The 72,089-nt window shown below is 31.9% G+C and overlaps 3 protein-coding genes and 1 long non-coding RNA gene across 4 annotated transcripts in view; all 4 read left to right on the forward strand.

Annotated features, from left to right (window-relative positions):
- Positions 1 to 20,859: 20,859 nt before the first annotated feature.
- LOC140174898 (uncharacterized) lies at positions 20,860 to 22,702 on the forward strand. The gene is made up of 2 exons (XR_011865010.1): positions 20,860 to 21,184; positions 22,398 to 22,702. It is a non-coding gene; the product is annotated as an uncharacterized lncRNA (long non-coding RNA).
- A 7,929-nt stretch (positions 22,703 to 30,631) lies between these two features.
- Positions 30,632 to 32,596, forward strand: LOC112706617 (uncharacterized). The gene is made up of 3 exons (XM_025758010.2): positions 30,632 to 30,859; positions 31,013 to 31,088; positions 31,822 to 32,596. The coding sequence occupies exon 3, from the start codon at positions 31,868 to 31,870 to the stop codon at positions 32,276 to 32,278; it is 411 nt and encodes a 136-aa protein (XP_025613795.1). The 5' UTR covers positions 30,632 to 30,859; positions 31,013 to 31,088; positions 31,822 to 31,867; the 3' UTR covers positions 32,279 to 32,596.
- A 1,951-nt stretch (positions 32,597 to 34,547) lies between these two features.
- LOC112706618 (beta-glucosidase 12) lies at positions 34,548 to 39,300 on the forward strand. Its single transcript, XM_025758011.3, has 13 exons — positions 34,548 to 34,683; positions 34,760 to 34,829; positions 34,924 to 34,982; positions 35,238 to 35,313; positions 35,407 to 35,484; positions 35,572 to 35,659; positions 36,121 to 36,376; positions 37,011 to 37,162; positions 37,272 to 37,489; positions 37,973 to 38,004; positions 38,142 to 38,244; positions 38,329 to 38,437; positions 38,827 to 39,300. The coding sequence occupies exons 3-13, from the start codon at positions 34,932 to 34,934 to the stop codon at positions 38,990 to 38,992; spliced, it is 1,329 nt and encodes a 442-aa protein (XP_025613796.1). The 5' UTR covers positions 34,548 to 34,683; positions 34,760 to 34,829; positions 34,924 to 34,931; the 3' UTR covers positions 38,993 to 39,300.
- Positions 39,301 to 69,462: 30,162 nt separating this feature from the next.
- LOC112706619 (beta-glucosidase 12) overlaps positions 69,463 to 72,089 on the forward strand; it is a 20,508-nt gene continuing 17,881 nt past the window's right edge. Inside the window, exons 1-2 of the mRNA XM_025758012.3 lie at positions 69,463 to 69,689; positions 70,726 to 70,795. Of these exons, the coding sequence (XP_025613797.1) occupies positions 69,498 to 69,689; positions 70,726 to 70,795 (262 nt within the window). The 5' untranslated portion in view covers positions 69,463 to 69,497. The remainder of the gene's footprint in view (positions 69,690 to 70,725; positions 70,796 to 72,089) is intronic.

Consider the following 72,089-nt stretch of genomic DNA (forward strand, 5'->3'; position numbering starts at 1 on the left):
TGATTCAAAAAGAAAAGGAATAGCTCTTACATCTGTTACTAACCCCCTCGATGATGAATCTAGTGATAATTCCTCTGAAAATAAATTTGTTTTGTTTGCCAAAAAATTCAGAAAAATGGTGAAGCTCAAGGAAAGAAGCAAGGGAAGCAGCTCAAGGAAACAAAAGAAAGATTTCAGCAAGGTGACATGCTACAACTGTAAAGAGACTGAGCATTTCAAATCCGATTGCCCTAAGCTGAAGAAGGAGGAGAAGCCAAAGAAGGGAAAGAAAAAAAGATTGATGGCTTCTTGGGAGGACTTGGAGAACGACTCAGAAGATGATGAAGAATCAGAAACCAAGTCCCAACCATGTCTCATGGCAAATCACATTGAACATGTAGTATTTTATAATCCTGATACTGAAGATCTTCATCTCATGATTGATTATCTTTCTGAAAAAATTAGATGCTTCTTGCTTGATAACCAAGATCTTGAATCACTTCTTAAAGCTGAAAACAGTTTTCTAAAAGAAAAACTGAGAGAAGATGAAACCGCTGTCAATCTTGTTGAAGAAAACAAGCGGTTGAAAGCTGAAATTAAAGGATGTGAAAAACAACATTCTGTGGTTGCACATCTAAACTGTTTTGAAGAAAATGAAAAGTTGCTTAAAGAGGTTAAAAGACTCAAAGAGGACTTAGCCACCTTTGTTCAAAGTTCAGAAAATTTACATCATTTATTGACTAGTCAAAAATCACTTTATGATAAAGTTGGGTTGGGATTTCACAGATCTGAAAAATTTGTTAAGAAACCTTCTTTTGCAAACATGGCATCATCTTCTAATGATGTAAAGTTTCAAAACCCAACAAGCTTTAGCAAAACTGCAACTCCAAGATTCTGTAGATTGTGCAATCAGAATGGTCATTTTCCCATTCAATGTTTCTTTAGTGAAAGGATGATTGGTGATAAAGTGTACAAGATTTTTTGTGATTACAATAGATTGAGACAAAGAAGATGGTTTAACGTCAAAGGATCCAAAAAGATTTGGATACCTAAGGTCACTTAAGCTTATTTTGTAGATGTGCCTAGCATCCAAGCAGAAGGACAATATGTGGTACATGGATAGCGGATGCTCTAGGCATATGACCGGAAAGGCAACCTTCTTCACTAAGCTTGATGAGTATGATGGAGGGTTTGTCACTTTCGATGATGATGGTAAAAGAAAAATAGTGGCCATTGGAAAAGTTGGTAAAAGTTCTCTTCTTTTATAAATGATGTTCTTCTTATTGATGGTTTGAAATACAATTTATTAAGTGTTAGCCACTTATGTGATCTTGGATATGAAGTCATTTTTAGAAAATTGGTGTGCTTAGTTATTTGTGAAAAATCTGGGATATTTTGTTTGAACCTAGAAGGTACAATAATGTGTATGGATTGACTCTTGAGGATTTGAAAGATAAAAAAGTAACATGTTTTACCTCTCTTGAATTTGAAAAATGGCTTTGGCATAAAAAATTGGGTCATGCTAGCATGTACCAAATTTCTAAGCTAGTTAAGAAAAACTTGGTTAGAGGAATTCCATATATTAAATTTGATAAGGATATTACTTGTGACGCTTGTCAATTAGGCAAACAAGTAAAATCCTCTTTTAGACCAAAAGATGGAATTTCAACCAAGAGGCCATTGGAAATGTTACATATTGATCTTTTTGGTCCAACAAGAACTCAAAGTTTAGGAGGTAAACACTATGGTTTGTGGTGGTGGATGATTACTCTAGATTCAGTTGGGTACTTTTTCTTGCTCATAAGAATGATGCTTTCCATGCATTCTCAACCCTTTGCAAAAAGAATTCAAAATAAAAAAAGATTTAAAAATTGCCCATTTAAGAAGTGATCACGGAAAGGAATTTAAAAACCAAGATTTTGAAAAATTCTGTGATGATTTTGGAATTGCTCATAACTTTTCATGCCCTAAAACCCCTCAACAAAATAGGATGGTTGAAAGAAGGAATAGAAGCTTTCAAGAGATGACTAGGGCTATGCTATGTGAAAATGAGGTTCCAAAATTTCTATGGACTGAAGCTGTAAATACAGCTTGTTATATTTTGAATAGGACTATCATTAGAAAATGGTTAAAGAAAACTCCTTATGAGCTATGGAAAGGGACCTCTCATAATCTTAAGTATTTCCATGTTTTTTGATGCAAATGCTTTGTACTTAATAATAAAGAAAATCTTGGTAAATTTGATCTAAAATCCTATGAGGGGATGTTTATTAGATACTCCACTACTAGCAAGGCTTATAGAATTTATCTCAAAGAATATAGAACCATAGAGGAATCCATACACGTATCTTTTTGTGATTCTAATTCAGTTCCCAGTGTTGTGGTAGAAGATGATACAGATTGTAAAGATGTTGTCAACAAGGAAGTCAGTGAAGAAAATTTCAAATCTGTCCCAATTGAAGAATCTGTCCGTCCAATTTTGTCTCATTAGGATGGAGGAGAGATTTCTGTTTTGTCTTCTGAGCCAGCAAGAGAATCTGAAACAAAACAATCCGCTGAAACTCATCAAAGCTCAACATCACTCCAGAAACCAAGAGAATGGAAGTCCATGAGGGGTTATCCTCATGACTTTATCATTGGTGATCCCTCACAAGGTGTAACAATAAGATCCTCAACCAAAAAGCAAACCAAACAAAGCAATCTTGCTTTCTTGTCACAAATGGAGCCTAATAATGTAAAGCAAGCTCTTGAAGATCCTTCTTGGGTCAAAGCCATGCAAGAAGAGCTTGCTCAATTTGACAAGAATGATGTTTGGACACTAGTACCTCATCCAAATGGTAAGAAGGTAACGGGTACTAAGTGGGTTTTCAAAAATAAATTGGGAGAGAATGGTAAGGTTGTTCGTAACAAGACTAGATTAGTGGCCCAAGGTTACGACCAAGAAGACGGTATTGATTTTGATGAGTCTTTTGCTCCGGTAGCAAGAATGGAAGCAATTAAGTTGCTTCTTGCCTATGCTGCCCATAAAGATTTTAAAATATTCCAAATGGATGTCAAATATGCTTTACTTAATGGCTTTATAGATAGAAAATTGTTTGTGGCACAATCCCCCGGTTTTGAAGTTAAAGAATTTCCAAATCATGTTTTCAAACTTTCAAAGGCCCTTTATGGCCTTAGGCAAGCTCCAAGAGCTTGGTATGAACGGCTTAGTGCCTTCTTGTTGAAAAATCACTTTCAAAGGGAAACCACCGATACTACTTTTTTTTATTAAAGTATTTAATGATGATATTCTTCTTGTTCAAGTTTATGTGGATGATATAGTATTTGGATCGGCCAATGAATCCTTGTGTGAAGAGTTTGGAAAACTCATGACTAGTGAGGTTGAAATGAGTTTAATGGGAGAACTAACTTTCTTTCTTGGTCTCCAAATTAAACAAACTCCTAGTGGCATTTTTATTCACCAAGAAAAGTATGCTAAAGAATTAATCAAGATATTTGGCCTAGAAAATTCCAAACCTATGGGAACACCAATGCATCCAAACACTAAGCTTAAAAATGATGATGATGGCAAAGATGAAACATGGTATAGAGGAATGATAGGTTCACTCATGTATCTTACCTCCTCTAGACTGGATATTGTTCAAAGTGTGGGTGTATGTTTGAGATTTCAATCTCACCCAAAGGAATCCCATCTTTTGGCCGTTAAACGCATCATTAGATATATTAAGGGAACATGTGAGTATGGCTTATGGTATCACAAATCTGATGATTTTTGTGCAGTGGAGTTTTGTGATGCAAATTATGCGGGAGATCGGGTGGATAGAAGGAGCACATCCGGCATGTGTTGCTTCCTTGGAAACTCACTTAACATGTGGTCAAGAAAAAAATAAGTCACAGTGGTTCTATCCACAGCCGAAGCTGAATATATTTCTGCATCTGCATGTTGTTCACAATTAATTTGGTTGAAAACTCAGTTGGAGGATTACAAATTAAAAATCAATAGTATACCCTTGTTTTTTGACAATATGAGTGCTATAAACATTTCTAAAAACCCTGTTCTGCAGTCAAGGACCAAGCACATTAAAATTAAATATCATTTTATTAGAGAACATGTGCAAAAGGGTATTATTGATATTCAATTTGTAAAATTCGAAGAACAACTTGTTGACATTTTTACTAAACCCTTGTGTGAAGACAGATTCTGCTCTCTAAGAAACAGTCTGGGAATGTTAGAATTAAATTTTGTTGATAATTTGTGAAATTTTTTTATTCTGTTTGGTTTTGTCTCGTACGAAAGCAAGAGACAAATTTCAGTTTGTGATGAACGGGCCATGATACATGGGGAGACTGAACTGATGTTAATTATCTTGGGCTCCACCAAATCTCTTTGACCTTACTCTGATCTGTTTTGAGTTCCTCAATTTTCTAATCATACTTTTTGGAAAGTTGTCATATCAAATCTTGTAGGAAGGAGTTGTTGTCACATCAAAATCTTTTTCCTTCCCTCATCCCTTGATTATAGGAGCTAACCTCTCAAGTTTTAATTTTAAAAAGTTTTTCCTTGGATAACCGCGCCACTTAATGGTCCATTACTCATTTAACTTTCTCTCTGCACTCAGCATTAAATGTCCTCATAACCTCCCACCTCTCTCCAATCTCTTCGGCCTCTCTTCATCTTCCCTCTCCCTCCTCCATTTTCATAACATGAAAAAGAAGGCTGCACCAAAGAGAAGTAGTCGAACCCCTCTCTCCAAAAATCCTCCATTTACTTCTACACCTCAAACTCATACTCACACTCACATACACTCTACATCTTCCTCATCTCCTTCACCCTCTTCCAAGCAAATTGAAACCATGAGGAGAAAGGTTATTGCCCAGAAAACTTCATCTCGAAGGAAGATTGGAAAGGACAAAGAACCGGTTGTAGAAAAAGAAAAAGAGGAGTCCCATTCTTCTTTACCTCATTCACCTCCAAAAAAAGCAACTCCACATGCTTTTGGGCGTAGCTCTCAGCGGACCAAAGGTTACGTGCTTCGTAATACCAGGGAACCACCAAATCTGGAATCACTTGATTTCAAGAATAAGTACAACAAAGGTCACTCACACTTTGATCCAGGAAGATTCAATTCATGTGCCTCATATGAGTTTCATAATGAAGTCCTGAAGAAGCGTCACTTATGTGCATCCCACATAGTGAACTTAGAATCCCTTGCTGTAAAAGGCGTTAACTTTGTCACTCTCTTTGACAATATGAAGTGGACTCCTTTGTTCAGTATTCAGAAACCTGTGTATCCTACCTTGGTTCGCGAGTTCTATGCGAACATGAGGTTTATTGATGGTGCAATCCATTCCTATGTCAAGCAAGTTCACATGTCTCTGAACAGAGAAACAATCAGTGCTGTCTTGGGATATGTTGATGAAGGAGCAGCCGCTTATATGACAGAAAAATGGGATTCACAAGTTGGAGTCACATATCAGATAGCTCTGAACCAAACCTGCGAGAACTTCTCCGGTCTGGATGGCACGGTTCCAACCCACAAGGCTCTTGGCCCTGAAAGAGCACTTCTTCACAGAATCATCACTCACATTCTGATGCCTCATAGTGGTTCATACCACAGAGTAACTTTTTCTGATACCTTAGTGCTTTTTGCTATTATTACTTCATCTCCTATCTCTTTTGCATATCTCATAGTGAGACATATGTGGGAGTGTGTTAGAAGTAACAAAAAGGCTAATCTTTCTTATGGAATATTTCTTACATGCATCTTTGAATATTTTAATGTTGATCTAACAAATGAGAATGTAGAAAATAAAGTTTCCACAATAAAGGGAGGAGGAGTTTCGGGTTCTATGAAAGGCAACAAAAAAAATGTTCTGTGCCAACTGCATATTCTGATAGTGATCTCGAAAGCCGCTCTACCGAGCTAGCAAAGATTGGAGAATTCATCAAAGAGGTCCTCACTGAACTCTCAAATATGTCAAAATTAATGGTGCAATTCTACAAGGCTGCTCGAAAACAGGCGTATGAGAATAAAAAAGCCTGGACCAAATGCAAAGAAAGAATGTCTCTGATGCTTCAGAATCTTGAAAAGACATGGGGGCTACAGATGAGGATGCTGAGTCTAGCTCTGAATATAATCTTTCGGATGATTGATCTATTTGTCACTTGTTGAACTCTGGTTCTATTTTGTTATTTTGGTATTTTGTATGCTGTTGGATACTCTGGACCATTGTTATTGTCTTAAACTCTTGGATATTCTGGTTATATTTGTTTGCATACCATTGTCATCTGTTTTTTGCAGGTTCCCCATTGATGAGAAAAGGGGAAGAAAAATGTGAAAAAATTGAAAAATTGAAATAAACAGGGACTGAGATCTTTTTTGATTCATGATCACCCCTGTGCATAAACTCTATGTTCCAATGATTATGATCTGTTAAAATATTTGCTATTTTTGGAACTTAATTATGTTTTGATAATTCTCTTGTGTTCTAATATGTTGAACAAATGTTGGATAATTTTTTGTGTGCTCTGATATGATTATGTTTGATTGAAAATGTTTTCCTTGCTATAAACTTATATTCTTTACTTTGATATGATCGCTGGAAAATGTTGTTTATTTAATCAAATGATTAGGCAGCAATTTTTTTGTGTGGAATTATCAAATTGATTTTTTGTTTGAAATGTACTCCGTACTCAGGAGCTTATATCTGTTTTTGAGTAGAAAATCATTTATATAATAACAAATTAGTTTTGTTTATCATTTTACTTCTGCTCATAAATCAAGTCATTCAACATTTCAAAATACCATATGTTGAATACATGATGACTTTAAGCTTGATAAGAAAGTTACAGGTAAAGCTTCCCTTGGTAAAATGACATATATTAAGGGGGAGCTATGTAACAATTGGAAAGGGGGAGGAATCTTAATCTTCAAAGGGAGTACTTTTAATCCTTACTCTTTCCATTTCAATTTTTAAAAATGTTTGTTATCAAGGGGGAGATTGATGAGTTTGAAAAATTCCAAATTAAATTGATGATGATCAAACATTATTAAAATAATTAATTACAAAATTATTAATTTGATCTTTAATTTACATTTGTTAATTAATAATTTTATTGTGCAGATTTTGTGTTGGGCCGAAAAGAAAAATGGCAAGCCCAATATGATTGAAGAAATTCAACCTTGGATACAAAAATATTTTAAAATTGTGGCTAAATTACTATCACACTAGTTGGGCCAGATTCAATCGTTATTAGCCCAAATCAATTTAGATGAGAGACCAACTAGTTTGGTCCAAAATTAAAAAGGGGGAAAGCTTTGCATGTTTAGTTCGGTCACTCACTTTCTCTCATTTGGTGAATTTCAAATATATTCAACTTACATTAATTGCGTTGAAACCATGAGAGAGAAATAGCAATTGATTTGATTGTCATCATGGATGATATACGATACTAAGCAAAGGAAAGTGGGAAACTTAATTCATTTTTTAATTCTCTTTCTTAGTTCCATTGAAAATTTTTTTCTCTCTCTTCTCTCATCACTCTCGGTCATGTCATAGAGAAGAAAAACAAACAAGTTATCAGTGATGAGCTACTGTAGTAGTGGAGCTACAAGCAAGGAAAAAGCCATAGTGATGATGGCATCAAGAAAAAGAAGATCCACAGTAGGGTGTGGCTGAAATCTTTTTCACTTATGGTAAGAAGTGGTGAGGAAGTCTCAAACTCTCCATACCCGAAAATGGAGAAGATCAACTCGGTCAAAAGAAGAAGATCCCTTGGAAGCATGGCTCATCTCTACTTTTGATCAACCACCACATGAGGTAGCTACTGTAGCTACGTCGAGGATGAGGCAGAAGATAAGGGCAGGAGAAGCTGTCAAGCATCAAGGACTCATCAAGGGCTAGGAATCCTTCTTGAGGAGCAAGTCAAGATGGAATGCTTGGATTGATGAAGATTGGTGTGAAGGGATGACACAGAGGTAATTGCATGTTGGGTTTTACATTTGGTTTTCTCTCCTCTCTCTCTGGCCGAACCAGTTTTTTGCTTGAAGAAGAAGAAGATTAGCTCGATTCAAGAGTTTCAACCTTGGAGGCTTCCCCTTCTATAAATAAGGGAGAACAACCATGGATTGAAGCAAGGAAAAGAGTGAAAGCACAGTGTTCTTATAGCTACCTAAGCTAACAGAAGTTCTTCTCTTTCAATGTTCTTCATTTTGTATTTTTCTGTTTAGTTTTGTCTGTCTTGAGTCTCATGGAAAAAAAAGGCAAAGAATGAGGTTTGTATGAAAAAGCCATAGAGCGAAAAAAGGCAGAGTATACAAAATTAAAAGAAAAAGCCATAGATGTCTTTAGAGGTCCTTTGTACATCTGTATTGTGTTTCATGATTCTGTGAGAATCCCCTTACAAGTTGGGTTAGCACTTAGCAGTTGAAAACTTGGTGGGTTACCAAGTCAAGTTCAAGATTGGGGTTAGATTCTGAACTTGTCCCGGATAAGAAGGGTAGTTCCTAAGGAAAATTGGTGTTTGTAATCATGATGATTATAGTGAAATTCGATCATTGTTGTGATGAAAACTGGATGTAGGCTGCATTGCACTTGGCAGCTGAACCAGGATACTTCGTGGTGTGATTCTCTCTCTCTTCTACTTCATTTCTGTTTCTGCTACATAGGAGATAAAACTGGAAAATATCTCTTGCCTGGTTACGAGATAAAAAGAAAAAGTCTCGTGGCTAGGTACGAGATAAAAAGCAAAAAGTTTCCAAAAGTTATTTCAAAGGTCAGCAAGTGTTACTAAACAAAAAAAGGGTTAAGATTCAACCCCCTTTACTTAGCCACTAATAACCATCAATAATAATAATAATAATAATAATAATAATAATAATATACAAAAAATGTTTATATTTGTAAAGAATATAGCTGCTATTAATTAATTATTTATTTAAATTATTTTTTAATTAATAAAACAAGAAAATACCTAATAGTTTTCAATAAAATATTAATATTTATTTACTATAAAAGATATAAATAATGTAACAGAATTGTAAAAGGTCAAGTATATATATTGACTCCAATAATTAAACAATTACCATAGTAGCACATAATGTGCAAGTTATATATTATATATCATGATGAATTACTAGCACATTCTACGGCAGAAACATGGGGTCGTGTATGAAAAGATTGAAAAATTCGAATTTCATTTTATTTTAGTAATGAAATAGTTTGACTTAATTTCGATTTACCTTAAATCTTGAAGTAGAAGATGCAACAGGGATAAATTCGTTCCATGCAAGAATCTGAACAAAGGCTTGGTGTAATTAACTTGTTGTAAATTGACGTTTAATTTTTCCAATATTTTTTAATTTTTCCAATATTTTTAAAGCATGTACATATGTCCACTTCAAATAACCATGGTGCAAGTTTGGTTACTTTGTATAATGGAAGGTGTTCAAATGTCTCTTTCGTACTTAGGTATATATATTTATAATAGAAGAATATATTTAATTTCATGATCCTCATTGTGTTTCTGTGGGTGCGTACCTTTTTTTTTTTTTTGTGGGTATGTGATTTGAGAATATGAAATTTAAATGATTGGGATTTGGAACAAAATGATATGATGTCTAGGTATGTTATCTAATAGTGAAGAGTTGCTAACACCTTTAACATATTATTCGTGACCAATGCTATTTAGTTAAATTTATTTTATAAATAATATAGATATAGATAATCAAGTTATTACATATGGTTATTCATACAGAAAGTCTCCCTCACAAAGAAAATAGACAAAATAATAATGAAAGGAAAAGTATATGAAATTAACTCTAAATCAGCAAAAAATGAAACAACTTAATTAATTATAAATAGTAATTAATTTTATTTATTTATGATTTAAAATATTAGTTATTAAATGTTTTACCACATTCAAACGTAAATTACAGAAACTGATTCAATTAGTTTTTGTCAAATGCTTAAAACATGATAAATAAAAAAAAGTAGATTTAAAGCCATCTAATTTACAAAAAAAAAATATATCCTAATATCTAGCATAAACACTATATACATAAAATTTTTGTATTCATCAAGAGATATTTGGCTGGTTTTTTGCTGGAACCATCTTGGTTCCTTAGATTATTATTTCGCTTTATTTTTATTCTTGTCGACAATAAAATATTATTTGTTGTTAGTTAATGAGTTGTTACATGAATAAAGTGAAATTTAAATTTTTAATACTTATTTAAACAGATTAATAAATTAACTATTAGACCAATCAAATTTAATTTTAATAATGATATATATATATATATATATATATATATATATATATATATATATATATATATATCAAAAGCTTGAAATGAATATAATATTAAAAATATTTTATAACAACAAAAATGAGTGAAAAACATCTAAACTTAATCTTATGGTTGTTTTAGCATTCAAACAGACGTGTGTTATGTTAAACTAGAGAGTAGGGTGTTTTTTTTTTGTTTTTTTTGAAATGTATAATGAGTATACTTTATGCATGCCAATACTAATATCTTTTTGACTCTGAAATTATGCGAACGTTATATGTGTTGTTTTTTAGTATATTTTTTACTTTTAGCATTTTTATATTATAGAATAAAGATGTATAAAAAATACAAATAAAAATAATATAAATATTATTTCTCAAATTATTTTGCAGTAGGAAAGATGTTGATGGGTCAGCTTTACCGTACGCTGATTTTTGTTTCTGACTCACTAATACTATTTACTATTTTGTGCTATGATCTTGGCTAATGGAGTCTATAATTAAGGAAACAATATTTAGTTGATGCAACCATAAAAATTGACACCATATTTTTATTAACAGAAAAAAAAAATTAAATTTAATATATTAAGTAGATTGATTATATAAATTCTGATTAATTATTAATTAATTAATTAACTAGTAATCAGAAATTCATATCCCCTAATCCCAAGTATTCAGTCAGCACTAGGGGTGTCAAAAATTCTCAGCAGGCGGGGATCCCGCGGGGACCGTCCCAAATAGGGCTTCGATGGTGGGGAATTTTCTCCGTGGGAATGGGGATGGGGAGCAAAATTCCCCCGAGACAGGCGCGGGGACCCGAGCGGGGATCCCCGCCCCATCCCCGATAATTTCCCGAATTGTTAAACTTACTTAAATACTCTTACTTTATTTCTAACATAGGGGGTATTTTAGTAATTTCACCCATTAAAAAACCTTAACCCTATATTCCCTTCTCACCTTTGTTGCTGCGTCCTCTCTAACTCTCTATTCCCATCCAAACCCCAACTCTCCAGACTCCAGTCACTCACTCACTCTCCACTTTGTTCAAACTTCAAAACCCTCACAGCTAACCACCGGCCACTCTTGCGCCGTCACCCTAGCAGCTTCACCGCGTCGTTCTCTCTCCTCAGGCACGACGTCCTTCTCCTCTCCACTTCTGCGTCTGCGTGTTTGCTTCCATTCTCGTCACTGTATGTTAACATATTTGTCTCTATTGTTTTAACAGAGAACATGGAGATATTTGTTGGAAGTTTTATGCCGACAATGAAAGAATATTTGATGTTAAAGACTTTGTGTTATTGCTTTCTTTATAATGGAAGTTGCATTTTAAGATTTTATTTTATGGACTATAATTTGCTATGTTGTATTTCTGGACTTATAATCTTAGATAAGATATGTTTGTGTGTTTGTAATAATATTTTTAGTTTGTTTTTTTGTTTTTTTGATATTTTTTACTATAATTTCCATATGAATGTTAAACATAAGGAGATGGGGAATGGGGCCCCGCGGGGAACGCGGAGAATGCAGGGAACGGGGATGGGGACAATTATCCCCCATGACGGGGATTAATTCTGGGGGCGGGGACGGGGAGTAGGGAAGCATCCCCCGCCCCCGCCCCACCCCATTGACATCCCTAGTCAGCACTACTTTCTTGTATATACTTCAACAAAACAAAAAGACTACTCCTCTCCAAATTGAATTTACGATTTTGTAAATTAAAAAAAATAAATAGATATAACAAATTTTAACATTAAATTTTAAATAATCAATAATAATATAATAAATTTTAATAATATATTAAAAAATTAATAATAATATAATAATAAAAATAAAATTATAAATTAATTAAAATAAACAAATAAATTACATTTTAAATATAAAACATCTATTAAATAATAATAATTATTGAAAAATATAAAAATTATAACAAATTGAGTATATTATAAATATAATAATAAATATAATCAACCTCCTCCTTCCGCAGCCCTTTGAGAACCTCCCACCGCCGCCCCCTCCCCTGCAGCGCGCTGTCAGCATGCCGGAGATGAAGATCCCCAAGCCCGAGCCCAAGCCCAAGCCCAAGGCCATCATGGAGGAGGACGAGGAAGAGAAGGTATTATCACACAACAAATACATTATTTATCAGTTAGCTAGTTACAATTGTTAGTTACCAGTTAGTTTTCTGTTATGTTGATCATTGCATTGTACTTTGTACCAATCTTATATATAAAACTGTTGTGTTCATAGAATATATTATCATTGTTCTTGATTATCTTCATATGAGGAGAAGAAGAAGAAGCAAAAGGGGTGGAAGTAGTGGTGGTGCAGCGAATACTACCTTTAAGCTCAATTGATTCCAATAGGATACGTTGTTATGAAGTCCAATATTTGATTATTGCTTATTTAGCAGTGAAACTGCATCCTAGATTCTTTTTGGGTTATTGAATCATATTTTCGTTTTTCTTGTGCAGGGCACATTAATCACCATGCGAGTTATTACATGGAATAGATCCTTTAAAGGAATGCCTAATGTGGAAGATGGGAAGGATGATTCTGACTCAGATGAGCAAGATACCCATGCTGCTGTATTGATGTCGCTTGAAATCCTTGGACATTTCCCAGTCTCCTAAGGACACAAGTGAACACCATCATGACCGAACAGGCCAATTGTTGGTTCACATTTTGAGATGCTAGTTGACAATCAAAAGAAATACATAAAGGCCTTAAACAATTGGTTAAAATTAAATCTTATCCCTATCGAGAGCAGTTTGAAGGAAAAGGTTTCTTCTCCCCCAAGAGTTAGGAGTCCACCCATGCATGGCAGGAGCGACTAGAGAGACTTCCCGATGAGCTTGCCAAGACTGTGATGGATACTATTTATAACATGCAACATGACGAGAATGTGAGGATACAAGAAAGGAGCTTGCCCGGAAAACGCAGCAATTCGAAGATTGGCATAACAAGTATATGCAAAAGAAAATACAGAAGGTAGTCATGGCCCGGACCGGACGAACTTGTTGCAGAGAAGCAGTAACAAATTAAGAAGTGGCTGGAAGAAGAGGAAGAAGCCTATGCAACTCAATGCCACAAGTGAGGCAAAAGACCTTGGCAGGTCTCAAGAATCGTATGCCAGAGCTCGTTAGGGCTATGAAAGATTTTTCCCTTGAGTGTTCCAAAATGTACAGTGAATTAAGGTCAATATCGCTCAGCTTAGGCCAGAGCTCATCATGAGGGTAGGTTTGTGCTTTGTGGGTTTTTTCTTTTTTTTTTTTTTAATTTATTCGGGTAAAGTATATGTTTATTGGTTGTTATATAATGTTCTCTTGATTCGGGATGAATGTTGAATATTTAAAGTAAGCTGTAATTGAATGTTCATACAACTGAGAAATAGGGAGGTTGAAATGTAATAGTAAATATAAGAACAGGCCATAAGCTTATGGATGATTAATCTGAGTTGTTTACATAGAGAGGAAACTTCATCCACCTTGAAACCAGTGGCGGAATTTGAAACAAAATTTTGGGGGCAGATAGAAAATAATTGTCAAAATGTTTTTGATATAGATCCCATTTAAGATAAGTTCGTCTAATCTCATCTCTTTGGTTTGGGTGATATTGCCAAATTTAAAGCCTTCTTTCAAGATCTCGTTCCAAAAAGTTAAGGTTAAAGTCATGAGATGTAACTTTTTGAACTTTTGAAGGTTATATCTCACTTTTTTCGTGATTCATTAAAGTAGAACTATCTACAGGTATTGATATTGTAAAATTTATATGTTCTCCTTCTTAAATATTAGTCTTCCTCTTAATAAATGTATCAATTCTTTGATTTTTCATTATTATTTTATATAAAAATTTAAATATATATCCTGTAAAATATGTAAAGAAAAAGTTAGAAGGATAAATATTAAAATTTATAATATTTATTGAATTTTTTTTATCAATTTATACAAATACAATAATATTAATATTTATTGAATATTCTATTATTTTTTATCATATAAAAAATTAAATAAAATAAATAGTAAAATATAAAATAATATTAAATTAAATAAATAAAAAATATTTAACTTTTATTTGAACTTAAAAATAGAGAGAATGTTGTTTATTGAACTTATTAGATACTTTAAGTCATAGTAAAGTATTTAAATGAATTGAACTATTTTTTATCTTTTAAAAAAATACTACTAAATTTTTTATAAAAAGTTTGGGGGTCATGGCCCCTTATCTGAATTAAGCTCCGCCACTGCTTGAAACCATTAGTTATTCTGTTTCTTGAAGACACACTATATTACATAAATCAAGATAAAAGTTTTTGTAAGCAACATTTAAAAGAACTTACATTGGATTTCTATTGATTGAGCAATAGATCTGGCTTATAGAACAATTTCAACCCGTGGGCGTGCTAATATGTTTTTTTGGTGCCATATAATTACCAACCATTTTTAATAAATATATGTAACTCTCTTCTTCTTTTTCACTAACTCCCTTCTTCGGAAATGCCTCTCTTCCTCCCTCCCCAAACCCTTATGTATTTCTAAATGAACGATTTGGAAGAAGGATTGAACTCATTTAGAAGAGTTTCAACCCTGCGTTGTCTGGTTCCGGAGTTCAGCATGCCAGCAGATGCCAATACATCCACCCGTGCCTTGGAAATGTACGGGACCCCCTTGTTGGTATGGAGCCGCCACGTGTGTGTGGCCGTCTATAAACGCTGGTGGCCATCTCTGTGCATCACGCCCTCCCTGTGTTGCCCGGGAACTTCCATGTCGTTCTGGCTTACTCTGACGTCTCGCTGCTAACACACCCCAGTGTGTTGATCTGACCCACAATTTAATAAAACTCCCCAATTGCCAATATCATACCAATAGTCTTTCCATAACAAAAATAATTTGTGCCCTAAGATACCTATATGTAATAAATAAATGACACAAATTATATGTGTATATTAACATTGGACGTGATTCTAATGTTATGGTTGATTGATTAGAATAACTTTTTGGTTGGTAATGCTGTTTACTAATAAGAATGCAAACTCAATTGGAAAAATAAATTTAATATGGTGAATGCTATGATGCTTAAGTTATGATGTCTAATTTATTAAAAAAGGTAAAGAAATAATAATTAATAAACTTTAACTATTTTATTTTTATTTTATACATTTTATTTTTTACTTATAAAAACAAGTTAGGCAATTTAGGCACAACAATAAAAAGCACTATAGAATTCACCATTTAATATTCAGTAACGAGCAAACTTATTGAAACTTTTTTTTTCTTTATTTTTTTTCTTAGTATATATACACTATTCTGACGGGATGACACTCCTCAGCATCACTTCACCGATCTTATTGAAACTTGCACAAATTTACACAAACAATCTTTCTAATGCTTTTGTTGCTACCATTTCTTTGGTTTTTCGATCGTTATGCTTTTGCCTTTTGTTGCTACTATATATTTGGTTCTCGGATATCTTATCCATCTGATCATTACAGCGATTTTTCGCTACCTGTTTTTTAAACTAACAGCAATTTCAACTTCTCACTAGAATTCACCGTCAGCTAGATGTTAGAATTTTTTAAGAATTTTTTAATAAAAAATTATCCATATTAACTCATTAAAAAATAAAATACTAAAATGTAAAAGCATATCTAAACTCATAAATATAAATCATAATTGAAAAAGTTTAGATATTGTGATTTTCTCGTTTTCTCAACCAAAAGTTATCTGTATCCTTATAACCATTTCGATGGGAAAAGGCAACAAATACGACTTAAGGCTTGGTTTGCTAAAGTTTTTATTTTTTGAAAGGAGCTCATGAAAGGTTTAAAAGCTACAGCACTTAGATTTGATCAAATCAAATTAAAATGACTTTTAATAAGTACAAGCATCATAATTGTGTTTGGTAAAATAGTTTTTAAAATTTAAAAAATTATAATAAACATGTTTATAACGAATAATAATTTCTTTTTTTAAATTTTTTAAAATTTTATATAATATTTTAAAATAAAATAATTTTAAAATAAAAAATTATTTTATATATTAACTCACTTTTATGGATTTGAATCCTATAAAGTTTGAATTTCACTTTAGAAAGTAAAGTGTGATCTCTCACCATTAATTTTATAGGTGGGGTCAAAAATAAATATGAAAGAGAAATTATTCAAGAGTAAAAGATCACACTTTACTCTTTAAAGTGAAATTCAAACTTTAGAGGATCCAAATTCAAAATAAATCACAAAAAATAAGACACATATCTCAAATAAACTACTCTTGTGAATTATGATTATATATCTATATTTACATATGTATATACATGTTGTTATTATAATTTTGACTAATGTTCATGTAAGGAAAAATAATATAAATAGATAAAAGTTTCATACCTAATATGTGATAGAGATGTATTTGTGTTAAAATTTGTGAAGATTAGGTTGAAAAATAAAAAATAAATGAAAATTGTGTTAGAATTTGTGAAGGTTCGAATGAGAAGTTAGAAATATACGAGTATTTCAATAACAACATAATAGTAAAAAATATATGCAAAAAAATAAATAAAATTTGATTAACACAAGCTAATTTTAAAAAGTTTCCCTAAACTTTGACAGGCTCGTTTATACATACCAATACCAATATCTTTTTTACTTTGAGAATTATGCGAACGTTATATGTACTTTTTTTAAATATCCTTTTTATTTTTAGCATTTTTATATTATAGAATAAAGATGTATAAAAATACAAACAAAAAATGATATAAATATTTGTTACGTAGGTAACCTGAGATAAATAGATTGATAGACCAAACGTTGAAAGAATGTGGCCTCCGATTTACTTCACGTATAAGAGCCAATTGTGTGAGTTAGAGAAAGGTGGATGGTACCTGCAAAGATACTAAGTTAGCAAAGGGGGTAAGCAGGCTTAGAGTCTATTGGAACTTAGCTTTACCTGAGTGTATCAGTGTATTTATAGATGATGATCCAATAACCACCGTTAGAGTTGTTCCACTTCTGAAGGTGGATAATCATTTCTTTATCTTAAGGTTGTTGAGATATCTTTTTTTAGAAGTAGGTGAGAGATTTTAGGGGACAGTTACTTATTTGAATAAGCGTTATCTACCAGTTTAATTCGAATCCGACCTCTTTAGGGAGGAGCTTATGTCGAACCCGACCTCTTTGAAGGGGTCGGGTAGGTGGTAAAGGCCAGCCTTTGGATTGAACCTTTTTGGTTTACTCGGGCTTGGACCATAATATTAGGCCAGGACATGAACAATATTATTTCTCAAATAAAGTATTCTTTAAATTTGTCTCTAAAATATTTTTTCAATTAAATTGGTCCTTCAAAGATTAAGAATTAATTATATTTATCTTTCAGTTACTCCACTCATAATTTTCGCCAACGATTGATAATGTAAAATGTTAATTGATAGCATACATGACATATAACATGTTCACTTGGACATTGACTAAATATGTTTACAAAAATCTATCAATTTAGTTATTAGGTCATATTGGAAATAGAATTTTTGTAATTGAAAAAAATGACTAAATTAATAAATTTTTATAAATATATTTGGTCAACATCCAATTAATTGAATGACCGAAGAATAAATATAATTAATTTTTAATCTTTAAAGGACCAATTTGATTAAATTTTTTTTTAGGGATAATTTTAAAAAATATTTTATCTTTAAGTGACTAATTTAACTATTAATTTTATATTTAAGATTTAGATGTATGTGATTTTTTTTTTTTTGGATGGGTTAGGTTAAATGGATGGTTTGAGAATATGGGAAAGGGTGTATGTAACCTTACTCTTATTTATTCGGCCAATGAACCAAACTTGGTATTTCCTACTCGCTAGCATGTGATGTGATCTTGCCAAGTCAAACAGAACCAAGTGTGATTGGCACTTTGTCTTCGCATTAAGCCACATATTTTTCATGGTTGTTTATTTAATGATTTATAATGTCTAACTTGACCAAATAATGTTAAATTACTTTTAGGAGTTAGGACTTGTTAGTTAAGAAACACCACAAAATACAACTAGTTAAATACAAAGCATTTTGTTTTTAAAGAATAACAACTTTTATGGTACTGAATTTCATTAAATAGTTTCATAATAAAATATATTTTTTTAAGTTTTTTAATAACTGTTAAATAATTAATTTTTTATTTTAATTATAAATTAATCTCATATATTTTATTTAATTATTAAAATTATTTTTTATTTTATAAATTATTATTTTATTATTCATCTATTATGTTTATTAACAATAAAAAACAAAAACAATAACGAATTAAATCTTCTATTAATCGTAATAAACTTTTTGACAATCCTAATCGATTAAAAGTTTATCTTTGATCCGTGACATTCGTCCAGAGCTGTGAAATTATGTTTATTAGAAAATCAATCGATTGGACTTCAGGTTATCACAAAACAATCGATTGAAAATTGCAAGGCAGTATGGTTTTCGCAAAAATCAATCGATTGGTCATATTACCCAATCAATTGAACGATGACTAGAATGTGATTTTTTTATAATTCAATCGATTGTTATTTTTATAACCACATGAAAACTTGTTATTAGAATGAAAAAATAACTACCGCTGACATTTGGAACCCCATTGAGTGCAATTTTCTACGGGTTCATGATTATTGTTGTAAGAAACTCATTCGATTGGGTTGCAGTGATTACCTTATTATTATTGACTTTGTCACTATTTGGTACATCTATGACTTTTTTAAGAAGAAACTCGTAGCAATTGTGCATGTGAATGCATTGAATGAAATTGAGACAGTGTCTAACATTTTTTATTGTCACCACACAAGCAAAAAAAGTTTAATCTATGTCTTTTTTGATTCAAGTGAAATAATGGATATTGAGGAAGAGTCATTCACTGATTTTAGTAATCGTATTAACATTGTTCCTTATGTCAGAGTCAAGCTCCAAATCAATGGTAATTTTTTTGCTAAGGTTGAATCCAAGGGTAATCTTAAAGTTTGTCCCTATAAGAAGCACTACATGTAAGTATGCACCTTTCTCTTGTCTCTCTTCTTTCTATTATGAATTTATAAAACACTCTCAAATTTAATTAATTCATGCCCTATCCATTATGGACAGATTTGCTGTTGGATGAAATTGGGAGCTAACCACAGCTAAAGACGTCCTGTCATCCATGATTTTGTGGAAGGAAATTACTATATGGATAAATTGGGCATAGCAAATGGTTTTTCCACAAGTAATTTTGAGAATGCAAAAATATCAGCAGTGGTCATTTTCTTCACTCTAATAACAAGCTTTCAGGTGGTTATAAAAGTAACTTTCGATTGGATAATATAAACAATCGATTGAATTATAGAAACCCACATTCTGGTCATCATTCAATAGATTGGGTAATATGACCAATCGATTGATTTTTTTAAAAACCATACTGCCTTACAATTTTCAATCGATTATTTTGTGATAACTTAAAGTCCAATCGATTGAGTTATGGGAAACCTGAAATCCAATCGATTGTTTTGTTAATCCAATCGATTGATTTTCTAAGAAACATGATTTCACAGCCTGGACAAATGTAACGGATCAAAGATAAACTTTTAATCGATTGGGATTGCCAAAAAGTTTGTTACGATCAATGGAAGATCTAATTCCTTATTGTTTTTATTTTTTATTGTTAATAAACATAATAGATGAATGATAAAATAATAATTTATAAAATAAAAAATAATTTTATAATTAAATAAGATATATGGAGTTAATTTGTAATTAAAATTAGAAAAGAATTATTTAGCAGTTATTAAAAAACTTAAAAAATATGTTTTGTTATGGGACCATTTAATGGTCCAAATGTTCTAGGACTATTGAATCCTTACCCAACTTTCATTTATAAATTCGAAGAGACTATCCTAGATCTAAAAGCCAAAGACAGAAAAAAAAAATTCAAGAAAACAAGATATAAGAAAATTGAGGAGACAAAAACAAGGTAGATAGGTGTGGGAAAAAAAAGAAGAGGAGAAGGAAAGAAAACTTGGTGGAGAAGAAGAGAGGAGATGGAGGGCTGTCACTGCCCAGGTTGAGGTAGTGGCAACAACTCTCAAAGTAGTGTTTGAGTGTCTTTTGCTATTTGTGAAAGAAAAAGTACCTTCGAGTAAGTTCTTGTGGAACAAAAGTGTTTAGGAGATAATAAAAATCAATCTAAATTAGTTTAAAGTTGTCTTATTTCATATTTATTAATTATTTTAAACATAAATGTATAATATTAAATATAATAAATATATAATTTTAAATATTATATACATAAAATTATATTAAGTTAAATAAGATAATTTTAGATTATTTTTTCTTTAGCATTAATATTTTACAACGTTCTGAAAATCGGATTGGACTGGCCGGTTCAACTAGTTTAACCGCGAACCGGCGATGCAAATGGTCTGGTCCTCCTCTAAAAACCGCAGTAGGAATAACCGCTGGAAAACCGGTGAATCGGCTGAAAACCGGCCAGTTGTGCCGGATTGGTGACCGGCCAGTTATGCAAAACGATGCCGTTTTATTGTTTAAAAAAAATTAAAAAATGTAACCCAACCCGACCCGCTCGTGGAGCACCCCACCCTCCCTTCTTCCCCCGACCCCCATTCATTCATGATTCATCTCACTATCTCAGTCTCACAGTGAGTGAACCCTAGCCGCCCTCTGAAGTCTGAACCCTACCCGCCCAGTCGCCCTCCATCGTCGCCACGGTCTCAGGTCGTCAGCGCCACCGCCGTCGCCTGGTCCTCAGCCCCAGTAGTCCTCCACCGTCGCCTGGTTCCTTGCCCATTAGCCCTCCATCTCCATCGTCTTCATCTTCTCAACACCAGTAGCTCTCTCATCGTCTTCATCGTCGCGTGGTCCTCAACACTAGTAGCCCTCCATCGACCCCAGGTGAGTGACTCATCCTCTACTCATCTTCTTTGTTCTTCGCCTCTGCTCATCTTCTTTAGTATAAGAAACATGAAGAAACATGAAGTTGATACTCTGTGAACTTCCTCTGTGAACTTAGATTTCTGTTCTTTTTTCTGTGAACTTCGATTTCTGTTCAATTTATGTGAACTTCCTCTGTGAACTTCCTCTGCTCATCTTCTTCGTTCTTCGTTTCTCTGCTCAATTTCTGTTTGTTGGTTAGTATAAGAAATAAATAATCTGAAAATTAAATTAATTATGGTATTTTATTTTATTGTATTCCAATTGTAATTTCTGTTTGTTGGTTAGTAAGTTTTTTTATTGTATTCGAAATTCACCCTCTGATACAGAAACATGAAGACTATGAAGAGGGCTACTGGTGTTTTAGTGTTTTGCACTTTTGCTGTTTTGTAATTGTTGACTCGCTGAATGCTGTAGCAAATTGTTAGCTGGCTGAATGGTGTTTTGCACTTTTGCACTTTTACACTTACTTTGTTTTGCAATATTGTTGACTGGCTGAATGCTGTAGCAAATTGTTAATTTGTTACTTTATTTTGTTAATGTTGGAAACTTACTCGGTTTTGCAATATTGTTATTTGGCTGAATGCTATAGGCAGAATTGCTGTGGGCAGAATTGTTAATGTTCATTGTGTTGTGTTGTGATCTTGTGGTTGTTTTTAATTTCATATCTGTTTTGTTAATTTCATATCTCTTGATTCTTCTACTCAACAGGGTGGGAATGAAAGTGAAGATCATCCCACCGAAGCAAATTTGTAACAAGTTCTTGCGGATTTTGATGATTGATAAACTTGATGCTAGGATTTAATATTTAGATATGCTTTTATTACTATTTAACTTTTGAGTTTGTATTTTGATAAGATCATATGTATTTGGTTGATGATATTTTATGTGGTGTTTTAAATTTTGAAGATATTTTAAAATTTATATTAGATTATAATTATATTCTAGGACGTGTATTTATAATTTATTTATTATTCTATTCTAAAACGATTTTTTTGGTTGATTCGCCAATTAAACCGATTAAACCAATAAATCAATGAATCAATGATTAGAACAGTTTGATGATGGTCCGGTTTTCTGAACCTTGATATTTTGTGAAACATATACGCATTTGCTATTTCTATTCCTCTTGGATCGGAAAATTGATTGTTCTTATTTTATTTTTTTGTTGAAGTGAGTTGTATGTGGACCGAACCAGGCCCATGAGAAGCCCAGAAAATTTAAACGTAGGACCCATCCCTTTAACACCAACAGGTGGAAGATTCTTATTAGTTACTACACAACATGTCATGTGGTAAATGGTAATGGAAGCGAGTCCATAAGTCCATAACGGAAAAGAAAGAACTGGTCGCAATGATAAAGGGGGACAACTATGCTTCATTTTAGGTTTGGACTATAAAAGTCAAATGCTACATTTCTTTTATTTATTATCTTATAATAATATAATATAAAGGTTTAATGTTAAAATTATTAATTGAATTTTTTTATACAAAATTTATGAAAATCATATTATGAAGTACATAATAAGAGTAGTTGATCCAAACTTTGAACAAAAACAGTACTTTCATTTCATTTGATCGTCCCTTTCTTAAAAATAATGTTGTAGCCATCTCCTTTATTTGAATTTAGTCGCAAAAAATAAAAAATAGAAAATCCTCTGATCACAAAAAGGAGCTAGTACATACAATACATGTCATCGCAATTTATCATGTGGTGCATACAGGTCTTACATTAACCGGTGGAAAGCGCACGTGTTTTTTTACCCGATATTGGGGAATCTGTTTGAAAATTGAGATTGAAATGTGTAAAAAAGTGGTCATTAAGGTACATTGTTTATTTAAAAGTTAATAGTTAAAAATAGACTAATTTTTTTTATATAAAAAAATACTATCTCTCTTTTCATATTAAAAATAATTTTTATAAATAATAATTTAATTAATTTAATTAAATTATTTAATAATTTTTAAATATAAATTTTACATTAAAATAACTGACAACTATATGTAGATTTCTACCTTGAAACATATTGATGTTTCTATTTATATAGCTGTAACCCATAACACATGCAATTTAGCTTAGCGTGTATTGCTTTCTAGCTTCTATCCATATTTGGAATGAGACCACCGTCATTTTCACTTTTTTATTTATTTATTATAATTATAATAATATATAATATGAGGCCTCACTGTCATATCGAGTGAGTGAATATAAGAAAGAAAGAAACGTTATTGTTATTTTTTTTTAAAGATAATAGGTTATATTTTATTAATTATTAAAAAATAAAATACAAAAATTTTTTTTTCAAAGATAATAGGTTATATTTTGTTGATTAAAAATTTTAAATCAACTTGGATAGATTAAAATTTTCATGAAGCATGGTTAAAGAATTGAAGAAGCAAAGTTTGAATTGAAAACAATAATCATTAATTTACTAGAAGATGTTGGAAATTTGGAGAATAACCAAGAACATTCAAGAGAGTAGTATAACTACAACATTCTACAACAATGAAGAAGTTCAAAATCAAATTGAATTGGAATTGAAAGGAAGTTGCACTCATCACCTCCATACTAGAAGAATCATGAAGTGCATTGAAAGGTTCAAGATTGATGACTAAGCTTAATGAAGAATTTTCAAGATGTGCTAGAAATTACTTATTTGAATAGTCAAAGGAAGAAGCAAAGTTGGATAAGTATGTGTATTAAGAAGTTAGTAGAATCATGAACTTTTAGTATGAAACTTTGCCTATATAAAGGCATATATGCCTTATGTATTTTGTGTGTTCTATAATGAAATGTGTATGTTTTGAAATGTGAAAATTCTCTCCCTTGTTTTATGAGTGTTAGTGAGTTTGAGAGATGAAAAATATGATAGTGTCATTTATATGAGTGAGTGATCCTAGGGCCAATTAGTTGTGGGTATTATACTTACATTTGGTATCAGAGCTGGTTAATCCAGTGCCTGGTGTTTGAGAGTTTGTGAGGTGTGAGAGAGTTCTCACATAGTTGTTTATTCATAGAGTCAGTATGGCAAACACTTTCAATATTGTGTGGTCCGGTCCCAAGTTAGATGGGAAACTTGATTATAGTTATTGGGAGACTTTGATGTCCACCCATTTGAAGGCCCAGAACCTGTGGAATTTCATTGAACCAGGTTTGCAAGAAGGAGCAGATGCTGCCCAACAGAGGAGAGATCAATTGGCGCTATCTCAAATTCATCAAGGAGTAGATTATACGGTATTTGGCAAAATAGCAAATGCCAAAAGTGCAAAGGAAGCATGGAACACGTTGAAGCTGTCATACAAAGGCGTAGATAAAGCTCAAAAAGCAAAGCTACAGTCTTTGAGAAGAGAATATGAAAGGTACGAGATGTCGAGCTCAGAAACCGTTGAGCAATATTTTACTCGTGTTACAGATCTTGTCAATAAGATGAGAGTCTATGGAGAAGATATGCCCGATAGCAAAGTGGTGGAGAAAATTCTTCGCACCATGCCGATGAAGTATGACCATGTGGTGACTACGATACTAGAGTCCCACGATATGGATACTATGACGATTGCAGAGTTGCAAGGAACCATGGAAAGCCACATCAGTAGAATACTAGAGAAGTCTGAAAAATCAACCGAGAAAGCCCTGAAAAGTCGAGTGAATTTCAACAACGTTGCAGAATCAAGTCGTACACAAGAAGGACGAGGTCGTGTTTTTAATTTTCACAATAGAGGCAGAGGAAGTTTTAGAGGTAGAGGTCGTGGCAATTACAACCAAGGAAGTTACAACAATTTTACACCACATAATCAAGGAAGAGGTGGAACGAATTTCAGGCCTGTCAACCGAGGAAGAGGTCGAGGAAATTTTCATCAAGAAAGAACCAATTTCAACTGCTTTCATTGTGGAAAGTATGGACACAAAACAGCAGATTGCAGATTCAAAATGGTGAATAACAATCAAGCACACGTTACAGAAAATCAGCATCAAAATACTGATGATAATTCGGGTACTCAGACTTTATTTTTTACAAGTAATTCATGTGCTGAAGATGAAAATATATGGTACTTGGATAATGCTTGCAGTAATCATATGTCTGGTAGAAAGGAGTTATTTTCTTCATTAGATGATTCAGTTAAACTATTATTGAAGTTTGGTAATAGTACAAAGATCCCTATTGAAGGAAAAGGGCACATACCAATCAGATTGAAAGATGGTTCTCTGAATTATATTTCTGATGTTTTCTATGCTCCTGAACTTGATTACAATTTACTGAGTATGGGGCAATTATCTGAGAAAGGATATAAGATGATAACTTATCGTGGATATTGCACTGTATTTGACAACAATGGAAGGTTCATTGATAAAGCAAAGATGACTTCAAACAGAATGTTTCCGTTAAAAATTCAACATGTTAATCCCTCTTGCATGAGTTCTGTGATACTTGATGATAACTGGTTATGGCATATGCGGTTTGGCCACTTTCATTTTTCTGGCCTAAACTACCTGTCAAGAAAAGGACTTGTTTCTGGTCTACCACGGATTCATATTCCCAATTGTGTTTGTGAGATTTGTCAACTGGGAAAGAAGCACAGAGATCCATTCCCTACAGGAAAGTCTTGGAGAGCTAGAAGATTACTTGAAATTGTGCATTCAGATCTTTGTTCTGTAGAAGTTCCAAGTAATGGTGGTAGCAGGTACTTTATCACTTTTATTGATGATTTTAGTAGATATACATGGGTATACTTTCTGAAGCAGAAATCAGAAGCATGTGATGTCTTTAAGACATTCAAGGCGTTTGTCGAAAAACAAAGTGGCTGTAAAATCAAAATTCTCAGAACAGACAGAGGAACAGAATATCTTACATGTTCAGAATACTTTAAGCAACACGGAATTCAACACCAACTAACAACTAGATACACTCCTCAACAAAATGGAGTGGCTGAAAGAAAGAATAGAACCATCATGGATATGGTCAGATGCATGCTCAAGTCAAAACAAATGCCTAAAGAGTTTTGGGCAGAAGCAGTTGCAACAGCAGTTCATATTTTAAACAGGTGTCCAACAAAAAGTGTTCGTGATAAAACTCCAGAGAAAGCTTGGAGTGGAAAGCGGCCTTCTATTCATCATTTCAGAGTCTTTGGGTGTATTGCTTATGCCCATGTACCAGATCAATTAATGAAGAAGTTAGATGACAAAGGCGAGAAGTGTATCTTTATTGGCTATAGCACAGACTCAAAAGCATACAAGTTGTACAATCCAGAAACAAAGAAAGTAATCATCAGCAGAGACGTGACGTTCGATGAGAAAGACATGTGGAACTGGGACACAAAGACAGAAAAACATCCGATTGTAATTTCAAATACATGTGATGATGAAGAAGAAAGACAACCAGATGCAACCGAACAACCTGAATCATCTAGAAGACCTCAAAGAGAGCGAAGACTACCTGCTAGATTAGCAGATTATGAAGTTGGCAATGACAACAATCCGTCTGATGAAGAAATCATAAATTTTGCTCTATTTTCAGATTGTGAGCCGTTGAACTTTGAAGAAACCTTTAAAGACAACAATTGGAAGAAAGCAATGGATGAGGAGATTCATGCCATTGAAAAGAATGACACATGGGAGCTGACAGATTTACCAACAGATAAGAAGCCGATTGGAGTAAAGTGGGTTTACAAGACTAAGTACAAACCCAATGGTGAAGTTGATCGTTTCAAAGCAAGATTAGTTGCTAAGGGATACAAACAAAAGCCAGGTATCGATTATTTTGAAGTATTTGCTCATGTTGCTAGGTTAGACACTATTCGTATGATTATTTCACTCTCGGCTCAAAATAAGTGGAAGATACATCAAATGGATGTTAAGTCTGCATTTCTAAATGGCACTTTAGAAGAAGAAGTGTATGTCGAGCAACCTGCAGGATATGAAGTTCTTGGAAAAGAAGATAAAGTTTATAAATTGAAGAAAGCTTTGTACGGGTTAAAGCAAGCACCAAGAGCATGGTACAAGAAGATTGATTCTTATTTCATTGAGAATGGTTTTAGAAGATGTCCGTTTGAGCATACTCTTTATATCAAGTTCGTTGAACCTGGAGATATCTTGATCGTGTGTCTTTATGTTGATGATTTGATCTTTACTGGGAACAATTTGAAGGTAATTGCAGAATTCAGGGAGGCTATGATAAAGCACTTTGAAATGACAGATATGGGCTTGATGTCTTACTTTCTTGGCATTGAAGTGGTTCAAAGAGATGATGGAATTTTCATTTCTCAGAAGAAATATGCAAATGATATTTTGAAGAAATTTCAGATGGAGCATTCAAAGCCAGTTTCTACTCCAGTCGAAGAGAAGTTCAAGTTGCTGAGAGAAGATAAAGGAAGAACAGTGAATCCTACATATTACAAAAGCTTGATTGGAAGTCTAAGGTACTTAACTGCGACTAGACCAGATATTGTATTTGGAGTTGGTTTGCTTAGCAGATTTATGGAGGAGCCTTATACCAACCATTTGCAAGTGGCAAAGAGAATTCTTCGATATATCAAAGGTACTTTAAATGATGGAATTTATTATGAGAATACTAATGAAGTAAACCTTGTTGGCTACACTGATAGTGATTGGGCCGAAGATATAGAAACAAGAAAAAGTACTTCAGGTTTGTATTTCATCTTGGTTCTGGTGCAATTTCATAGTCGTCAAAGAAACAACCAGTAGTAGCACTATCTACAGCAGAAGCAGAATATATAGCAGCAGCAAGTTGTGCAACACAAGCAGTTTGGCTAAGAAAAATTCTTGAAGAATTGAACGAGAAACAAAGTACTCCAACAACAATATTTTGTGATAACAAGTCAGCTATTGCACTTTGCAAAAATCCAGTATTTCATGGAAGATCGAAGCACATTGATATTCGGGTTCACAAAATCAGAGAGTTGGTGAATGAAAAAGAAGTTGTGATCGAGTACTGTCCAACTGAAGAACAAGTTGCAGATATATTTACAAAGCCATTGAAGACTGAATTATTTTACAAATTGAAGAAGATGCTTGGAATGATTAATTCTGCAAGTTTGATTTAAGGGAGGCAATGTTGATTAAAAATTTTAAATCAACTTGCATAGATTAAAATTTTCATGAAGCATGGTTAAAGAATTGAAGAAGCAAAGTTTGAATTGAAAACAATAATCATTAATTTACTAGAAGATGTTAGAAATTTGGAGAATAACCAAGAACATTCAAGAGAGTAGTATAACTACAACATTCTACAACAATGAAGAAGTTCAAAATCAAATTGAATTGGAATTGAAAGGAAGTTGCACTCATCACCTCCATACTAGAAGAATCATGAAGTGCATTGAAAGGTTCAAGATTGATGACTAAGCTTAATGAAGAATTTTCAAGATGTGCTAGAAATTACTTATTTGAATAGTCAAAGGAAGAAGCAAAGTTGGATAAGTATGTGTATTAAGAAGTTAGTAGAATCATGAACTTTTAGTATGAAACTTTGCCTATATAAAGGCATATATGCCTTATGTATTTTGTGTGTTCTATAATGAAATGTGTATGTTTTGAAATGTGAAAATTCTCTTCCTTGTTTTATGAGTGTTAGTGAGTTTGAGAGATGAAAAATATGATAGTGTCATTTATATGAGTGAGTGATCCTAGGGCCAATTAGTTGTGGGTATTATACTTACATATTTCATTAATTATTAAAAAATGAAATACAAAGATGTCTAGAAGCAGGACAGCATAATAAAAGGTGGGGATTTCTCAAAAACACTACACTGTATTCATTCAACGGTGTATGGTCAAAAAACAAAGAAAAATCTTAAAGAAGAAATAATGATAAATCAAATTGAATGCACCTAAGAGCTTGTCTCATGGAGATGACGACCTAAACTGGGAGTTCTTTGGATTTCACGAAACAACTTGACAGAACTTGCTAGAATGGCAGACGGCATAGAAGTAGAACCTTCAAAAATCAACTGGTTGCGAGCTTTCCAGCAGTTCCAGCAAATGATGGCAAGCAATTGAGGATTACGGTCAGCATTCTTCAACGGGTTAAGTATCTCTGTTGATGCAGTCCATCATGTCCAAAAGTCATTAGAACTCTGAGGGGGAAGACAGTCACGAAGATAACTCTGAGACCATACGTCTTTAATTCTAGAGCAATCGATCAAACAATGAGTGACTGTTTCCGTTGCTTCATGACAACAAGGGCATATTGGCGATATAGATGGAATGCGGTGATGAATCTGAACAAGCACCGGAAGTCGACCATGAAGAACTTTCCAGATAAATTTATTGTTATACTTTTCTGCCCTTATAATGCGAACGCATTACATTATACTAAAAATCTACCTAAATCAAGTGATTTAGTTAATCGTAAGTATTTATAAGTTAAGGATAGAAATAAAATTTTTAGAGGCGGCGTGACAAAGCAGCAGAACTAGTAGTATGATAGAATGTCTCAAATTTGAATGACGTTAGATTTAGGGCACAGGGTACCGTTGTTAGGGGACAGTTGGGGACATCTTAGTTAAAGAGATGAGAGATCTATCTATTTGCTATATTTTTTTTATCTCCAAACTCAACAAATAAAAAATTAATTTGTTATAAATTTAAATTTTATTTAAAAATAATAAATTTGTTAGTAATTAATTTAAAAAGTTAATACTTAAAATTTATAAATATTTTGTATTAGCTTTTAAGACAATTTTCAATATATAAAGGACATAAATAATCAGTTAGATGCTACAACCTACATGTCGTCTTTTGGTTATTTAAATACTAAAATTGAAACAATACCATTTTATAAAATCAAGTGTAACATCCAATTATCTACATCAATTTAAAAATTAATTAGAGATAATTAAAATTTGAAAAATTAAATTAAAAATTACCTGCAAATTTATAAAATTGAATATTACATCTAATTTAAATTAGTCGAATAATTAACTTATTCATTTTTTTGAGAAAATATCAAAAATTTAAATTCTAACATCCCGTTTAGAAAAGTTTATAAGTTATTTTTTTAATTTTTAATTTATAAAAATGTATAATATTAATGTGGGATACAATTTTTAAAATCAAATTATAATTTTTTAAAAAGTTATTTTAGTGTTTATAGAAAAATAAATAAAAATTTTTCTTATAATAATAATTTATTATTATTTTTTTCTTAAAATAAGTACTTTTTAAATATTTATTATTTATTTATTTTTTAAATTAATTAGATTATTTATCCAAAATAAATCTAAATACACAGAAATATGTGTACACAACAGACAAGATGAGATTCAAACCTAACAGCAAATGAATGAATCCAAATTGGTTTATCTAGGCTGTTTTCAGTTTTCACCACTTCCTACTTAATTACCATATTGACCCCATGATAAAATAAATAAAATATTTTTACAAATTACATACAGGTCTGTGTAGAGAGTGAAGAGGCAATCGACAAATATCTCTCTTTCTCTTTCTCTCTCATTCACGCCTTCTTCTTCTTCTTCTTCAGTTTTGTTCTCTCTTGTATTCTATCCCTACTTTCTTTGCCTCTGTTTCATTTTCACGATTTCTTCATTCTTATTCTCATCACCAACACTCTTCCAACTCCTTTCAATCCATTCCTATCTCACTCTTTCACCATATAGCTCGGTATTCTATTTGCTGCTTCATTCATTATTCAGATCATTTCTTTTCCTTATTTAACTCTCTTTATTCAGCTTTTCGTTTTTCGCTGTTTGATTCTACTTGCTTTATGGATTGAGATATATAAATTAACTCTTTTTTTTATGTTGCTTGTTGTAGAGTTTTCTTCTGCTGCAGCAGATTCCATTCATTCAGTCTTATGCTGGAGATGTCAACCGAGTTATCCACATTTTTGGTCAGTATTTTCGTTGGTTTATGCATCTTATTTGTCTCGCTTTGTTGTTATTGGATTTAATACTTTGTATGGTTTATTGTGGATCTTCCAAATGATACTTTGTTTAGATTAGAAGCTTAGTTGTGCATTATTTCTCACTTGATTTGCTCTTTTTTCGTTGAATCGCCAAATCCTCTTACTGTGTTCTTATGTGCCCTAATCTGACTGTTATTTACTAAAACAGTATCGGATTCAATTTTTGGGAATATACCTTTCTGTACCTAGCTATCAGCTGCTGCATGTGAAACCAATCTGTGGTTGCAATATCTTTTGGGTTTTACTATTCTGTCACTGAAAAATCAGGGTTTCAAAGAACTTGTTTATTGTGAATGAATGGAATAATAAAATGGTGCAAGAACAATGAGAAGTCCTTTGTTCATCTATAGAAATGGTTGGGACTTGGGACGGAGTGATATTTCTTATGGCTTATTTTGCCTATGCACAAATTCAGTCATAGCTTTAATATCATTAACCTCTTAGATTTTCATTTCACTATGCTGCGCGGCTTATAGGATTGTGTCTTTTGTGTTCGTTTTTGTGAGTACATACATATCACATATGCTCGATTATAAATAGGTGTTGGTGGGAAGAATATGCTAGTGCACCCTGTTTAATTTGAAGTTAGAGTTTATAATCCTTTGATATCTCTAGTTCTCTACTGAAAGTCTTGTAACTTGGCTTGATTTGCTTGCAGAGATCCATGTTTGTATGATCATATCTTTGCTGAGAATTTTAAGATTATGGGTAGAGGTAGAGGAAAGGGTAAAAAGCTAAATGTTACTAATCATGAAGATGCTGGAAGTGGTGAGGATGAAAAGCTTCCCACACAAAAGAGAAGAGGAAGGCCACAAAAACCTCTTAAAGATGAATTTGATGATGAAGAAGTTGAAAAAGTAGAGGATGACAATGTCAATGTCAACAATGTAGTTAGTGGCAAAGAGATGAAAAGTTCCATTGTAGTGGAGAATGGAAGGAAAAGGAAACGAAACACACAAGTGAAAGAGAAATTAGACTCTATTGAGGAAGAAAATGGTGTTGGAAATCAATTGAACACGGATGGATTGGAAAAGTCCAATGGATTTCGGCACAATGGAAGCCGGCGTAAGAGCACTCCTCGTCGGGCTGCTGAAGCAGGTGTGCAGTGCAAGTAAGAACATGGTGCAATAGGTTTCCTACTCATGTGACCCGTCGAAATTGCGAAACAGGGAATGAGGCCCATTAATCTTTGAGCTCTTTACTTTTATTATCTTGTTTTATTTCTTTGACCTTAATTTTACTTCGTATTTGTTCTTTGGGGATGGTTGAAAGGGGTTCCATTGGTTGATTCCCTGCGATTAATTCCTTTTTCGAGCATTGATATGAGAGTTTGTTATGCTGGTTGTAGTTCTATATCATGATATCAATTTTTGTCCCTTACTCTATTTTCAGTTTGAGATAGAAAAAGAATTTATGATCTTCCATTGAAGTTATGACCATGCCTCTGATGTTCCCCCTATCTCTCCTTAGAGGCTATGCTTGCCAAGTTTCTAAAATAAAGGAAATTTTGTCTTTGCGTCTCATGAGAAATTTCTTGACACCGAGTTATAGAGAATTTATTAGATTATGTGTCAACAATATCAGCTTTCTTATTATTGAGTTGTTATCTTTTGAGTCTGTACCTGTTAGTCTTTGTGTATGAATTTCTTCAAATTAAATAATAGCCTTCTATATCCTGTCTCTGGACTCTGGAGCTTTATATAGTCTCTTGGTCTATAAAAGAGTAAATTCAGATGAATTCATGAATCAGATTATAAGAATATAAAGTGACTCTTTCAGGAATGAAACAAGAGAACAACAATGGTGCTTTGCTGAGATGTTTGGCAAACTACTATGCCTAACAGATATCTTGTTTCCATAAATTGTGTTTTCATGTGTTGGAATTTGGAAGTCCAAATCAATAAATATTAAATAATAATGAAAATGCGTGCATAAGAATTCTAACTCACAAGATTTGTATATTTGACTGAGATACAATTTGGGTTACTTTTGCTTTGACTTTCCTTCATATCCATATGCTAAATGCCCGTTCATTCTCTCGGAAGAAAGCAAACTGGGCATAGAAGTTCGCAAATGATAAGAATAATTATTTTTTTGGACAGAGTATGAATTGAATAATCATAAATATTGTGTAAATTTTAAACAAATTAGTGTAGGGTTTTGTGTTTTTCTTTTCTTTTAACTATTTGGCCATCCATAATAATGACAGCATTATTTTAGTTTTTGGTCTTGGTCCATGATGACAGTTGTTTTTTTTTCATGATAACGACACAGAGCTAATACACTATTTTAAGGCTAATTGGGTCCATTCCAAAAAAAAAGGAAAATTGGGTTAGAGAGATTTTGGCTTAGTCGGTGCCTAGCATTCTGATCCAGCCCACTTCTGAATGATCGTCACTTGCTCTAGTCATCCATCTTTAAGACAAAAAAAAAAAAAAGAAGAAGAGTAACCGATGTTGAAAAGTTATTGTGTGCAAAATGTTAGTTGGTGTAGTAATTGTATGATTAGAAGATAGATCTAATTTAACTTGAATATACAGACAAGGATAATTAATCACTATTGTCATCCAGTCATGCTCACGATCTAATTAGAGATTTATTTGTTTTAATAAAAAGGGAAAGTATGAGGAGCCAATGAAATATTTATACAATGTGTACAATGGAGGTTTATGGAATATTAGAGATATAATTATTAGTGTTACATTTTTTCATCAGCTGAATCTTTTGGGATGAGTGGTATCATGACATGGTATTAAAGCGCTAGATCTGAAAGGTTAAGAGTTCGATCCTTGGTGAACCCAAAAATTAAACTAATTTTTCGAGAAGATGTACTTGGATGGTTATTCTAAATAGTATAGGAGATGTTCATTTCATAACTTAATAGCCATTGTACACATTGTACAAATAGTCCATTGTCTCCCCAGTGGATCCTAATAAAAAATATAAATTCTGTTTTTCAACCAACAAGAAAAAAAAAAAGAAAGGAAGAAAGAATAAAGTTAACTTAAATAATCATAAAAAACCTTTGATTTTGATTTGCTGCCATGTAAAATAATTTATGCTATGAAACTTTTATGTGCCCTGACGGTACCTTAGTGAAAAAATATAAAAATTAATTTTAAGTGTTTAAAATTAACACTTTTATAAATTTAAAATTTAGAATAAAAAAAAATTAACTAATTGGCTTGGCAAAATAAATGATGGAGAACAAGAGTATTAATTTGCTCTAGAACATAAAAGAAATTCTCATGATTACATATTTACTTGCTTAACTACGATTAATTAGTCATTGCAACCAGCAAAAAGTAGAAGAAAACAAGTTGCTAGTAAAAAATAGTTGTGTTATATATATATAGGAAAAAAGGCAAATCCTGAATTGAGATCAACTGAGATAACAGTGAAGGGGTTTATTAGCGTTGTTGTTATCGGCGTGGTCTTTGCTACTTGTTCTTCTTCTTCGCTCAATCGGAGCAGTTTTCCAGAAGGTTTCATCTTTGCCACATCCGCATCTGCATATCAGGTATGTATGTATCTATCCATCTCAATTATTTGAATTCAACTTCATTCAATTAATAATTATTACATTCGATGCGCAGTACGAAGGTGCAGCAAATGAAGGTGGAAGAGGTCCAAGTATATGGGATACCTTCACTCACAAATATCCAGGTTTTTTTTTACTTTCTTTCAATAATTATTTTATTTTCTTCAACAAAATTTATATAGATATTGATTAGACATTGTTTTGTTCAATGTTGATTAGAGAAAATAATGGACAGAAGCAATGCGGATGTTCTCATTGACCAATATCACCGCTACAAGGTATGCATATATGCATTTATCCATATTCGAATTTCAGCTTGTGTACGTAACAATTCAATGGTTAATATACTTTTAAATAGAGTTTAGATCTAGACGAATTATTAGTTATTGTTAATCTGTTGAATTGAAAAATACTATAGGAAGAAAGAATTTTACTTCATGTAGTAATTTTTATATAAATGCAATTATTAACTATAAGTATCATGTAAGTGCACTTAAATGTAAAATGAGTTGATTTGATTTGTCATATTGTAGGAGGATGTTGGGATCATGAAATATATTAATTTGGATGCATACAGATTCTCTATCTCTTGGTCTAGAATACTCCCAAGTAAGTTGAATAATAATGTTGATCAATTCTTATCCAAACTTAACTTTACATGTAGGTCCATATTAACTCACCTTAATCAATTCTTATCCACAGAAGGAACGCTTAGTGGAGGTATAAACCAAGAAGGAATCAAATATTACAACAACCTCATCAATGAGCTGCTGGCTAATGGTTAGAGTTTGCATCTTAATTTCTCATGCTGTTTATGGTGGTAACGGTATATAGTTGATAATTGTTTCGGGATGACTAATTTTACAGGTATACAACCATTTGTTACCCTCTTTCATTGGGACCTTCCTCAAGCCTTAGAAGATGATTATGGAGGTTTTTTAAGCCCTCGCATAGTGTAAGCTAGTTTCCATATGTTAAAATATCTATTAATTATTAGTATATTTTTTATTAATTTAAATTTTTAAAAGAAATAATTTCATAATATCATACTTTCTATGAATTAAAGATTTAAAATTGATCTTTTGTTATCATTCATAAGCTGCCCACTTATATTAATTTATTTAATTATGCTACATGTATATCAAAATCAACTACTAAAATCAGCCATCAATCTAAAATATATGTTAAAATATAAATACACATTGAAAATAAATTAAACCATACATGTATTTATATACAAATATATTAATAACGGATTTTAGTATCTGATTTTGACGCACAAATTACATTTTGTAATTCATTAAACTTTTAAAAGGAATGATTTTGTGACATATTAAATTAAAAAAAATATAGGAAAGCTTGTTGTTTCAATTTTCCTAAGAAATTAATAATTATTTTATTATGATGAATTGGTAGTGATGATTTCCAAGATTATGCGGATCTTTGTTTTAAGGAGTTTGGAGATAGAGTAAAACATTGGATTACTCTGAACGAACCATCGACTTTCAGCACCGCTGGCTATGTAATAGGGATGTTTCCGCCGGGACGTTGTTCCGATTGGCAAAAGCTAAACTGCACCGGTGGTGATTCTGGAATTGAACCCTATTTAGTGGCACACCACCTTCTCCTTGCTCATGCAGCTGTTGTTCAATTGTACAAGGCAAAGTATCAGGTACTGTAACAGAATTTCTATAAGGATTCCGTTAGGGAGACAATGCACTATTGAGTTACAAAATGAACATCCCTCGTACTATCTAGAATAATCATCCGAGTAAACTATTTTGGGGTTCACCAAAGATCGAACTCTTAACTTTTCGGAGTTAGCGCTCTAATACCATGTCATGATACCACTTTTTCCAAAAATTTCAGGGAAAAGGTAACACTAATGGTTATATCTCTAATACTTCCTGAATCTTCATTGTACAAATATTCCATTAACTTCTCGTACTTTTCCTTTATATAATAATGCTATTAAAAGTTAAATAAAAGAAAATAATTTTAATAAAAATAGTATTTGTAGTTTTTCACGTACTAAAATCAGTTACTATATATTCTTATAAATATATGTATTATTTAACTTTTATTTTATACTAGTGGTTGATTTTGATATACACCTAACACGGTTATAATTTTAAATATTTCAAAAAAATATTAGGTGTTATATTATTTCTAATTATGTTTTTGTATGTATATATGTATACTATACAAATATATAATAATTAATTTGGTGGTTGTTTTTCGGTGTGTCCATAACATTTTTTTATTATTTTAGATCGAAAGAGTAGTGTAATTAAAATGTATTGCAGGTACCATTGTTACTTGAAAGGCAAAATAAAACAACTACTCCTCCAAAGGGTTTGATAGGTATAATATTGATATCTCACTGGTTCGTGCCACTTTCGGATACCAAATTGGATCAAGAAGCTGCTCAACGAGCAATTGATTTCATGTTTGGATGGTCAGTACTAATTCCATTATTTTAATAATAAGCTTATATATACAATAATAGAAGTTTTTTTTCCTTTAAAATAATAAATTATTAATATATAACATTGGTTACTTAACAGGTTTATGGAACCGTTGACCAGAGGAGACTATCCACTAAGCATGAGATCCTTGGTTGGAAAAAGATTGCCAAAGTTTTCAAAAGAGGAAGCCATGAAAATCAATGGCTCATTTGATTTTCTTGGACTAAACTTTTACACTGCTAATTATGCTGCCGATGCACCTCATCTTCAGCATGCCACACCCTCTTACCTCACAGATTCTCTTACCATTCTTACAAGTAATTATTAAGGAAGAATAAGGACACACTTCTATTAATATTTTGAATAAAGCATATTTTTTTATTTTAAAAATACCTTTAAGTTTTATTTTGTTTTAATTTTATCTAAAAGTTTTCGATTTACACTAAATATACCGCTGATAGCTAAATTTTTAAAAAATTTAAGACTAATCCAGTAATAATACATGATAACTATCTCTAATTTGTTTGTATTAATGATTATTCTTGTAAAATTATTCGTTGCTGAATTAGTCCTAAGTTTTTTAAAAAATTAGCCATCAGAAATATATATTTGATGCAAAAAAAAATGGATAAAATTAAAATAAAATAAAATTTAAAAATATTTTAAAAATTTTTAACAAATTTTAAAAACAAAAAATATACTTTATTCTAATAATTTTTTCTTTTAAATTGTATATATATAAAACTTGAATTATTTAACGTTAGCCTATTTTATTATTTTTTGTGATGCAATATATATAGCTGAGCGAGATGGGATACCCATAGGTCCAAAGGTACATAGTACATATATATTATATGTTTATTTAATATACAAATTTAATTTTGATATACTAATTTACAGTATAAATTGACTGTATAAAAAATTTTACATTATTATTATTCACGCGTTAAAACTTAATTATATTTTCAGGCCGCTTCATTTTGGTTCTATATTTACCCAAAAGGGCTTTATTACCTGCTGCTCTACATCAAGGAAAAGCACAACAATCCTTTGATTTACATTACTGAGAATGGTAATAAATACATACTAACAATCCTTGTACGTATTTTCTTTAATTTTGGTATGCATGAGAGTATGTATTTGACATCATTTATAGGTGTGGACGAATATAATGATCCAACGTTATCATTGGAGGAAGCTCTTGCTGATCCTTACAGAATTAAATTTCACACTGATCATCTTTTTTATCTTCGATCAGCAATTTGGTAAGTTTTTTTTTTTTTTTTCTTTCAATTCTCTGTATATAGAGACCACTTAATTTCTTGATATTTATATTAATTTATACATATAGTTTGATTCGCTAATTTTTCTTTTGAATAAAATGACAAATAAATTTTTAAAGATTTACGTTTCGGATAAATTGATTGCTGAAGAAAAAATATATCAATAAAGTCTTTCACGATAACAGATGTGGATAAATTAATTTAAATTAAAATTTTTTATTCTAATTATCTAGACTAATTTAAAGATAATGTGTCCACATCTACTATTATAAAAAAACTTTATTAATATTTTTTTTATAACTAATTTATTCAAAGTGTAATTCTTTAAGAATTTATTTATCATTTTATTTATTTATTTTTTGCAACATAAGGAACGGTGTAAATGTCAAAGGATATTTTATATGGTCATTATTCGATAATTTTGAATGGGCTGAAGGCTACACAGTGCGATTCGGAATTTACTTTGTGGACTACAACAATGATATGAAAAGGTGTGAAAAGCTTTCTGCAAAATGGCTTAAGAATTTTTTAAAGTAATAGTAAGCATTATTTATTATAGAGAAGTGTATGGAGTTCAATATTTTTATTATGAATATTGAAAAATTAGTTAATATTACTTTAAATATAAAGGAAAAATATTAGTCACCTAATGGTTCTTTAATTTTTATGATATATGTGTCTTGCATTGCCTCGGATAAATATGGATGAAAGTATACAATCATAGTTATTAGTTAATTAAGTGATTATGATATATCTGTCTTTTTAAGAGTATGTATTATTTATACTATTAGTTTAACTTATTCAAGTGATATATATCAATTTATTATTTATTAAATATACACAAATTAAAATATTAACCACCTCACGTGAAACGAATGATCTTTAATTATATTTTGTTAATTTTTTTATAATACTGAATGATCTTTAATGAACATTTAAAACATGGCTAATGTCAAATTCATCAGAAAATCAAATACGCGATCCAATAAAAAAATAAAAAACTGCAAACGTAGTCTTTTTCTTGCTGGATTTTGACTCTCAAATGGAATATAATCTTATGCATGACAAATTGACAATATTCAAATTTCAAAAGATCTTACGTGTAATGTATACAGTTTAGTGTGTAGTTGAAAAAAGCAACTCGGAAAATTACTCCCCATCTACTCACTAATTTATTTAATTTGTTTTGCCCTTTTCCTTTGAGTATTAATGCTTCAATTGACTAGCACGATAGACAATTAGTCTTGACATAATTAAAGGTAAAGTACTATTTGATTATACAAATAGTTGTTTGATAATTATACAACATTATATTTAAGGAGATATTATTTTTATTGTTGTCAAACTCGCAAGTTAACTCGTAAATATGGAATCGAGTTAACTCGGATATAAACTCGATCCTAAATAAACTCGGCTAGACTCGGTCAAACTTGCGAATCTAAGACCGAGTTAGCGAGTTTGTGTTTTTTTTTTCATTTTTACTCAAAGAAAGCGTCATTTTGAAATAAAAAAAAATTACTTTTTCTATTAGGGTTACGATAACACTCCTAAAGAATGGAAGAAAACTCACTCACAACTCACTCATCTGCATCGTTTCTCTCAATTCTCACTTTCTCCATGTTTTGCCACAGTTGTCGTTCTCTGTCGAGGTTCGCCTGCGTCTGCTACCTCTACTCTAATTTGCGTCATTGTCTTTGTGAATTTTACCTCTGTTGCACTCTGCTCTGTATTTCTTCACATCTCCACTATCCGCAACTCCATCGTGTTATCACCGTTCACGAGTTCGACTACTTTTCCTACAGTCCTATCTCTGCTCTGGTTCATGCCGTTGTAAAGTCCATGACTCTTTGTCGCCGTCATTTCGTGCTGCTGCACCCTTGTCATATGTCCACTGTTGCTGGGACTTTGCCCTTTTTTTGTTTCTGCATCCTCTATTTTTTGTTTGTCTTTGCCACTTCTTTAAGCCTTTGCTTATTGATTTATATTTTTTTTTATTTTTTAAATTTTATTGCTTCTAATTTTAGCCTATAACTTATTGTTTATGTTAGATAGTCAGATGGTTCATCCATTCATGACTGTTAGTAATTAATTATTTTGATTAGAGTTAATTATATGTCGTAAACAGATTGTTGAAGTTATATTGAATGTTGAATTGTCAAATGTTTATTATTTTAGTTATGTAGAGTTAAAGATTTATAATTTTTTTTTTTTTACTTTCATTATTGCAGCTTTGGTAAATTATAGTGTTAGTATAATTTATAATTTGATTAATTTTTGGGTTTCTAATTTGATTATTTGATATTGTTCAATGTTCAATTAAAGATTTAATATTACAGATTTAAAATTTTTAATTTTATCTGTTCTATGTTGTATTTGTATAAAAATAATTGTAGAGAATTTAAATGTGTATTTTAAAGTATTTGTTATAATATGTGCTATTATTTTAATTTACTATATGTTTTAAGATTGATATTGTTAATTTCAAAGGGTTAGAATTAAGTAAATATATATATATATATATATATATATATATATATATATATATATATAAACTTCATAACAAGTGAACTCTACGAGTTAACTCGCACGAGTCTACAAGTTAACTCGCAAGTCGAGTTTAGGTCAGTTCCACGAGTTTACTTAGACTCGCAATCATTTTAATAATCATTGCTTTATAAGTTATATATATAATCAACCCTATGTAACTAAATATGAATAATAAATTCCTTACAAATTAATGATCTATCAAAATTATTCTATCTAGTAAGTAGTAAAACCTATTTATGAGTTTTTTTTTGGGGTCAAAAAGGACAACCCAACTTACCCCAATATAAAACAGCGCGGCGTTTACCTTTTCTTATAATTGTAATCATATTAAATTTATTACTGTAATATATATGATAATGTTTATATACTGTAATTTGGATTTAATTTTAATATTTATAAGTTTACAAGTTTCGTATAAGTATCCAATACTGTATTATTATATCATTTTTTAATTTTCTAAAATCTATCTAAAAATGATACAAATACTATAAGATAAATTACCAAAAATGTACTCTTAATTTTATTATTGATAAAAATACACTTAAAATTTTATATCAACAGAAATACCTTTAAATAATTTTAAAATTTGAGAAAAACAAAAAATAAACAATGAAAATATATTGAAAGATTTTGTTATCTTGTGCTGATATATGTTAAAATTATAAATTAATTTTTTTATTTTTAATATATTTATTTTGTATTTATTAAAAATTTTTAAAACCTTCTATTATTAATAATTTTATCATATGTCTTTAAACACATATTAACTAAATTTTATATATATTAAAATATATGTAGTAATTTTGCACTGGATGGAATTTCGTACGTAGATGGAGAAGCAATATAAGTCAAAAACTTAATTGGGGTGTTTTAGTTTCATATAAATAATAAAATAAATGACAGATCAGAGGATATAAGATTTATTATGGGGTATCCTAAAGTCATTCCCTTTTATATTTTATTTATGGATGACTCATGAGACAAATATTTGATTAGCTTATGTGAGAAAAATAGTCGCGAAACTTGACTAATTAAATTCCAAATCTTATCATGATCAAGATTCATGCCGAGATAGAATAGATAAAGAGGAAAGAAAAGGGGGGGGGGGGGGGGCAAAGTGCAAATTTCCATTTGATGAGTCATTTGCTCATTGTGAGGGGTTGGGATTTTTTTTTTTGTTATTTGAGAGAATAAATCGTAATTTTTTATTATTAATTTTATAAATAAAAAATATAAAAGAAATTAACAAATTAGAGATTATATATTATTTCTTTAATTAAAAAATTGAGAAAATTTATTTCTGTCCATATGATAATATTATGCAATAAGCAGAAATTTTCATACTATTATTTTAGGGATAAGTATTGTTTTAGTCTCTAATGTTAAGGGTCATAATCGAAATCGTCCCTAATGTAATTTTTTATTTAGAATCGTTCTTAATGTTGTATTTGATTTTAAAATCGTCCTTTATAATTTTTTCAGACATAAATGCCCTTTCGTTCATTATCGGTAGTTATGACAACAGAAAAGCATTATAAATATATATTTAATGGAAAAAAAAGGGTAAAGTAATGTTAAAGCCACTGTTGCAGATTCCACAATCGTCAACCTCTTGGAGGGAGAACGCTATGGCTGTCCAAAGCTCAACCTCGTCTCGAAGCAAATTTTCCTCGCATGGTAGGTTGTTACTTTGTTCCCATGGTGAGAGGCTGGTGTTGCAAACCTCGGGGACCAAGGAGAACCCAGGTCGCAGATTCTGGGGCTGTGTCTACTTTGAGGTTTGTTTTTTTTCTTTTCTTCTGAAGTGAGTCGTTTGGGTGATGGAATGGAGAGTAAACACGGTGGTCGGTGGATATGTGTAGGTACAACAAGACTGCAACTTCTTTCATTGAACAGATCCAGAGACAGAGGTGGAACACTCAGAAATTACAAAAATAAGAAGGAAGGTTTTCTCGCTGAAATGAAGAATGAGAGAGGCAGAGTGGAAGCTGAAGGTCGTTGATGTGTTAAGGTTTTTTGGGTGGGTTGGATTTGTGTATTTGCTGCTACAGAATTTTTTTAAAGCAACGCAACAGTGTGTAATTCTATTGAACCTGGTATGAAATGTGTGTAGGAGTATGCTGTTGTTGTTGTTGTAGATAAATTGGGTTAGGGTTTATTTATTAGGTGGGTTTCCTAAATATGTTCTGTTGAATCTGTTTCAATATGTATGAATGACAATTATGTAAGCATGGTTAGTTTTTAAAATGATAGTAGAATTTTAGCTTGGCAAATACATGGGTTCTATTACTGAACAATTTCATAACAATGTCATAAACATGAAACAAAGACAAACTTAACTCAACATGGTAAATGTCAGAATAACATACATAATAAACATAGTGTTTTACACCCATAATTAATCCCAAAAGGATTGGTTGGTCCAAGCCAATAATTCGTACAACATTCAGTAGCTCATAAAAAAAATATCACCAACAAAAAGTAGTTAACAAGTCCACACTGACATTACCAGAATCTAAACACAAACTTAACTCAAAATAAATCAACATACATTGTATACAAATATGATAATATGATGCTAAGTTTTCCATTTTCCTAAAGCAATTCCCATTTTTTTGGAGGCAACTTTGTCATTAACTTTAACTTCTTTGGAGAAATGTAAGGTGCTCCAGAAAGCATAACAGAGAAGTGTTTAATAGGTTGGCTTGAAGATGTGGCAAGGGTTGGCTGAGATGCGAGAAAAGTTCTGGTGGTTGGCTGTGCTGAGGATGAAAGAAGTGCTGAACTTATTGGGATGGCAAGCTTCTTGAGTTATGGATCATGTTGGGCTGAACAGTTGGGCTTAGTGGTTCTCTTGAGCCTGCCTCTAGGCCTTTTTGGCTGTGTTGCAGAATTGGACTGGGCTAAAGATGGTGGTTGTGTTGTTGAAGCAGCTTTTCGCTTGACACCTAGTTTAGGAGTGGGCTGTGAAGATGCAGTCTTCCTTTCTCCCTTGGTAGCTGGAGACTGTGATTTGATGCTTCCCTTCTTCTGCTTGCCTTTGCTTAACTTCTTTGAATGTTGGGCCTAAGAAACAATTTCAATTAACCACAACAATATTAGGTATATGATAAACTTCAGACAAGAAGCAAGAAAAATTAAAAAGCATACCTCATCCTCAGTAGAATTAGGGCATCTGCTTTTGTTGTGTTCAACTGAACCACATATAAAGCACTTTTGTTTCTCCCCCTTCCTTGACAAGTGAGTGCCACTGCTTTGTTCTTCATCTCCAGCAGTTGGTCTCCTCTTTTTCATTGGCCTGTGACTAGGCCTTCTATACGGGGGTGGCATAACATCAGGATGTGTTGTTCTCTCCCAGAAATCAGGTCTGTTCAATGGGTGAATGACTGACTCGTAGCACTTCAAGTACGCTTCTTTCTTATAATAGTCAGCCACAAAAAAGTTCCAAGTCAAGCCCCTTGAATTTGATGCAACTAATAGTATGGACACAAGGTATGCCACTCATCTACCACCTTCTACATGAACACTCATAAGTGCCTAAGTCAATAGCAAACTTGTCTAATTCGTTAACAACCTCATATTTCTGAGTTGCAGACCAATATGGCCGCCACTCCCCAGCTGATCTAGACCTCCTCTCCAACCTAATTCTAATCCTAGGTAAGATTGTCCCTGAATAGTTCTAAGCAAGTTTTCTATTTTCTGCCCACCTAGTCATTAGTTTAACCCTGATCTCCTCTAACATCATAACTATAGGCTTCTCTTTAGCATCAATTACAGTAGAATTAAAGCTCTCAGACATGTTGTTAACCAGTGTATCTACTTTAGAATTAAAGGCGAACCTAGATCTAGACCAATACCTAGGAGGGATAGCAATTAAGTACCAAAAAGCTTCCTGATTCACAGCTTTCAGTTCGGCCATGTACCTCTCCCAATCCTTCCAGTGAGTCGCTTTAGCACACTTCCACATTAGTTGCTTCAGTTGTAACCATGGAAACCTTTTCCTGAAGTTGTTGCTGTATAAGTGTCTCACACAGAATCAATTGTCCACTCCTGGTATAACATCCTCATATGCTGGCAACAAACCCTACACTCATGAAATCAATGAGCATATAGTTAGGGATACTTGATATGCAGTAATTCACAATGTAAATGTGCATAAGTAAAATGTGGTGAAATATGCTTACTTTCTGTTGATCAGACATGAATGTGGATCTTCCCATCTTCTTAACCCTAATGTTAGATGCAAGATGATTTAGGAACCAAGTCCATGAGTCCTTGGTCTCCGTCTCTACAATCGCATATGCAATGGGTAGTATTTGATCATTCAGATCCCAACTTATTGTAGTGAGCAATTGTCTTTTCTGGGGTGTCTTCAAAAAGCAACCATCTAGACTAATGAAGGACCTGCAATGCTGGAAGCTCTGCTTGCATGCTTCCAAGCACACGTAAATCTTTTGAATGATGCAGTAATTGGTCATGGATGAGGCTTATGCTTCATTATTAAAGTCAAGGACCTTTGCACTTGTATGCGAACAGAGGAGCCTGGATTTGCCCTCAAGAGCTCATGTTCATAGTCATAAATCCCCTTATACTGCTCTCGAAAGGTTTCCTGAATTTCATCCAATGCAATCTGCTTAGTCCTCATTGCTATTGACTTAGTGACAGTCAAGTTCCACTTTTTTTGAGCCTTTGAAACCAACTCTCTTATCTTCACCTTGGGATTTGATTCAACCTTCTTCTTAAATGCCTTGCCAAGCCATTTCGAATGTTAAATTCCCACCCTGTGTGCTTGTGTACATGTGTGAGTCAAATTCATGCTGCGAAGCTGGCAAGTATTCTCTTCTCCAATTTTTGCAGCATACAACTAAAAAGGATACTCTCCGGAATAAACAGGCCTAACCCTCTTCAGATCACACTTCCTAAATGTAATTACCCTTGCGGTTTGCACAACATATGCAGTCACGTCTTTTTGTGCCTTGTGAACTGGATACTTCACTCCCTGATGGTCTGAATCTGACCCCTCAACTCCAAACTCGTGGTCCAAATCTAACTCATCATTGTTTGCTCCCTCATCATTGTCAAAGTTTTCAATTGCCACACCCTTCCTTTTCACAGCCCTGCGTTTTTCAATCATGACATTCACATCCTGAAACCCACTTCCATCGGGATCAAGCTCATCTTCGCAGTCGATAAAGTACAAATCATCTTTATTGTCGTCCTCTTCTTCAGATGGTTTATACTTTGAATCAAGACTGTCACTATCACCAGAATTACCAAACTTAGCTTCCTGATTAACATCATCGTCATTGTCTCTAGTCTCTGCCCCAGAATCATCAGCACCTGGTTCAGATTGGTTTCGCCCTGCTTGTTCTCCACCATACACAACTAGCTCTTGTCCCTCACTTTTATTAACCATCCCATGATCCTCCTCAACATCAATGTAGCCAGCAACAGGAAACACGTCTTCTTCCTCAACCTTGTGCACAACATACAACTCTACATAATCTCTCAACTCTGTTATTTTATACATGGCAATCAAATCTGCATCACCTTTAAACAACTTCAAATTTTCCTCCATGTTTTCATGTGTAGGATCCTTGAACCACAACGCTGAGATATTCTCCTCCACGTAACCAAACTGCTTTAGCTCTGCATAGGCTTCAAATACGGACAACCGATCACTATCAATCTCTTCTATCACTGTTGTTTCTCCTCCCACATACTGTAATGGCCCGTTCTGTTAGTAAATCATCCTTCATGGTAGACTTTCAGTTTAAAATAATCCATTCTCTTCTCCAACACCCTATGAGTAAATTACTATCAGAACACATTACCATATTGCAACAATAGAAAAAAAAATAAAATCACGAACCACACAGACCTCCTTATTTCACAGTGATGTTCAACCCTAGTCTCAACACACATGGCCTCCATTCAACCATCAACAAACTACCAAAACCTAAACTTCTAATCCGAAACTAACTACTATGAGCAGAACTACCATAGTCAATGGAAGGAGGGAATCATACCTACGCCAATCCTGTGAGTATTGCCTGATCGACTGTTCACATCCCTTCCTTCCAGTAACCCGAACTCGCCTGCTCTCTTCACTTCAAGAACATCTCGTTTCTGATTCTGGGTTAGGGCACGCTGCAATCACATTGATTTATGAAACGTTGTGATTAACGTTGTGGTTAATGTTGAAAGTTTACATGCAAATGAAGACATGAAGTATTTTGCGCAAAACATCAAAGTTGAAAAGGATAGCTTCGTCATTTACAAAAAAAATTATTAAAAAGAATGATTTTAAAATCAAATACAATATTAAAGATGATTCTAAATAAAAAATTATATCATAAACAGTTTCGTTTCTGATCTCAATGTTATGAACCAAAACAATACTTACTTCGTATTGTTATTGGATTTTGCTAACAATAAAGGCTCACGAAAATTCGTGGGCTCAAATTCAAACTACTAGCTAGGTTAGTTCGCTAATCACTACAAACAAAAAAGAATATTAATCCTTTTCTTAAAAAAAAAGTGTTATTTTTAACTTAAAAATCATTAATTAAAGTATTAATTAATGAATAATAGATCAAAGATTATTAGAGAGAGGAAAAATAATATTAGAAATCTTTATTATTTATCTTTTAAGTGCTTCATTGTTTTAAATATTAGTGTACATAAAAAAATATAAAAACGGATCGAATATAAGCTAGTAGAATATTATAGGGGTCTATCTACTGTAAAGATGCATTTTTGTACAGATTTACAGATTTTTGTTTTATTAATTTAAAAGTGTATCACTAAAAGTGTTGCTTAAAGAGAAAGTGTTATCCTTAATCGTTAACTTGGCTCTGATACCAATTTTTTATTGTCGATTTTTCTTTTAATTTCTTTTTCGAAATTTCTATTAACTCTTTATATTTTACTTTGAATAAGTTTATAATTTGTATAGATTTGATTGGTAGTGCTTTATTCATAATAAAAAATATTGATTATTACTAGTATTTATAATTCTGATAGTTTTTCAATCTTGTTTTAGTTTATAATATTCTTTTTTGCATGGATTATTGTATATAAAATCTTTTATCTGTTTGTCTTTTTCTTTAATATAATTTCTCAAATCCTCAAAAACTTCTTTTATTTCTACACTTTCTGTTGTTTCTAAATATCTTTTTAATTTTTCAACTTCATTCTCCATTTTTTCTTTCAACAACTTTAATTCTTTTAAGTCATAATATGGTTTTCCAGGCATTTATAAATTTTTTAAGTTTAGCTCCAACTTGTTTATATTTATTTTTATTTCTATCATTTTTATTACAAGGTCATTAATTTCAATCTGAAGATTATTTAATTCCCTTTTATACTCTTTTATTTTACTTTTTAATTTTTTTGCCCTTTTTTTTTTTTATTTTATTTTCTGATTTTTCAATCTTTGTATGCTTCATTATTTATCTTAGAATTTCTGCAAATTCTATCATCGATTCATCACTATTTTCTAGAGATTTTATCATTCTTTCTAACTCTTCAACTTCTCTTTTCAACTTGTCATAAATTATTTTTAGAGCTTCAAATGCTCTTTGATTTATTTCAGAAAACTGTAAATAATTCAACCGATTTTCTCTTTCAAAGAGCTCTTGTTTCTTGTCTTGATAGGTTACATATATTTTTTCTTTATTTATTGTCATAATTTAGTGTTTAGGGTTTCATTTAATTTTTCGACCTTTTTTGTTAATTCTTTTATTTCAGAATTTTCTTCTTTAATCTTTAACTTAGATAAACTTAAAGGGCTATTAATTTTAGATTCTCTTATTTGAAAATTCGATGAAACTAATTTTCCTGATGGTTCTTTTAATAATAGAACTGGGTTTTCAATAGCTTTATATTTTGGTCTTTCTGTTTTTACAATTTTCTGAAATAATTCATGAACATAAATTCTTTCTCTATTTTTAAATATTATACTATGATGGCTATTTGTTAAAGCGTAATTTATTGCATATGTAATTGAAAATGGTTCATCGTCTTGTTCCATTAGATTTTTTTTGTGAAATTTATAAGCCAGACTTATAGATCTTCCAAGATTTTCAGTTGATAAAGGTATAGCATATCCAAGATGGGCATTGAATTTAACATTTACGTTTGCCAAGTTTCCATGAACAATTCCAATTATTTGATCTATTGGGTCATCAGTAATTCTTTTGTCACAGATTGCTAAGCTTATTGGTGAATTAATTCCTTTCATATATGTAGATTTGATTAAGACTTGTATAGTACTAATATGAATCCATCCAATTTTAGATCTTTTTTGTTGATCCTTAATTTTCTCAATCTGTTTACTCAATTCTTCATCATTTATCAAAGCTATTTCAAGTTCCCCATTGGCGGATTTTATCTTTATAGGGGCTTCAAGTTGAATTTTTCCATAGTATATTATATTTTTTCTATTAAAACCTTCTTTTAAAAGATTTTGTTTATTAAAATTTTCATTTGATTTGAGATTTAATTCTGTTTTTAGAACAGCCTATTTTTCATTATCTAATAAAGCAGTTAATCTATAATAATCAGATTCTTCTGTTAATTCTAAACTTTCTAAATAATTCATAATTGAAAGACTAGGATGAAGATGTACCTTTCTAGAGAAAAACTTCCTTTATTTAGTATATTTTACATAAGATATTTTTATCTCCAGAGGGGAGATTGTAGATACTAACTCCAGAGGGAGTTTAGAATTATTTTTCCCTAAGAGGATTCTTCCTCAGACTATAGAATCGCCTCGGCAGCTTCCTCCTTGCTCTCCTAGCATATGAGTACTCTTAGCCTCCTGCTTCCCATTGTCTGATGTCTCTTACAATTGCCTAAGCAATCTATTTATAATGGTTGGGTCTGATGGACAATTCCCATCCTTACCCTTCTTATGACGTCATTGTTTACGTCATTGTTTATTATCTTGCACCAGCTACATTGTTGGTGCTCTATGACCTAAGTGCTTACGTCACTATGCAATAATGTTAAGAGATGCTTCAGATGCACTGTCCTCCTCTTTTATCATGTGACCCTCAGATGCATTGTCTTCTTCTTTCATCATGTGAGTTGATTCCGTTTCATTATTGCTTTCTTCAGATAACTCTGAGGCACATAGCTGGCACTTGTGGTCTTCTCTGTCTTTTATCAAATAGCAGAGATTCCTTTTTATCCCTTCAGGGAGCTTTTCTAAAAGTCCAGATAAGTTATAGAATGCTGATTCAAATTCCACCAAGAGTCTCATCTCTCTTTCCTCAATTTCATTTCTTTTACTGGACACAAGCAGAGTATTTCTACTTTTATAATTAATCCTTGTGTGAGATTCCTTCGTTATTCTTTGAGTTCTTTCAAAGACCCTTGCCAATGTGCTGGCTAGCCTTCCTTCATGACTGTAAATTGTTAAGTCTTGAATCTGATCAATTGGTTGAAAATTTTCTGGGAAGACGGACATGAATATTACTTGGTGTGCTGGAACCAAGCATTCTTCTTCTTCATTAAAAATAGGTTGACTGTTTGTAAATTTTAGGGATATATCCCTTGGATTTATATTGTCAATCATATTTTTAAATCTCTTTACTGCATCAACGAATCCTGCAGGAAACTCACTAATAATTTTTAGATCATTAAAAATTAAAATTGTATCAATTAATCCATACTGAAAAAACTGATAGGTGTCCGATGGGGAAGCATTTGGAAATATAATCAGCTTTGTTAGCTGTTCTTTGGCAATAGGATAATATCTCAAAATTGCCCTTTTTTCTTCAGTGTTGAGTTAAGAAATTAACTAAATTAATTAATGATGACAAACATTATTTTTGAGCAAAATAAATAATTAGTGTTGATTAATTATATCTACTTATTAACTAATTGTTTATTGTTGCAGGCCAAATGTTAATAGCCCAAATGGAATAAAAGGCATTCAGCAAAGAATATTGGGCTAAAAGCAAAATAAAGAGCCCAAGCAAAAGCAAAGGAAGAAACCAAAGAAATTAAATCGGGCCATGCATACTAATACCCGATCCAAGCCCGAACTGGTTTCAGAAGTGAAATTCCCTCTCTCTTGCTTAACTAAAAGCAACGCTCTTCTTCCTTCTAATCAAGTCACATCAAGATTTCAGAAAAAGCAAGAAAGAGAAAGAGAAGAAAAGCTTCTTTCCATAAGCCATTAACCAAAGAAGCAAGAGAGAGAGAGTTGAAGTTTGAAGCACAGAAGCTAAAACAGAAATCCCAAGCTAAATCAAGCTTAAGAAAGGTAAACCATATCATCTTGCATGCATCAGATCTTCATCCTTTCTTCCCTACTCTCTGCTCTATCCGAAAATGGCCTTGAAGGGAAAGTTGTTCTCTGCCCTATTCTGCTGTGTATCTACGGTCTTAATCAAGACTTGGGGACCAAGTTGGTGTTCAAGGGTTCAGATTTGGTTGACCATTGGAAAACAAGTTCGGTTACTTCTTCATGGCTTTCGGTCAAGTTGGAAAAGTCAGAAGCAAAGGTTACTCTTTGATGTTAAAAATGAAAAAGTGAATCTGTGAGTTGGTGAAGCTCAAGGCTCAAGGTGTTGACCTTGGATGAAGAACCAAGGAACATGCATGAAGATAAAAAGGAGCTTGCTGTTCATTCAGAGGTAAGGAGAGAAAATCAGAGTTTTGAAAGTTTTGTTCTGAGAAAGCTCTTTGAAGAAGTTCAACTAACTGGACAGTGTAACCTACTCAAAGGTGCATTCCGCCAGTATGAAGAACTGAATCAGAGGCTTGCTAATCTGGTTTTTCGCATAGCAAAGAGGCTGTTGTTGAAGTCAATCTCCTTCATGTTTTTCTGATTGTAATGTACTTTTCTAAGCTTATCTTTCTGTAATTTCTTGAGAGAAAAGGAAAAGTGAGAAAGCTTAAGAAAAAGCCATGAGTGAAAAGGCTGAGAGATACACTTGAGAGAAAAGCCTAGAGTTATTTTCAGATTTCTTTAGGTTGGTTAAGTGTCTTGTATCTTATTCCTGTTTGGTATCCCTTTCTTAGTTGGGTTAGCACTAAGAGTAAATAGTTAGGTGTTAGCATAGCCAATGTCAAGTTAGGTTAGAACTTGATTGTGAAATTGGTGTATGTAATACTGTTAACTATAGTGAAATTCTTCCATATTTGTGGAGGAGACTGGATGTAGGTTGCATAGCTCAAAGCAACCAAACCAGGATATATGCTGGTGTAAGCCTTTTCTTCTCTGTCATGTTCTGTTTTCTGTTATTCATGAGACAAAAATAAATTGTCTCATAAATTTTCGCTGCTGAGTTCAAACAGAATCATATTTGTAACTTCTACTAAAAGGTCAAAACAGTAACTTAAAAAGAAGGCATAGATTCAACCCCCCTTCTCTAAGCCTACTACAACCTTCAATTGGTATCAAGAGCTAAGGTCTCAAGAATCAAGCTTAACCGCTTGGAGCAAAGATCCAATGGCGAACAACTTGGGCACAACCACAGTTGCCTACACCCTCACTGAAGGTCAGTCAAACAACCGACCACCTTTCTTCAACGGGAAGGACTATTCCTACTGGAAAGAAAGGATAAGGATCTTTATCCAATCCATTGACTACAACCTATGGAAGATCGTTGTGAGCGGTCCAAAGATCCCAACAAAAACAAGTGCTGATGGAGTGGTGACTCCAAAAGAAGAAGCTGAATGGAATGAAGATGATAAGAAGAAGATAGAGCTGAACGCGAAAGCAATCAACCTTCTTCACTGTGCTATCAGCTTTGAAGAGTACCGGAAGGTGTCTAGATGCAAGACAGCCAAAGAAATCTGGGAAAAACTCCAGGTTACACATGAAGGCACCAAACAAGTCAAAGAAATGAGGATTGATATGCTGCGAAAAGAGTACGAGATGTTTAGCATGAAGGATGGAGAAAGCATTGATGAAGCATTTGAGAGATTCTCAATCATAATCAACAACCTTGATGCTATGGGTACAAACTATGCAAAACAAACCTTGGTGAGAAAACTCCTTAGAAGCCTCACAAAAGAGTGGGAAAACACTGCCACTGTCCTAACCGAAAGTAACAACATAAGTCCAATAACCTATGATGAGCTGAGAGGAAAACTCCTTGCCTATGAAGCCACACACACAAACACAGACTCAAAGAAAAAGGGAATAGCCCTTAAGTCACAAATAGAACCGAAAAAGAGTGAGTTAAGTGATGGTATTTCAGATGACGAGCTTTTGTTTTTTGCTAGGAGATTTAGAAGGATGTTGAAGAGCAAAGGCAAATACAAGGGCTCAAGTTCAAAGGAGCACAAGATAAACTTGAGCAAGGTGACATGTCATCATTGCAAGGAGGCTGGACATTTCAAGTCAAACTGTCCAAAGCTCAAAAAGGAGGACAAAGGAAAGAAGGAAAGGAAGAGAGTACTCATGGCAGCTTGGGAGGATCTTGAGAATGACTCAAATGAAGAAGAAGAATCTGAAGGAGATGACAAGGACTGTTTCATGGCTGGAAACAACAATCTCGATGAGGTAAACTATTATGATTTGACCATTGAGGACTTGCATGCTATTATTGATGATCTTACCTCAAACACCTCAAAACTGCTTGATAAATACAATGAATGCAGATCTGAAAGAGATGTGTTAAGAGCTGAAAATGAGTTTTTAAAAGAAAAAGTGAAGGAAACTGAATGTGCTTTAGACATCATTGAAGAAAACAGATTTCTAAAATCTGAACTTGAAAAATTAAAAGGAAAGCACATTGTGGATCCCTCACATGAGTTAATTGCTGAAAATGAAAGATTAAATGACAAAATTAAAAGGCTGAATGGTGACTTGGCAAAATTTGCACAAGGTTCTAGTAACTTGGACAAATTACTTGCAAGTCAAAGACCATTGTTTGAAAAATCTGGTTTAGGCTACATAGCCAAGGAAGATGCTGTTTCCAACACTTCCTCTATAAAATTTGTGGCCTCTTCATCAAATACTAAATCCATACCAAATAAATCAGGTATCGGATATGTTTCCACTTGTGAAGAAAAATCTGATGAAGAATACACAAATAAAACTGAAATTTCACCAAGAACTGGTCCGAGTTCAAACCGACCAGGTTTGGGCTATGTTTCGAAAAATGAGGTTGTTTTCAAGAAACCACCATTTTACAACAAAACCTCATATTTGAAAGGCAATAATGTTCAAAAAAATTCTGGTGAAAATACTTTTGCAAAGAGGAATAACTTTAATAAAAATCAGTTTGTTAAAAGAAATGCATCTCCTCCAAAAACCAGAAAATTTCAAAGCTTTAATCATTTCAAGCAATATAACTCACATCAGTTTCAGCAACGCACACAAGAAAACCATTGTGTTAATTGCAAGAAATTTGGTCACTCATATGTACAATGCTTCATTGAGAAGAGAGTTGTAGGAAACAAAGTCTACAATGTTGTTTGTGATTTCAATGCACTTGGGCAACCAAGATGGATTAACTTCAAAGGATCCAAATTAATTTGGATACCTAAGGCTACTTGAAACTCATCATGCAGATTTGCCTAGCATCCAAGAACAAAAAGGACATGTGGTACATGGATAGTGGATGTTCAAGGCACATGACTGGAAGGTCAACCTACTTCATCAAACTAAATAAGTATGATGGAGGTTTTGTGACCTTTGGAGATGATGGTAAAGGTAAAATCATTGCTGTTGGAAAAGTAGGTAATGAGCAATCTACTTTCATTGATGATGTGCTTCTAGTTTGTGGTTTAAAGCACAATCTTTTGAGTATTAGCCAACTGTGTGATTTAGGATATTTAGTTGTTTTCAAAAGACTTGAATGCTGTGTTGTTAATGAAAAAACAAATGAAGTTATGTTTGTTGCCAAGCGTTTCAATAATATGTATGGACTTACTCTTGATGAACTAAAGGATCAAAATGTAGCTTGTCTTCACTCTAAAGAATCTGAAAAGTGGTTGTGGCACAAGAGATTGGGCCATGCAAGTATGTTTCAAATAAACAAACTTGTAAAGAAAGAGTTAGTAAGAGGTCTTCCTTTGATTAAGTTTGACAAAGACATCACTTGTGATGCTTGCCAAATGGGAAAACAAACAAAAAGTTCTTTTAAACCAAAGGAAGACATCTCTACTAAAAGACCACTTGAGTTGCTACACATTGATTTATTTGGTCCAACAAGAACTCAAAGCCTAGGTGGTAAACATTATGGTTTAGTAATTGTGGATGACTATACTAGGTTTGGTTGGGTTTTATTTCTTGCACACAAAAATGAAGCCTTTTCGGCCTTTGAACCTTTTTGCAAGAAAATTCAAAATGAAAAGGATTTGAAAATCTCTTCTATAAGAAGCGATCATGGAACTGAATTTGAAAATAATTTGTTTGAATCCTTCTGTGAGGAATTTGGAATATCTCACAATTTCTCTTGTCCAAGAACGCCACAACAAAATGGTGTTGTGGAAAGAAGAAATAGAAGCATACAAGAGATGACAAGAGCCATGCTGTGTGAGAGTAATGTTCCAAAATTCCTTTGGGCTGAAGCGGTTAACACAGCTTGCCACATTTTAAATAGAACAATCATAGAGAAATTTTTAAAGAAAACCCCTTATGAACTTTGGAAAGGCTACCCACCAAACTTAGATTACTTGCACATCTTTGGATACAAATGTTTTGTTCTAAATAACAAAGAAAATTTGGGAAAATTTGATCCAAAAGCTTATGAGTGCTTATTTGTAGGATATTCCACAACTAGTAAAGCATATAGGGTTTATCATCAAGATGCTAGAATTATTGAAGAGTCCATACATGTTACATTCTGTGATACTAACTTGGTGCAAAGCATTTTGGAAGATGGTGATGCAGGAAATCAGGCTCAAATGGAAGATGAAACTGCTCAGAATCATGAAAAAGAAAATTCTGGACAAGCTGAACCAGAAACTGCAAATACTGAAAAATCAAGAGACAATTCCATTTTGTCTCATGAATCTGAAGGAAACTCTGTAGACAGCAGCTCACAGAATCCCTTGGTGACTGAATCCGCATCCAAGTCCACCAAACCTCGTGAATGGAGATTCTTGAAGAATTATCTTGAGGAATTTGTCATTGGGGACGTCTCTCATGGAGTGCAAACTAGGTCTTCCACTAGAAAGGAAAATGAAAGTTCAAACGTTGCCCTTCTTTCACAAATAGAGCCTCAAAACGTCAAGGAAGCTCTAAATGACCCCTCTTGGGTTAAAGCTATGGAGGATGAGCTTCTTGAGTTTGAAAAGAACCAAGTGTGGACTTTGGTTCCAAGGCCAAGTGGAAAGAAAGTGACCGGCACCAAGTGGATATTTCGGAACAAGTTAGGAGAAGATGGTAGCATTGCAAGAAACAAGGCAAGGCTAGTGGCACAAGGATATGACCAAGAAGAAGGAATAGACTTTGATGAATCCTTTGCCCCGGTTGCACGAATAGAAGCCATTAGACTTCTCCTAGCCTATGCTGCATTTTGTGGTTTTAAATTATACCAAATGGATGTGAAATGTGCATTTTTAAATGGTGTGATAGATAGAGAAGTATATGTGGAGCAGCCTCCTGGTTTTGAAAATAAAGAGCATTCTAATCATGTTTTTAAATTGTCTAAAGCTCTCTATGGTTTAAGACAAGCTCCTAGAGCTTGGTATGAGAGACTTAGCTCCTTTCTTTTGAAAAATGGTTTTCAAAGAGGCACCACTGATACAACTCTATTTATCAAGAATTCTAATGATTCTTTTATCTTAGTCCAAATATATGTTGATGACATTATTTTTGGATCAGCAAATGAATCCCTTTGTACTGAATTTGGAAAGCTCATGACAAGTGAATTTGACATGAGTATGATGGGTGAACTTAATTTTTTCCTTGGGCTACAGATTAAACAAACTGAAAATGGTATTTTCATTCATCAAGAAAAGTATGCCAAGGAATTAGTTAAGAAATTTGGTCTTGAAAATGCCAAAACCATGGGAACTCCCATGCACCCGAATTCTAAATTGGATAAGGGAGAAAATGAGAAAGATGTTGATGAGACTAGGTATAGAGGGATGATCGGTTCTCTTATGTACTTAACCTCCTCTAGACCCGACATTGTGCAAAGTGTTGGATTGTGTTCTAGGTTCCAATCCAAACCTAAGGAGTCACATCTTTCTGCGGTTAAAAGGATCATTAGATATGTTCGTGGCACATCCAACTTTGGTCTTTGGTATCCTAAGACTGATGATTTTTCTGCAGTTGGTTATTGTGATGCAGATTTTGCTGGTGACAGAGTTGATAGAAGGAGCACTTCTGGTTTATGTTGCTTCCTTGGAAAGTCCTTAAATGTTTGGTCAAGTAAGAAGCAACCAACAGTGGCCTTATCCACTGCAGAGGCTGAGTATATAGCTACTTCTTCGTGCTGTTCTCAGCTTTTATGGTTAAAAACACAGCTTGCTGATTACAAATTGAATGCTGAAAATATTCCTTTAATGTGTGATAATATGAGTGCCATCAATATTTCAAAAAATCCAGTTTTGCACTCTAGGACTAAGCATATTGAAGTGAAATTTCACTCAATAAGAGAACATGTCCAAAGAGGGGATATTTGTATTCAATTTGTTAAATCAGAAGAGAAATTAGCAGATATTTTTACTAAACCATTAGCTGAAGATAGATTCTGCATGCTTAGGACTTGTCTAGGAATTTTGAGTTATAATTCTTTGTTTGAAAAGTGCTGATGTGCTTGCTGGAGAATTTTGTCTCATAAACAGGTATGAGACAATTTTGGGCAGATGATGAATGTTTCCTTCAAATTAGCGTGTTCTGGGCTCATAGCAAGTGAAAAATCAATCTGGGCTAACATCAATTCAGATCTGGGTAGTCCTATATGTTTCACTAATTCAAACCACATCTGGGCCCAATGTGAATGTTACATTCTTACTTGTGTGTTAAAGTTTTCATTAAAAGTTTGTTTATGGCCCGAACAAAAGTTTTGTTTTAATTTTTGACTTTGGTCCAAAATGAATTTCAATTTAATTCTGATTGCCATTCAAAATTTAAAATTAATTTCCTGTTTTAATTTTAAAAATCAAATAAGATCTTCTCTTTTATGAGGTCATGTCTTGTCAAGTCTTTTCAAATGATGATGCAGTTGCATGGTTTTGGAAAATTGCTTTTGGGTACGGTTACCAACACTCCCTCTCTTCCCTCCATAACTTCTCCTCAACCCTTCGGTTTCTTCCCTCTCACACCACTATCTCCCTTTCATCAAAAGCATCATTTTAACCAAAATGAGGAAGAAAGTCATTACAAAAAGGGCTCCTCGTGAGAAGATTTACAAACTACCCACGAAGCCTTCCACTCGCTCTCAAGACCGAACCTTTACCCCTTCTCCTTCTCCTCCTACCTCTCCTCCTCGCTGTGACCCCATGGCTCGAACCAAAAATACTCCAAGGTTCCCTGCCTCTACCAAGCCAACGCCACCACCGAAAGTCACACCATCCAAGCCAGGTTCATCGAAACCGAGTTCATCCAAAGGAAAGCGACCTGCAGCACCAAAACCTTCACCTGAGTCCACACAACCAAAATCTAGGTCTGTTCCATCACGTTCTCAAAGAGGTAAAGCTCGAGTTCCTCTCTCATCTGTTAGAGAACCAGAAGTTGATCCTTTTGCTCACAAATCACACTATATGACATCTCACTCTGACTTTAACCCCCATCGTTTCAAATCTGCCATGAACCACGATTTCTATGAGGGAGTTATTAAGTATCGAACTCTATGTCCATCTTTTCTGGCTGATTTACCTGATTTGAAAAAGAAAGGTTTTCCTTTTGTTGAAAACTTGGAATTTTTAGACTGGAATCACCTTTTTGACATCAAAAAACCTGTATATCCTCAGTTGGTCAAAGAATTTTATGCGAACATGACTTATCATGAAGGAAGTGTGCATTCTTATGTTAAGGGCAGAGACATCTTTTTAAATAATGAAACTGTCAGTGATGCATTGAAGTATACTGATGTTGGGCCTTGTGCTTACACTTCGGTTAAGTGGGATGAAGGTGTTGGAATTTCTTATCTTGATGCATTGGCTCACATTTGTGAACATGTTTCTTTAATTGATGGCATCACACCCACTCACAAAGCCCTAGGATATGAACGTGCTCAATTACACCGCATTGTCAACCACATTTTGATTCCTCAAAGTGGTTCATATCAAAGGGTTTCTTACACTGACACACTTGTTTTATATGCTCTTATTACAAAAACAGAAATCTCTTTTGCATACTTGATGGCTAGATACATGTTTGATTCTGTTCGAAGTATAAAAGATAAAGCACTTCCTTATGGTATGTTTCTAACTTGCATATTTGAGCATTTTGGTGTTGACTTGACCAATGAGAAATATGAAAATAGACATTCATACCTAAAGGGGGGTGGTTCAGTGAAACAGAACAAAGGACCCACTAGATCTGAAAGAGTCGTCCTAGATGATGAAGATGAGGACTGTGTCCCTGAGGATTCTCCTGCTCCTTCCACCGAGGGTACTTCCATTTCCACTGGGAAGAAATCCACTCTGCTGAATGTGGTCAAGGATGTAGCTCAAGAGTTTGTATCTCAATCTAATCACATGATTGCCATGAGCAAGGAACAAAGGAAGTTAGCTAGCAAGCATGAGAACTTTCTGAAGAAATCAAGGGATAGGGTGGCTGTGCTCATGACCTTCATTGATAACCTTAACAATGATGAAGACATTGCCACTGATGTTGAAGAGGATGCTGCCTCGAAGGGAGATGGTTCTGATGCCTAAGATTTGTCTCATGAAGACTGCTGCTGCTGCTCTCGTTTTGTCTCATGAATTTTATTTATTCTGCATCTGTTGAACTTTTTTAATTTTTTGGATGACTGTAATAATTCTAAATACTGCTGCACTTTTGTTGGTTTAGTTAGAACTTTTGAACTACTATCTAACCTTTCCTTGCAGGATTTGCATTGATGTTTTTTGTTGATCCTTTGAGTTGTCCACCCTTGATGACAAAAGGGGGAGTAATGATGGTATTTTTTGATGGCATTTTTTGATGTTGATGTAGCTACTAGTAGTTCTTTCGAATTTTTGTCTAATTGCTGCACTAAAATTTGATCTCACATGATGAATCCTTTTGCTCCTAACATTTAATTAATATTGGGCTGATTATGTGATGTTGCTCATTTGATATCTCTTAGACAAAAATGTGTATAGCTCTTTATTGTGCTTTCTTTAAGTACAATGCATAAACAGGAACAAAGAGGAAAGCATAAATCCAGGGGGAGCTAATCTTGAAAAAGAAAGGGGGAGCAACATAAAAGCAAATGACAAAAATCAAAGGGAGTTTTCTAAACCTAACTCAAACTTATTTCCTTTTGATTATTGCTTAAATCATGTTTGTCATCAAGGGGGAGATTGTTGAGTTAAGAAATTAACTAAATTAATTAATGATGACAAACATTATTTTTGAGCAAAATAAATAATTAGTGTTGATTAATTATATCTACTTATTAACTAATTGTTTATTGTTGCAGGCCAAATGTTAATAGCCCAAATGGAATAAAAGGCATTCAGCAAAGACTATTGGGCTAAAAGCAAAATAAAGAGCCCAAGCAAAAGCAAAGGAAGAAACCAAAGAAATTAAATCGGGCCATGCATACTAATACCCGATCCAAGCCCGAACTGGTTTCAGAAGTGAAATTCCCTCTCTCTTGCTTAACTAAAAGCAACGCTCTTCTTCCTTCTAATCAAGTCACATCAAGATTTCAGAAAAAGCAAGAAAGAGAAAGAGAAGAAAAGCTTCTTTCCATAAGCCATTAACCAAAGAAGCAAGAGAGAGAGAGTTGAAGCTTGAAGCACAGAAGCTAAAACAGAAATTCCAAGCTAAATCAAGCTTAAGAAAGGTAAACCATATCATCTTGCATGCATCAGATCTTCATCCTTTCTTCCCTACTCTCTGCTCTATCCGAAAATGGCCTTGAAGGGAAAGTTGTTCTCTGCCCTATTCTGCTGTGTATATACGGTCTTAATCAAGACTTGGGGACCAAGTTGGTGTTCAAGGGTTCAGATTTGGTTGACCATTGGAAAACAAGTTCGGTTACTTCTTCATGGCTTTCGGTCAAGTTGGAAAAGTCAGAAGCAAAGGTTACTCTTTGATGTTAAAAATGAAAAAGTGAATCTGTGAGTTGGTGAAGCTCAAGGCTCAAGGTGTTGACCTTGGATGAAGAACCAAGGAACATGCATGAAGATAAAAAGGAGCTTGCTGTTCATTCAGAGGTAAGGAGAGAAAATCAGAGTTTTGAAAGTTTTGTTCTGAGAAAGCTCTTTGAAGAAGTTCAACTAACTGGACAGTGTAACCTACTCAAAGGTGCATTCCGCCAGTATGAAGAACTGAATCAGAGGCTTGCTAATCTAGTTTTTCGCATAGCAAAGAGGCTATTGTTGAAGTCAATCTCCTTCATGTTTTTCTGATTGTAATGTACTTTTCTAAGCTTATCTTTCTGTAATTTCTTGAGAGAAAAGGAAAAGTGAGAAAGCTTAAGAAAAAGCCATGAGTGAAAAGGCTGAGAGATACACTTGAGAGAAAAGCCTAGAGTTATTTTCAGATTTCTTTAGGTTGGTTAAGTGTCTTGTATCTTATTCCTGTTTGGTATCCCTTTCTTAGTTGGGTTAGCACTAAGAGTAAATAGTTAGGTGTTAGCATAGCCAATGTCAAGTTAGGTTAGAACTTGAGTGTGAAATTGGTGTATGTAATACTGTTAACTATAGTGAAATTCTTTCATATTTGTGGAGGAGACTGGATGTAGGTTGCATAGCTCAAAGCAACCGAACCAGGATATATGCTGGTGTAAGCCTTTTCTTCTCTGTCATGTTCTGTTTTCTGTTATTCATGAGACAAAAATAAATTGTCTCATAAATTTCCGCTGCTGAGTTCAAACAGAATCAGATTTGTAACTTCTACTAAAAGGTCAAAACAGCAACTTAAAAAGAAGGCATAGATTCAACCCCCCTTCTCTAAGCCTACTACAACCTTCATTCAGTCCAATTCAGGACTATGTTAAGGGTTTCTCTGAGATTTGATCTACAGACCCTTTTCTTTTTCTTGATTTCAGCCCTTGTAGGAATGTTTCTTATTATCCTTGTTCTCTGGGTTTGAATTGGAGCTTTATCTGCTCTTTTTAGGGTTTGCTCTGGATGAAGAGCTTCATATTCCCTGAAGGATTCCTTTGCCTCTTCTAGTGTTAGAAACCCTCCTTTATGAATTATCCTTGATTGATGTGTAAATGGTGCTGCTTTTTCCTAGGCATCATATACTCCTTTCATGGGGCCATTATAAATTACATAATATTTTTTATCTTGGGTGGATTTTTTAATGATTTCAGCAATTGTTTTATTTTCTGAAATTTTTTCTTCACCTGATTTGTCCACCATGCTTAACTGGTTGAACTCTGATGATTTTGCTTGTTGTGTTGATTTCATTGCTTCAATGGCCTTCTTGAGGGATTGGATCTGTGTCCTTATTTGCTGACAATGCTTGCATTTTTCGAGTTCTTGCTCATATTTTTTAATTTCTTGATCTAATGCGTTGTAGACGAACTCCATTCTCTTGTTAATGTATCTGCAATAACATTTTTGTCACCCTTAATATATTCAATTTTTATTGGATATTGTAACAAAAATAATTGCCATCTTACCAATCGTCCATGATTATAATCAACTTTTAAATTATATCGTATGAAACCTGTTAGGTAACTTGAATCTGTCCTTAATGTAAATTCTCTGGGTAGTAAATTAATTTTCCATTTCTTAAGAGATTTAATTGCTGCTAGAGTTTCCTTTTCATGAGTGGTATATCTCTGTTCTGTTGGAGTAAAAGTCCCTGAAATATACCTGCAAAGTAATTCCTTTGGGGAATATTTAGAATCTAGTGATTCTTTTTCTTGTTCCAAACTTTTTATAGCTTTCTTAGCTTTTAGACATCCTGACCAGGTTATGTCTGAAGCATCTGTTTCTACTATTAAGTAGTCGTTTTCTTCTGGAATATAAAGTTCTGGAAGCTTTTCACATAATTCTTTAACTCTTTGAATTTGCATGCTATCATTTTCATCCAATTTCCATTCTTTTTTAGTACTTATTTTTGGAAATAAGTTTTTAGTGTATTCTGTTATATTCTTTAAAAATCCTTGATCAGAAATATAATTTATACACCCTAAAAATCTTTGTAATTGTTTTCTATCTTCTATTTTATTAGGAAATAAATTTACCTTTTCTAAAACATTTGGTTGAAGTTTTAGCTTTCCTTGAGTGGATAGAATTAATCCAAGAAACTCTATTTCTTGTTTTGCTATTCTTGCTTTCTTTTTACTAAAAACTAATCCTTTTTCTTTACATCTTTTAAAACTATCAATAACTTTTGAAGATGATCTTCTTTATCCTGTTTTGTAAAAATTAGTATATCATCAATGTACACTAAAACAAATTCATTTAATTCTTTTAGATTTTCTTCCATAAATCTTTGATAAATACCTGGGGCTTGTTTTAATCCGAATGGTAATACATTCCATTCATAGAGCAACACACTTGTTGATTCTTTTGTTGGGCAAGTAAAAGCAGTTAATTTCTTTGTTTTTTCGTCTAAACGAAGTTGCCAATATCCTGATTTTGCATCAAGAGATGAAAACCAAGTTGCTCCTTTGATTTTTTCTAAAATAGAATCTTTTCTTGGAAGTTTATGAGCATCACCAATAGTTGCTTCATTCATCTTCTTATAGTTAATAACCATTCTTCGTTTTTCCCTTTTAATTTCATTATTGTTTTCGACATAAAAGGCTGGAGCCGCATGAGGACTTCTACTTAATCTTATAATTCCTTTTTCCAAAAGATCTTTACATTCTAATGAGAACTCTTCTCTATCTCTTGCAGAATAAGAAATTTTATTTGGAACATTTATCTCTTTTGTAGGATCTTTTAATTTAATGCTTACTAATCCGTTATTTGTATTTTTAATATCTAAAGGATTTTCAGCACAAATTTCATCCAAAAGTTCTTCTATCCTTATTTCAAGATTATTTTTTGGAATATTTATCTGAAAGTATAAATTTAAATAACATGTCTCTAATATAGAAAATATTTTGAATTTTAAGATCTTATCTATAGTAGTAGTTGGTATTTTTATACGTTTTGATTTTTGATTTACTGAAAAATCGTGTGGAGCTTTTAAAACTATATATGTTAATTCTTGAATGAATGGATGATATAGTTTTAAAAAGTTATTTCCTATGATAAAATCTATTCCAGAGTCTAACATATATATAGATGGAACAATGAACCTATAATTTTGAATAAAAATTTCAGCCATCTCTGCTTTTTGGTCAATTTTATGTATTGATTTGTCAGCTATTCTAACTCTTAATGGTTTCTTTAATTTTTTTCAATCAATTTTTATATTTGTACTAGCAAAGCATTGTGTTGCTCCAGTATCTATGAAAGCATTTATAAACTTTTCTGTTATTTTTATAGTAATGAACGTGGCATTATTACTCAGTCTCTGAGTCTGTTTCTGAGACATATTCAAAAATATAGTCTAAGTTATCATCAGATTCTTCTAATGGTTCTATGAAACAAGACTTAGCAATTTCTATTTGTTTGGTAAGATTTTTTTTATCCTTCTTTTTTGGACATTCATTTGCATAGTGTCCTTCTTCTTGGCAATACCAACACTTACAATTTTCTTTTTTATTTGGGCAATAGTCATTTTTTTGTCTTTTATTTTTATTGCTATTTTCCTTTCTAAAATACCTCTTTTTTCTCCGGTTTGGATAGTATTTTCTTTTTCTAAATTGATATTTTCGTTTTCTTTAAAGATTTTTATTAAGACCATATTTTTGAGGTATCTCTTCATTATCGTGACAGCAAATTCTAATTATATTTGCAAATCTTTTTTGAGTTGCTTCTTGCATACAACGTTCTTTTATTTCCTCTCTTATTGCAGAGGTTGCTCCACCAAAATTATTTTCAATTGTCCCTCTATTTATTTCTCTTATAAATCTTCCCATTATGAATTCATTAGCAGGATATGGAAGTTTTGTTATATACATACTAAGATAATGATTTTTATCTCTTTTAATTTGTAATAATGTATTCTATATTCACATATATAGGATTCCACATTACATAAATCATATATTTGAATATTAGCTAAATGGTTTTTTGCTTCTTGATATTCTTTATTATAGACTTCTTGTCTATGATCTATAATATTTTTTCCAAAAAATTCTTTTTATAGAATCATCATTATATATAATATCTTATCATAAGTTGTTGTTTTTGTTGCTAATTCTTCTATTATTTGGTTTTCTATTGATGTCATATAATCTCTTATAGTTCCTTTAGTATGAAACCCTATGTAATTCCAAATGTCTCTTCCAGACAATTCACTAAGTTTTGAATTGGTAAAGGCTTCTAATAAGAAGGAATTTAACCAGTTTTCGAAAATTTCTTTTTCATTCTTTTTACAGTCTAAATCGAGCATTCTATCTCCTTCCATTTTCTGGATTTTAGGAACATATTTTGATGGTATTTTTGTATATTTTGAATCTTTATTTATAAACCTTTTTTTAAAAAGCATAATTATCAAAACCTGTTTCCCATTTAAATTGAGATTGATTATCCTTAGATGTTCCAGCTTCATTTTTTACTTGTATTGGAATTGCTGGTTCTTCGTCACTTAAATAATCTAGGATGTGTTCTTCATTTTCTATATTTTCAGGATTTACTAATTCTTCTTCTATTTGAAATCCCTGTTCCATAATATTATTTTCTTGAGCCATTTTTAATTTTTTAAAAAGCATTGTAACTTCTTCTAATTTTTCTTTAATATTCATAATTTTAGTGGTGGTTTTACTTTTAAATCTGTTATGTTGATTATATTTTGAAACTTTTCTTCTTTGGGATTCTCTTTTTTCTTATTTCTTTGAAATTTTATGGATACTAATATTTCTTCAAGTATGTCTACTATAGAATTTAATTGTGGGTTAAAGGTATGATAAAGATGTGGTGAATCATTTCTATAGTAACATTTTTTAGAAATTCCGTGTGAAAAATAAGTTTTTTCAGGTTTTTGAAGTCCTTCAATAAAACTTATAGTAAAATAAAGATTTTGAGAAAAATCATTTTGTATTGATTTTAAGAATTTGGTGTCGTTACAGTTAACATTAGTTAAAATCATTAATTTTTTATCTATTAATTTTGATAATTTAATTATTTCTTCTCTTAAATCTTCTAATTTACTTTTTTCCATTAGGTGACGCTTTTTTTTGTGAAGAGTAACGGTTTTAAGTGAAAAGTGTGGCTTTAAAATGTGTGGTTTAAATTTTGCCACGTAGACATATCTTTAAATCTGTACCACTTTTTTCTCTGTACACTATAATTTACCTATTATAGGCTTCAGCTAATAATGATTTAAGAGATTTGTAATCTAAGAAACCATAATAATATTTTGAGAGGCAACTATTACTTGGGATTAATATATCATAAAATGTTGACTCGCTCGCCTATATGACTTGGTATGGTCTTTTAATTTGCGTGTATTGAATAGTAATTTAGCAGAAAAAAAAATCTTACTAATGTGTCTTAAAAATATTTTTGAATTTATAACAAATAAAAATTTTGAATAAACATTTAATAAAATTTTTAACTTTTTATGCATTGAATATATGAGAATTATCAAAATTTTTTATTTTTATTCCTTGATTAATATTTTTAGAAAACTACTCTTTATTATTTAATAGTTATATTGAATTGTCAATTATTTTATCTTCTTTCGTTACGTTATTTAGACGTTGACGCATTATTTAACATGGACCATTCAACGAAGCATATGTAATAAATTTATTTTTATATGTTCCTACTTATTTTTTAACGTGGTCCGCATGGAATCCTATTATTAGCCATAAATGAAGATTGAAAACGTCTTAAGATCTTACCTAGTTTCACAAGAATTCCTTAGTCTAACTAGTCTATCAAATCAAAAATTAATTCATCATATATCTAAATTTTATTTAAAAATTTATTATTAGTTAATAAATTATTATAAATATAAAATAAAATTTAAACTTCTAATATATACTTATTAAACAAATTATTAGAGTATTATTAAAAATAAAAAAAAAGTTAAATCAAAAAACAATTAAAATAGTTATCGAGACATTATTTAATTTTCTATACGAGTTCAATTATAAAGTCAATTTTTTTCGGTCAATATCAATTAAATTTTTTAATTTTAAATTTTGCATCTTAAATCTTAAATTCTATACTCTAAATCTAAATTATCCAATAATAAAAATTAAAAAATAATTTTATAATAAAAAATTGACAAATACTATCTAACAATGTATAGACAGAATTAAACTTTTAATGCACACAAGATTAAACTAAACATACACACTAAACAATTAGTTAGACATGCAAATGGATACAAAGTTACAAATTAAACTAACCATACACATAGAGACTAGAGTTGTGTGAGGCCAATTCAATACAACCAAAGAAAAGAAAACAAGTTAAAACATCGCAAACACTTGTTATAAATGTATATATGTACATTTGTAGGTTTATGTTTGTCATTTTTTTAATTAAGTTTTGACTTTAATTTTAACTTCATACATATAGCAATGTATGTATTAAGTTTTTATATAGTGTGGTCTATAGATACTCATTATTATTAAGGGGTTTCAGATGGCAATATCTAAAGATAACTTTGGATGAGGACATTTGTGTATAGGTTTAATTAATTTGTGTATTAAGAATACATCTAAAGTTAGTAAAAGAATTTAAACTTTTTTACTTTAATAAATGCATAAAAATATATTAAAAACTTAAATTTTTTACGTATTATTTTTATAAAATTTTTTATTAATAATTGATAATTTTAATATGGTGTCTTAAAGATAAAGAGTAGCTAAACTTTTTTTGAGTATTGAAGAAAGATAAAACTATTTTACATATTAAATTTTATTTATATTATTTTCGGATAAATTGAAAGGGAAATATTTTATCGTGTTAAACTATTTTTCCAAAAATTTTAAAAAGTCAAAGATGATATTTTAAAATAAATATGTATTATTTATAATAAAATTTAATATAACATTATAAATGAATATAATAAACGTTAATTGTGTATACTCATTTATTTAAGAGTGATTCTTCTATGGATATAATTTTAGGTGGACGGTGTCTACAAATTTTTTGTTTAATTTGTCTAAAAGTAAAAATAGAGTAAAATGAGGCTTATCTTTTTAGGATTATGCTACGTGTTTATATGTACATTAAAATTAGTCATTTATTAAAGTCAGTCATCAGTATAAAATATATATTAGAATATAAATATACATTACAAAAAAATTAAACCACACATATATTGATATACAAATACATTAGTGATTGATTTTAATGTACAAATATTTTTTATATTTTTATTTTAAATTCTATGAATAAATATTAAACGTTATAAAAGATATCATCATTTTAAGCATTATAATTTTTTTTTCTTCTTAAATTAACCTACGTATATTTCAGTCTTTATTTGGATTTTTTTTTTCTGGCTTTGAGAGTTATAAGAAATATAACTGTTTTTGTGTGGAGAAATGGTCTAGCTTCTTGTATAATTCGTCCACTCTTCCATGATTATTTGTAATTTTCTGATTACTATGAGTTATAATTTGTACTTCAATGTTTAAGTTAATATTTAAAATAGTTGGTATAAAATTTAAAATTGGATTTAAATAAAGCATACCTTCCTTCTTTTTTAGAAGCTGAACATGCTTTATAACCATTTATCAAATATGATATTTAATAATAATAGATATAAAGTTCTTTTATCGGTTATGATATTAATTATATAGCAATTTATTCGATATTCGAATTATACGAGTTATAACAAGTGGATTAATAATAAGCAATAAAATATGGGGGTGGCCAATAAACTATAACTCAAACAAAGGATCTGTTTGGATGAGTTTTTTTTTTAAATTTAACTTATTCTTTTTAAAAATTAAAGATTTTATAGAAAAGTAAAAGTAATTTTATATTTGGATATAATCATATAAAAATATTTTTTTGTTTATTTATTACATAAAAAATATTTTTAATATTTTAAAAAAAAAAGATGTAAATTATAGTTTTTCAAAAAAAAAATTTAATACTTTTATTTTTACTTCTAGAAATTTATTAAACAAACTAAAAAATAAAAATAATTTTTTTTATTAATTTAATGGTCCACAAACAAACACTAAATGACATAATTTCTCTATCTTCACTTAGAAGTTCCAAATTCGAGTCTCATTTTTAATTTAAAAAAAAAAAAAACATAGGTGGGTGACAAGCTAGGTAGCTAAAACTAAAAGCCTAATAAAGGTTACCTATTTTTTGTTATAAAAAGGGTCACAAATTCTCAATACAATCAATAACCACGCAACTGATGAAGAAATATATGGCACCCAATAATAACAAGGGCATTTTGGTACTTGTCTCTCTCTTCTTCTTCTATGCTCTTATTATCACTTCCTCTTCTTCTGCATCACCAGTTTCCCCCATTCTTGATGTTTCTTCCCTCAACCGAACTTCTTTTCCAAAAGCCTTCATCTTTGGAACTGCTTCCTCATCCTACCAGGTATGCATAATGCATGTATACGCATATAAAGTAATATTAACAACACAATATTTAAAGTTATTTTATATAATATGATATTTATAAATATATTTATTATATTTAAAATTATTCAATTATTTTAACGATAATTAATGAATGTTAATTAAGACAATTTTTAAAGAGTCTCTCAAATATTATTGATATAGCGATGTGTGTAACTAACTTTTAGTTAGTTAATTAACTTGATTAATTGCATCTCTAAACTACTTCCTAACAAAAGCTGAGAGCTAGCTGAGCTGATTATTCACACGAAAATTGTTATAATAGTTGTTTTCATATAAAAATATCAAAAGAAATGTCATTTTAAATTGTTTGAAATAATATGTATTTGTATATTAAATATTTTTTATTTGAAATTTATTTTAACTATTTTTTATGTTTGTACTTTGTAGTATTATGATGCTATTTGTTTCAAAAATTTAAGTTTATAATTATATTTTGGTTTAATTATTCTTTTGATTTCTGTAATTTTACTAAATTTTTATATTTTTTTTAATTAGATCTTTATACTATTTTTAATTTTGTAATTAAGTCATTTCTGTTAGAATATTTCTCTACAAATTGAAAGTATTCACAATTAAGAACCTAACTAAATCTTTAAGTACATATTTTTTGAGAGAAATATTCTGTATTTTAACGTTTTTGACGTAAAAAAATATCTAATTACAAAATTAAAATCAATATAAAGACCCAATTTAAAAAAAGGTATAAAAATTTAATTAAAAATTTATAAGTGCTAACAGAATAACTAAATTTTATATTTTTAATATATTTCCTCAACTAGATTTGAACCTTAATTATATATAAACCCTTTTATTTCAATTTTTTAGTTTCTTATTTTTTTTAATATAATAATTATTACATTCTAGAATTTTATTATACTTTATAAAAGAATTTTATTTCAAAAATTTAAATTTATAAAAATATAAATAATTATATCTCTAGTTGTTTGTTTAAACAAAGGTATGGTAGCTAATTATGCATATAAGAAATACAGTATGAAGGTGCAGCAAAGGAAGGTGGAAGAGGAGCAAGCATATGGGATACCTTCACCCACAAATATCCAGGTAACTTAACTACTTCATATATATGCCTTCTTAATTTCCTAACTCATTTTTCTTTTTAATCAAATTTTAGATGCACCAACTTTGAAATGGCCAACACTTTCAATATGCCGTTTCATCTTTTTTAATTGGGAAATCCTTTCTTTTTAAAAAGAAAAAAAAAATGCTACCGGTCTATGCACCCCCTTTATTTATTTATTTTTACTCCTCCTTTAATTAATTTAAAAAAATAATATATATATATTTGTATGCCGATATATCTAAGACATGTATGGTTATTATTGTTTTGAAATAATTGTCATTTTGATCCTTTTAATATATTAAAAAACAATGTATTTATTAGATACAAAAGAAGTGTTAATATATTAAATTTTTAATATATAAAAAAAGTCAAAGCAATAAAGAATAAAAAATACCGGTAATTATAGAATCAATAAAGTTAGATGTCTAAATTTTTTAAAATTAAGTTTTCAACTAAGTCATAACATGTTTTTGTTTTAACATATGTACGTTGCGTCGTCATTTTCTTTTTTTGTTGTTATTATTGTTGTTGCTGTCATCGCACTTTTTCTTCAAACATATGTAAGTAGTACGTACGTATGCGTTGCTATTATACAAAAAAAAAATTACTCTATAATAAAATTTTTATATTTTGTAAAAAAAAAATTTTGTTGAAAAGTACAAATATAAGGAACTACATGATAAATGCGTGCGATTGTTTTTTTGTTGAATTTTTATCAATTTAATTAGACTTAGTCATAAGAAATGTTTGTAAATAACTGCTATAGAATAGCACAAAAATGTTTATACTTTTAGGTAGCGTTTGTTTTAAGATATTGAAACAGAGACTGAAAGACTGAAACTTAATATCATGTTTGTTGGCTCAAAAATTGGTACTAAAATTTCTGTCTCTATTCCTAAAATTTCAGTACTTCAGTACCTCCAAAAAGTAAAAACATAGGAACTGAAACTTTTAAAGGCAAAGACCGAAACTTTAATAACATTTTATACCTAAAATATTCTCATTTCAATTAATTAATTCTAATTTTATATTTTATACAAATTAAATTAGAGTTTCATTTTTGTTTTAATTTCTGTCTCCCACTTTGCACCAAACAAAATACTAAAATTTATTTTTATCTCTATCTTTTAATCTCTGTCTCTCAGTCTCTATCTCTCCACCAAACACTACCTTATTAATCCTCAAGTAGTTATACATGGGCCAAACGAAAATACCATATGGTTAACATTTATTCCAAGGGTAACAATGTAATAAAATCCGATAAAAAAGTTTTAC

The sequence above is a fragment of the Arachis hypogaea genome, chromosome 8 (assembly GCF_003086295.3).
Source record: "Arachis hypogaea cultivar Tifrunner chromosome 8, arahy.Tifrunner.gnm2.J5K5, whole genome shotgun sequence".
NCBI classification, from domain to species: Eukaryota; Viridiplantae; Streptophyta; class Magnoliopsida; order Fabales; family Fabaceae; genus Arachis; species Arachis hypogaea.

Coding starts and splice junctions, on each gene's coding strand:
- LOC112706617 (XM_025758010.2), top strand. CDS start 31,868: ATGGGTAGAGGTAGAGGAAAGGGTAAAAAGCTAAATGTTACTAATCAT.
- LOC112706618 (XM_025758011.3), top strand. CDS start 34,932: ATGGACAGAAGCAATGCGGATGTTCTCATTGACCAATATCACCGCTAC. Junction 35,314..35,406: donor TTGGTCTAGAATACTCCCAA/GTAAGTTGAATA, acceptor TCTTATCCACAG/AAGGAACGCTTAGTGGAGGT. Junction 38,005..38,141: donor GGATACCCATAGGTCCAAAG/GTACATAGTACA, acceptor TTATATTTTCAG/GCCGCTTCATTTTGGTTCTA.